This window comes from Dreissena polymorpha, chromosome 3 (genome assembly GCF_020536995.1).
Source record: "Dreissena polymorpha isolate Duluth1 chromosome 3, UMN_Dpol_1.0, whole genome shotgun sequence".
Lineage (NCBI taxonomy): Eukaryota > Metazoa > Mollusca > Bivalvia > Myida > Dreissenidae > Dreissena > Dreissena polymorpha.
Window position 1 is genome coordinate 28,372,139 of NC_068357.1, and position 58,096 is coordinate 28,430,234.

At 32.6% G+C, this 58,096-nt stretch overlaps 1 protein-coding gene across 2 annotated transcripts; it reads right to left on the reverse strand.

The window, feature by feature from the left end:
• Nucleotides 1–40,954: 40,954 nt before the first annotated feature.
• LOC127873441 (uncharacterized) lies at nt 40,955–49,027 on the reverse strand. 2 transcript variants are annotated; one of them, XM_052417304.1, is made up of 10 exons: nt 48,887–49,027; nt 47,819–48,148; nt 45,954–46,229; nt 45,384–45,515; nt 44,034–44,303; nt 43,636–43,749; nt 42,847–42,886; nt 42,352–42,407; nt 42,005–42,099; nt 40,955–41,823 (listed from the first exon to the last, which is right to left on the reverse strand). In XM_052417304.1, exons 1-10 carry the CDS (start codon nt 48,933–48,935, stop codon nt 41,647–41,649), a joined length of 1,539 nt encoding a protein of 512 aa, XP_052273264.1. In that variant the 5' UTR covers nt 48,936–49,027; the 3' UTR covers nt 40,955–41,646. The 2 variants fall into 2 exon arrangements, with proteins under 2 accessions (XP_052273264.1, XP_052273263.1); XM_052417303.1 differs by having other exon boundaries at nt 45,207–45,515.
• Nucleotides 49,028–58,096: the final 9,069 nt, after the last annotated feature.

Here is a 58,096-nt window from a genome sequence, read left to right on the forward strand (position 1 = left end):
TTTAATCAGAAAGGCAATGCCTTGTTATTTGTCTGTTGTTCCAAAAGATAAATGTCTCCGTCCTATCATCCTTTTTAAGGTTTTTGTGCTAAAGTAGTGTCAAGTGACTTTCTTGTAATAGGCATATCCTTTTTTTTGTCTAACCATTTGAGGATTTTACTTCGTTTATCTTTATTATTTAGCCCTTTTACATTCAAAGTAATAATTTAATCATTAAAAGAGGTGAAGGGTGATGTAAAGTGATAATGTGTATGTGCTTGTCCAGTTAGTTCTATTATAAAAACATGTCCAGTTGGTTTTTATTTTAAGGCATTAGATGTTCACACATACAAACACATACAGAAAACATAAAAAAGGGAAACAACAAGATACATATCCCATAGAAATGAAGAAGTAAAAAGAAATAATAGCAAAAAGGTATAAACAATAACCAAACAAACATAAAAGAGAAATGATTACAATAAATGTTAAAGCAGCTCGGTTTAAACATTGCAAAGATAAACGAGCATATGCAGATCAGTACCACATTAACTTGAAAAGTTTTATTTTTATTGAAAGTGGTTTTATTTCTTATATATATGTACTCTATTATTAGCATTTTTTTTAAGTATTAATATACAAATATTATATTATCATGAATTGTTTAAATAATTTTGTTTGTCAAAACTTAAAAGTATATTATTTATAAATCGTCAGTTATAAGCAGTATTTAAGTATATTAATCAAATATAATGCTATCATGAATTGACAAGAGTGGTTCTATTTGTAAAAAACTAAATGTATATTACATATAAATCCTAAAAGTGATTGCTGTCCGTTTCGTGTTATCAGTACACTAACCTAGACAGGACAGATTCTATTTTACAATGACAATGTCGTGATTGTATATATATTAAGTAAGATTACAAAACTGGTAACATAGCTATAGTTTGTAGCAATACAATTATACACAAATACAGGAGATAAGTATACATTCTACATGCATGTTACTGATAATTGTGTAATTTATCTACTTAAGAAAAAGATAATACTATGAAAGCAACGACAGTGAACCAGACAGTGTAATGCATTGAACATCTACCATTCACTTACACTTGAACAAGGCTTCATATGAAAGCGAAAATGAAGCAAGAGTGTTTATAACTTAGGAGAAAAATTCTAGTTTATCAGTGCTAAATGAAAAAAAACCCAGATGATGTTTGTTTACCACTTATAGTACCTGCAAACATACGTTATATTTACAAAAACAACTGAAAAGGAATCCTTGGTATTGAAGGTATCAAGTGGATAAAACATAATGTAAGTGGTAACACTGAATGACCAGGTATCAACATTCACTATAACCAGTTTGTTTTTATAGTTAAGCGTGCACAAAGACGTAAAATTGAGATTGTAAACAGTATGAATATTTGCGAACTTTGATGAGAATAGTATCGATTCTAATTGCAAAAAATCATGGATGATTGCTCATTTTACGTGCATATTTAGGCACAAAAACATTCACTATCATTAACATATAGAATGTTCAACACATATAAATGTGAAAACATTACATTTATGTGGAAAGGCATACGTGAGAAATGACACTAATTACACCAGTCATATACATAGTTGAATGTTAAACAACACACATTTTTAATAAAACATTTAGGTACAAGAACATTCACGGTCATTAATATAAACATAGTTGAATGTTCATCACATACAATGTAAAAAAACACATTTAGGTACAAGAACATTAACAGTCATAAACATAATTGAATGTTCAAAGCATACAAAATGTAAAAAAATATGGGGAATGTATACTTGAGAAACAAACACTATCTTCATGCATTGTATAAAGTTACAATTTTGTAATTGCAAAAATACAAATACTATTGCCTAGATTTCATGTATACAGACGTAAACAAATACAGAAAGGTATTAAGAAAGGAGTTCTCGTAAGATATTATTTTTAAAGTTGGTAAATATAATTTCACATCCACATAAATTCGCACTGCTTAAGTTATTGTAGTTCATGCATATTTTAGTATACAAACATAAAGCACAAAATTAGCACATTTTTAAACATGCATGAATACTGAATACTAAAATGCGTTCACGAAAAGTGCATTGAGCTCAGCAGCGAGCATGTAATTTTAGCTTTAGTTTATCGTAATACGTGCAGCCGTGTTTAACATTTTGAAACCAATGTATTTTTGTTAAAAAGGGGCGTAACTATGTACAGAGAAAACTATATCACCCTGCATGTGCGTAGCATGATCAATTACTATACTTGTAACAAAGAGACAGTTTTTGATAATAATGTAATAATGTATATCATATGTGATTAAATAGATTTTGATTTAAATAATTAACTAAGGAGGTTAATGTTGATAGGCAGCGTGGGGCACATTACTGTAATTCTGATACACACATAGTTTGTATAAATACCCAGCTCCAAATTGGAACAAAGTTGGAAAATGCTATAGGTATTAATTGTTAAGCCTTACAAATGTTTATAAAATGTATATATTTATATTTTTTATAAAATTTCTATATTAATATATTTATATTAGTCTAAGTTATCATACCATGACAAAATTCTTCACAATGGCGACCTATGTAAAAGACCGAGCCAGTCCGATTGAGATAACTCGATTTTTCTACCGTACCCGGGAAATTTAACGCTAAATCAGTTGTTGTCGGCTATTTTTTAAATAAATTGTATATTCACATTTATGTCAATTTTCTGTAAAATGGCCTCTTTATTATCGGAACACATACTCAAAAAGCATGTTGATGCATTTTTTTTAAAGAGAAGTTTGTTTAATTCTAATTGGCATACCTTGCTGATTATCATTGATAAAGGTTAAGGAAGCTCAGTTATAAATAGGACAGCATATTCTGGGGAAAAAGATTTAATAATAGTTTAAAGACGTTAAATTTAAATCAGTTATATTCAATCAATTATATGTTTATATATCAATGGAACAACTATTTATTTTCTGTATTGTATTTGACATTTGTCGTGATTCTGTAAATAAATTTCGAATGAAAACGTGTATAATTAACGTTAAACGCGATCATGAGTGTTAAGAAACGAATTATTTCAAACCTGCCATTTGTGAACGTTAAAGCGAGTATGGTATATAAAAAGCATACTAGCCGTGCGATATCCATAAAACTCGCTCTTATGCGTGCTCTCTCATTTTGCATATTTAATAAAGTTTTCAAACAGAAATAACAGAGCCACATCAGTGCACACACTATGTTTGATAATTCATTCGTTTGATGGATATTGTTTTCTGTTATAAACACATATTAGGTCATATCGCGGAGATTTAGTTAACCTTACCATGTGTTCATGGACGAACTCACGTATTCAAGTCGTATTCGACTATGTGCTCATACCTACTTTCGGGAATCATCATGAAATTATTGCCGTACTTAACGAACAAACATGCCTAAGCTTATTGAATTAGAGAAAAAACAATAATCAAAAGAGAAAAATGATATGTTCATGCACATGGGCATGTGAAATCACGTCTGTACACATAACATCGTTAACTTAGGAAAGGGAACAACAAAATATAAAGTTTGGTATGATATACACGTGAAATTAAAGAGCATGGTGTAATTAAAGCGCATGTCAAGTTTTGATTATATCTGCTACGTAACGTTATGTTATAACCCACAAACGTTTTACTATAACAAAACGTTTTTTAAAGAGAAGTGGTACAGAAAATACACGTCGAATATCTTTTTAAAGATAGTTCTTGTTATATTTGATCGAGAATGTAACCCGCCTCCCAGTTTCGCTGAATGGGTCAAGTTCCCCACGGGTACTACTTCCCCGTACCCCACAATGTTTTTTTCATACCCAAAATTTTCCGTACCCAATTTTTTTCGTACTCAATTTTTTTTTCCTAACCAAATTTTTTTCGTACCCAATTTTTTTTCGTACCCAATTTTTTACGTACCCAAATTCTTTTTCGTAACCAAATTTTTTTCATACCCAATTTTTTTCTGCATAATTTTTGTACCCAAAATTTTCGTACACAATATTGTCGTACCCACAAACACAATTGTGGTGATGTAGATAAACTTAAATTGATGCTTTTATATCCATCCTCTTCAAAAGCATTTTCACACCAGTACTGTCATTACTTTGATTTCATATCATATTAATGTCGATGTTTGGAGATAGGTAATTTTACCCAAAAAAGTCAACAATGTCATTTTTTTGACTTGTTGTCATTAGTCATACAATAAATTGCAATCAGTACTGAAATAAATTGTACTTCACAAGCCACGCAATGATAAGAATTGCATGGATAAGGATCTTACAAACATTAAGATTTTTATAATACGTCCTTTTCAGCTAATGAAGTCAACGAAATGTCATCAAGCTTGCGACATAAATATCACAATATAGTAGTATTAGTACTACAATTACTACTACGTTGTAACATTTCTTTGTCTAAAAACGAAGTGTAGCATAAGTACGTCTTAAATTGTAGTTGTTATTCCGTTTGGTCGAATAGAAAGATGAGTATTTTGTGTTTTCCTTTTAAGTTCCAAATTGTGTCAATGTATAAACGGTTTTGATCGGGTCAGAATGTAGCAATTTGCCTGTATCATTTCAACTCTTCATGACGACATCGAATGAAGTACGCTGGTTCGATCCTTGATCTTGTACAACAGCTTTTTAGCACAAGGTTTATCTTTATAGCCATTAAAGAATAGAGTGCAAACAGTGTAAATTCCTCAACACCTGTAGGAGAATCAAAGCGCCGACGGCGTAAATATTCTATTTGCACGATACAGGAAGGTTTCTGCTTAAGTAAATGGTAAAAGAACAGTTTGGCGAATTATTATCGTAGTGGATAGCAAAACGAAATGATAAGAAAGTATATTTACACATAAATGAAACAAGTAACGATGAAATATAACATACATAAAAATGTGGCATTAAATCGCTCCAAGCATTAAAAACATGTATAATTTGCAGTTGTAATCGCTAAACCAAAGGGCACATACGCTTGTGAAGGATGGGGATGGTAATATTTAGATTGCAAATATTAACTTGGCACTAAACTTTCAACATGAATATATTATTTCAGTTATGGAAGCAAGCGGGGGCTATGTTTAATGTTATTGCTTCAATAAACATTTAAGTTTAACGACACAAGGCAATTATGTATACGTTTAAACGATTTAAAGTGATATTATGGGCATTTTTCATTGTTGAATGAGCTGAAAAGAATTAACAGGTCAAAAGAGTTAGTTGAAATGTGGTTACGGACCTATTATCTGCAACTCATCTTGTTACCAGTTGTTTATAAAAAATATATATTATATTTGATATTTTACGTGACTCACCCAGTCCTCTATGCCGAAATGATCCGTATAACAAAATAGTGTCTTTGTGTCGTATGAACAAATCTGCACTAAAACTAGACGTATGAACGAATCTGCACTAAAACTAGATTTAGATTCACATCCTTAATCGAATCATTTATGTCGTCAGTTGTCAAAACGAAAGTACAGTTGATATTCAAATTTCTCTTTCCGGGATATTGTTTTAGTATGTTGATGCTGCATTAACAAATATTAGTGTATATGAAGTGAAAACACCAAAAATAAACAACGGTTTCGATAGACATCTATAAACTGTACATACCCTATACGAAGCTCACTGTTAAATGAAATTAAACCTAGAAAAGTATCATCAGCAATACGTTTTTAGCATCTTATGCCTGCATTCACTGACAAAGTTCTGTGATCGTCAGATTTATGAATCCTGGGACGGAGAATGTTGAATGTAGTGTGGAAAACAGATACAAAACAAAAGCAAAAATCGAAACAAATAGTCGGTTTGAAAACGCTAAGAATTGTCGTATTTTACATGAAACAAATGTACTCTAAAAGGCACTAAGAAACCTTCCATGACACAATGTAAATATCAACGATGCAGATAATACAACGAGAAATGAAATTTGTGTTTGATATGTGTGCATTAAAATAATAAACAGTCTAATATTGTCTTAGTAATTTTAACTGTGTATTTTGTGCATGTTTTGTATATATAGATCGGAATATCATGTAAACCAGACACTACAATACGTCGTTATTTAAACAGCGCATGTTTAGCATATAGCACATATTGTTATTATTCGTGTTAAGATATTTGAGAAACTGTTGCATTAAGTCAGTTTTTTTCCTTTTTTGCTGCTATACATATTTTTATAATAAGCGTTTTCAGTGTGAACGCGATGCTTACATTATTGTCACTTTTACGGGGGTAATCTCAGTGTTGTGATGGAAAAACAGTCCGTGTTTGGAAAATCTAATAAAACCACAAAGTATCGTCTGCTTTCTGCTATCGTCTTTCTTCATAAATATGTCTATTAAAGTGCAAGATATCATTAAAGTATGCGAAACAACTGTCAGAGTAGGAATAATATTCGATAAATTATATTTATTTCATGGAAACTGTTTTGCTAATATGTTAAAAGGTAAGTAATCATTATTTGTGGAGCATACAAAGACACATCCATTAACGCATTATTTCATACTAAACGTATTGGACGATGGTTACAGAGAGTTATTTTGTCATATAAATGGAAGCGTTACCTTCATGTCTCGCATAAGTATTGAAGATTGGTCGTTTCATTGGAAAACGTAAGAACTAGAGTTTTCAACGAAAAATTAATACTTCCATCTATTTGTTTGCGGACGTAATTACTACACAAATGGTTACTGTATTAATAAGTGTACTCACAGTGTCTTTGAAAATAACAAGTCTCAGTGCATAGCTTTATATTCTTCAACTTGAATTTTACAAAAACTTACACTAGCATATGGTTTCAACATAGATTTTATTTATACAATTGTCGGGATTAACATTTAATTATTTAAAAGTGTATATATGTATTTCTAGGATAACTCGGCTTTGAACGGAAAATGGAAGGCAATATCTCCCAGGAAAATATTGCGGATGTGAACCTGGCCTCTCTGGTCCCAGTGTGGACAAAAATAGCCCTTACAGCATTCATTGGGATCGCCTTCGTGCTAGGTATTCCTGGCAACTCATTTGTCATCTTCCTACACGTGAGACTTCAGAGACAGACCTTTACTGATTGGATGGTATTCTACCTCGCTGCGTGCGACGTGCTTTCGCTTACCGTCTGCGCGCCATGTTTCATATTAATTCAGCTCGACGTTTGGCCACTATTCGCCCCAAGCTGGCTATGTAGACTGAACTATTTTGTTTTATGTGCTACGTTCCATACATCGAGTGTAATTATATCATGCTTGGCTGTATACCGTTTCAAAGCAACGTCAGTTGATACATTTGTTGAAAAAGATGGCTCTTCAAAAGGGAAACACGCTGGATTATTCATTATTATTCTTTGTTTGCTATCAGCACTCCCGCAACTTGTTACTGTACATAACAACGCACAAGGATATTGTGTTAACAACTACTCTTATAAAAGTCTTCTAATTACAACGTACGTTTTGTCATTCGGACTGTCAGTTATATCTTGCATTGTGACATGCACGTTTTATACTCGAGTCGCGATCTTTTTGCGTAGATGGCGAAGGGTAACACCGATACACGGACTTGTTGTCGTTACATGTACCACTTTGAGACGAAATCGAATGAACTCAATGCGAACTACCTTATTAATGGCGAGCGTAGCAATAATTTTTGTGTTCTCTACATTACTACCAATGACAGCAGGACTACTTGTTACAGCTCTCCGGGTAAGAACGACGGTGACATTCTTTCTTTCCAGACTGTTCTTCGTGAATAACTTTGCCAATCCTATACTGTATGTCTGTTTGTCACCTTCATTTCGAAAAGTTTTGTTAAGTACTATACTATGTCAAACAAACCGACCCCAACCGAAAAGTGTATGTGAACAACATCGAAAACAAATTAATACACTTGTATAACGGCATGTACATACAGTATCATTGTTTTGATTATGCACCATTTTGAAATGTTGATAAAATAGAGGATATTTGTTGGATTCGGTGGATTATCGATTTTAATTCACGAGTGATCATAGAAAATAATATTTTCACGAGTGGCGCAGCCACGAGTGAAAAATATATTTTCTATGATCACGAGTGAATCAAAATCGATATTCCACCGAATCCAACAAATTTTCTTTTTATTTTATGCATTTTTCGCAATTAATATACATTGATTAATAGTTTAACTAAAGAATTTCGCTGGGATAATGACGTCATTTCGTCCAAAAATATGACGTCATTTCACAGTAAACAATGAAAATTATCGATAATTTTCACTGATAATTTTCACTGTTTGAAACAGTGAAATTATCAGTTTTAATTCACTGATATTTCTCTATAAACCACCGGAAAGCATAAAATAAATGCTTGTACTTCACCGTTTTTTTTACAAGTTAACTGTGGAACTGAACTTTTTATTGTACCTGTACAATACGTTTAAGCTTTTTAGTGAGTGACTGTGCTTCAAATCAATTACATAATACATTTTCTTGTTTGTGAAATGTTCAATTTGATTAGAAAAATACAATGCGTTTCAATAGACAATGAACAACCTTGTATAACTTGACAAAACAAACGAATCCGTATCATACTGTATATTCAATGTCTCCTTTGGTTAATCAAGTTGCATTGAATACTTGAAAATTAAGCGAATAGCTTCTACATCATGACCTATTTTACTTGTAATTGGAGTAGTCACTCTCCTGGTAAATGTCAACTCTCGCCAAGATATGATATGCTATTTTCCAGTATTTAATATCGCCGACTATGAAACTTATACCGACCTTTAAGCACGTAAGTACCGTTACGATGAATATAGTAGTGTCCGTACTATGATCGACTCTAGCAAACCACACTAAATAGATTGTTGTGTAACCGTTGATAGAAGTAAAGAGTATCATTCATGAACATAGAGTTCCCTTACATGCTGTCTTGCTGTATGTTTATAGGTTGATACGGTATCTAATGCGAACAAGTTAGGCTCCTCCGCATATTTTATGAATAAGTAATTTTCCATCTATTCAAAGTCACGAACATCTCAACGTGCTCGTTACCACAAACGCAGCTTAATTCTCTATTCTCTCAAATATATTAATCGCCGAACAACTAATTTCCACAACCTATGTTTGGCTTATCATGCAAGCTTAAAATGTAATTGACAGATGAGGAAGCGCTTATATTTTAATATGAAACTCAGTGAAACCCGTTTTTCGCATATAATACAAATATTAATGGACTAAGCAAGGGATTTAGTATTGTTATTTAATTCTTTATGACATCAATCTGTTTGTCGATACGCAAATATTCATTTCAAATAAGTCCATTTTACAGTGACGCTTTGTTTGTACTGTACCCATGAGTTATGTTTTGAATAACGTCTATTCTTTGAAAATTATTCCCATGAAACTGACCGACTAAATGACCTGAAGCCCCAGTATTCTTGCACGTCGGAAATGAAAGGGGACTCTACATTTAATATAATTGAATACAGATAATTTGAGGTAACATTTATTAATCACAAGAATATACATATTATAAAAAATATTATTTACTAAAATAAAAATATTCTTTACTTAAATATAAATACTTTCTATTTGCGATGGTAATTTGTGGGTATACAAACTTGACTAAGCCAATCACAAGTCGTCTATGTTCGTTTTAGAGCCACGCAGGAAAATAAATAAATGAATACATGTCCTTAATATCACAACGCATGCAGATCATTCCATATTTGTTGTTTTATAATTTGTATACACTGTTGTGTTGTATTCTGGTAATTGGAGCTTTTTTGCACATTTTTAAAGCCTGATATTGTGTAATGAATTGTATAAGGAAAACAAAATATTGAGTGTATTTTTCACAGACTTCTTATTTTTGACGCTGATCTTTGTGGAAAATATTGAATAACTTTTATATAGCATACAATGCATTTACCTCCTTATAAAATAATGTGTTATTTATAACCTTAAGATCGATACAAAATAACTTTAACAAATGTTATAACATAAGAACAGATGTGCTTCAAAGAAGTGACTTTAATAAATGTTGAATTCTCTTTACGTATAGTTCTTTTGTACTAGTCATTAGTCTTGTGTTATAGATTTTAAACATAAAACAATAATACACAAAATACACTTTAACTACTGTATTATAAATATTCCTAAATGAACTTAAACACATACTTTTTTCACTTTAATTTTTGTTACAAAAACAAACCCCAATGGTAACATGACAGTACATTAATAATATTCCTGGTAATAAAATGTATCATGACCCTGACGTTGATACATACATTCTAACTGTTATACAACTATAGGCTGATTTATATACTAACTGAGTCACAACTCTACGCTGATATACATACTGACTATGAGAGAACTGTACGCTGATATACATACTAACTTAAACACATACTTTTTCGCTTTGATTTTTGTTAAAAAAACAAACCCAATTGTAACATGACAGTACATTAATTTTATGCTTGATAATAAAATGCATCATGATCTTGACGTTGATATATACATTCTAACTGTTATACAACTGTAGGCTGATATAAATACTAACTGAGACACAACTGTACGCTGATATACATACTGACTAAGATAGAACTCTACGCTAATATACATACTAACTGAGACACAACTCTACGCTGAAATACATACTAACTGAGATACAACTCTACGCTGATGAACATACTGACTAAGATCTAACTCTACGTTGATATACATACTAACTGAGACACAACTCTACGCTGATATACATACTAGCTGAGATACAACTGTAGACCAATATACATAATAACTGATATACAACTCTACGCTGATATACATACTGACTAAGATAGAATTCTACGCTGATATAAATACGTACTGAGATACAACTATAGGCTGATATACGTACTAACTGAGACACAACTCTACGCTGATATACATACTAACTGAGATACAACTATAGGCTGATATACGTACTAACTGAGACACAACTCTACGCTGATATACATACTAACTGAGATACAACTCTACGCTGATATACATGCTAACTGAGATACAACTCTACGCTGATATACATACTAACTGAGATACAACTCTACGCTGATATACATTCTAACTGAGATACAACTCTACGCTGATATACATACTTACTTAGATACAACTCTACGCTGATATATATACTAACTGAGATAAAACTGTAGACCAATATCACGCTGATAAACATATTAACTGAGATACAACTGTAGGTTGATGTACATACTTATGTAGATACAACTGTGATTATATTGACACGGATGTAAAAAAGTTCAGTTGATAGATGCTGGATAACATATTCCCCCAAAACGACGTTATTGTTGCTTCTTCTATCAAATAGTCTCTGTTTTCATAATTGTATCAAACTTCATGATCGAATCCTCATAGTATTACATTTTGGTTGTTTTTTACGATCTTGTGCTACTATTAAACAAACTTATGTTTTTCTGTTGGTACCGTATATGTATCATGTGTTATGTGAAATGTGAAACAAGATAAAGATTTGTTCATTCTCTCCTTTTCATAAATTTTATGACATTCAAAGATGGCTTTTGTCCTTACTGGCAAAACCTTTTCTCATAAGCGGGTATACGCAACTGTACACATATTAAGCCTAAAAAGATGAAATAATGGAAATATTATTATCCATATGAAAAAAACAGTATGCAGAACACATATAGTAGATTATATAATTCACACATGGTAGATTAATAAAAACATACATGGGCGACAATATTAAATAGGAAGTCAGGCAAGTGCAGTTTATAGCTACAATTACATGTATATGATTGGTAGTCATTATAAATATGAAAGCTGCTCTCTGTGTGCCTAAAGAAGGAAACAAAATTGTCGTTTCAATAGTCTTTTATAACTGTGGAAAAAGATTGCTATTGCGACGTTCGTGTTAAGTTATGTTCCTTCTTTACTCGTTTTTGCTAAAGCAAGTTTACATTCGCAATGCGTTGCAGTTTCAAGTGACAGTATATTTGAGCCTATATTTTGGTTGGTGCGTTCAAAGTTTCGTTTCCTAATGATATGAGCGCTCCGGGGAAATGGGCTTTAATGCGTAGGCGTAAATTGTCGTCCTAGATTAGCCACTGCAGTCAGCACTTGTTTATCAGGGACGACACTTTCCGTCTTAACTAGATTTTCACTTCGATGCGACTTCATTTAAACGACCAATACCATACAAGAGGAGAATGTCGTTCATGATAAGGCTTTAATATGGAACAAAACTTTACTCACATGTATTAAACTCCGTTTTTTGAGACCGAAGCTCATATTAATATAAACAAACTCACGATGCATTATGTTTATACATATATCATTTTAAAAAAATACTATTGATTTTCCTTTTATAAATACAAAAATGACAATTCCTTTTCAATGATTGACTAACCTTCAGTTTTTGTCATATTCAATATTTAATAAATTACACATTAAGTACATGCGTCAAGACATATTGGAAAACCTTATAACCATATAGTTATGTCAAACATTTTGGTAATTAAAAACTATATCGTATGATAGAAACAGAGTCGTATTTAAATTAACCTGAGTTGTGGTCTAATGCGATAATTGACTTTAATCTAGCAAAACGTCCCGTTGTTTTCCGCAGTTGTTAACGCCTCTAGTTATTATTATATAATACAAACTTAATACATATAGATAAACAGCTCCTAGTATTGACGACTCGTCTTCAAGTCGGGTGCATACTTGTTTTACGAATTGCTTTAGAAAGTTCATATTGTGTGCAGGTTGGATACTGATATCGGCAGTAAGATTAATTCCATAATGATAAATAGTATCTTAAACATTAAATATTAAATTGAATTGCAAATAACAATTTTACTCCAAACGTCTGAATCGTCACATTGAATACATAATAACCTTTTTGCCATTTGATATGATAAAAGCAGGACGTTGTTGAAAAAAGAAAAAACACAGCTATACGTTTACGTTTTTACAGTAACATACATTTCAATGCATGCGCGTAATAGGTTACCCGGAGCATCTACTAATGATACATGTAGAGGCGTTCAATATATAACTATTGATAGTGTTTAATGAATTTAAACGTGTTTTTAAAAGCGTCTACTATAGTTGTTCACCCAAGATTAACACAGTTTCCTATATCACATAAGAAGCCAATTCAAAAATATGATTATTGTTAATGTCACAACGGAGGTGTTATTCGTAATGTTAATATTATCAAACGTGTTGTCAATGAAATAACACATTAACAAAATTGCACTCAAAGAAACAACGTCACGATATTTTTTTAATTTAGTCGAATAGTCTTATGTTGATATAATTCGAACGATTCCCATAACTAGTTACGTACACATGGAATCCAACAAATGTCTAACCCGAATCACTTTCAATACCGAAAGGCTCAGTCGCTTCCGATGTGTTCCTTATCATGTTATATACTTCAAACCTGTTATCAATCATACCCGATCAAGAACAAAAATGTTAGGTTTTCCAAGGTACATTGAATTTATTGAACCGTTTATAACATAAATACTGCAAATAGAGAATAATGTCAACATTCATTTTGAGATTCCATAAAGGCAAGAATTCTGTATTGGTGGAACACTAACACACAAGGCATTATCGACATAATGCTCGCACTGATGCTAGAGGTGTTTTTAAACCGAAGCTGGTCGGTATATAATAATTATAAATTGCGAATTTAAGTATGAAGGTATTTTATGATATAAACATTTTTTATACTTATAGATAATCGGAGTCAAATACTGGTGTGATTTCAGTAAACACTTATATCTAATTGATAGATGTACGTATGTTACAACGTCAATCCGATCCCGTATTCAACGGCTGGGAAAATTGACTACCTATATGTTTTAATGTATGGTGAATGTCCGTAACATTCCGAGCGAATTAGTATAAGACCTTCTTAAAGTGATATCATGGGCTTTTTTTACTGTTGAATTGAGCTGAAAAGAATTAACAGGTGAAAAGAGTTAATTCAAATGTTGTTACTGAACAATTATCTGCAACACATCTTGCTACCAGTTGTTTATAAGAATATATTTTATATTCGATATTCTTACGTGACTCACCCAGTCCTCTAAGCCGAAATGATCCGTCATACAAAATTGTGTCTTTGTGTCGTATGAACGAATCTGCACTCAAACTAAATTTAGGCTCACATCGTACATGCATGATCAGTTGTCAAACGAAAGTACGGTTGATGTTTAAATGCATTATTTTTCTCTTTCCGTGATATTGTTTTAGTATGTTGATGCTGCATTAACAAATATAAGTGTATATGAAGTGAAAACACCAAAAATAAACAACGGTTGCGATAGACACCTATAAACTGTTAGATGCGCATAATATCACTTTAATTTTAAACCATATACATTACCGTTTACGTAGGAGATACTATTTATGCGCTTCGATTCTCAACATACTATTTGCTTTTCTTGTATGTAAACGTGTTATGTAAACCTTTTAAAACAGTGTTTTTAAGATTTGTGCGTGTGGGTTGCATCGTACGAGTTGATTGTGTGACATCGGTTTCAAAATAAAAGCAAACTTTTATGCAATAAAAGTCACCGTTACACCACATAGTGGTAATCCATATACACGTTCACAGTACTTTTTGAATGCACTTAACATAAGTCAAACTTCTAAGCTTGTAAATACATACTTTTTCCAATTACTGCAACAATATATTATAGATTGGTTGTGCTTATGAAATGTGCAGTAAACAGTTGACACTTTGTAATCAAACATATGGTCATTTCTGGTTAATTGTACATGCATAGGATCCCAATGTCAAAATTTCAGGTGGTCAGTTCTGAACGAAATGTTTCGTAAATTTGGTAAACCATTACCAAGAAATAAACGATGCTAAAATTGTCTGTTTGTTAACTGAAATTCGAAAAGTGTAATATTGTATCACGTACTCTGCAATCTATTGTATATAACTTATTGACATTCATATAGTTAAATATGCCAATAGCAAAAATCATGTATATGTTTCCATAGCAACCAGTATATCTCTATATTATTTTCAATAATTTGTTCGCTTATATCTAAATACATGTATTATGAAAATACTAAAAATGAAAACAATTGTAAATAAGTGCAGAGTGTAAAAGAACATATGATTTGATATTTGGTTATTCGACGAATATTATCTCATTTGTGTCATATATGTCATACGAGCAGTAATTGTATGTATTTGTATGTAAATGAAATTTACATTTTGAGAAGCTAACATGTCAAGATATATAAAGACTCTCCTTGCATATTTTATTGTTTGCCAATATTATGGCGCTATTTGCAACAGGTCCTTTTAGCTAACAAGCCCATTTATATTGTATTTATACTTACTCTCGATAAGAATTTTTAAAATTACTGAAGAAAATGCATATTAAAAAAAGTAAACTAAAACAAATAACTATGTAAGTTCATTCAACCATTAAAACATTCTAACAGTTGGCAAACCTTTACCTACATTGGTATCAAATTATATTATTATGGTTTGCTAAATGCTGCTGCTAAAAGCTTAAATGAATATACACACCTTACGTCTATTTTAAGTAAAGTAAAACTAGACGTTTGAACACAACTGTTACAATCTGACACTTAAGGTTTACCTATAGTAACATATGGTTGCAAATTTCGGGTACATATACAAATCATGAGGTACACCAAATGCACTTCACATTGTGTCAATATATTTTAGTTGTCCGTCGAAATATATCAAATGTTCCCGTCTTTGGCGGAATAGGACATTTTCCATTATCTGTTATTTGTAAAGTGACGGCTTGTGCAAAATTATTAATTTACCAAAACCCTGTAATGCCATTTATATACGATAATAATACCACAGACAAAACGTTTTCTAAAACTAATGCTAGAAAACAGGAAATCCAAAGTATGTAGCAGTAACATATTTGAAATGGAATATCGAATTATGTGTATGCACGAGATATCAATAACTAAGAATGAGATATTAAGACAAGCAATCATTGTACACTGTCAACAAGTTCACATATGTCATATAAATTACTAACACTAGACATCGAAGATACTTTTCGTTTGGTATGTATCGTGTGTAGTCATCTTTATGAATAGTTGTTCAATATGTTGCAAAATGCTTGTATTTGCGGATTTTGCCAAAATAATAAACTCTAGGAATGTATGCAAATAAACACGTGTTCAGAAATTCGGTAAATTTGTATAATTAAGTGTTTGCTTGTAGAAACATCTCACACAGCTGTTTACATGGCTGTTTTGTATGGACTTCATTACAATCACAACACATATATGAAATACGCTAGTTTATATTTTCTATGCCAACCATGGTATTTGATACTTGATATATATATATATACATATATATACTTTGTTCCCTGATGTATCGTAATGGGTTTTAACATTTAAACAATATGGTTAGCATTACAGTCACTAAGTAGTGGTGTTAGGAATATATTTATTTAGCAGAACGTTCAATGAAAGCAAAGTATTTTTTCAATGTAAATAAATTCACTAAGCGCAAAGTTCATTGAGAAGTTACAGAGTAAAATTACTTTCATTACGGACATTGATGTCTCACATTGGGTATCATCATTATTTAAAACATCAGTATCATTATATTTGATACACACATGTTGATTATAAGGTCAATAAACATGCCTAATCCTCATGTGTACCCTATCAAATAGAACTTGAATAGTTTATTTTAAAGGATGCACAAGTATAATTTTAAAAGGGAATATAAGCGTGTTAGCTTTAATTGTACCCACCATTAAGTGATTTCGTTTTTCAAAATATAGTTCACTCCGCAGTATGTATATTGTTCATTTAGCTACACGCTTTGTTTTCCGAAAGCCGAGTCACCAGTAACAAAAATACCGTGAGTCATGTACATGTCCTTTGCTTTATGTAAACTTTAACAGTGCGTGTCTTGTATCAGTTGAAATACTGTAGTTTTAATATTATATACTTTGTTCGTCCATATAGATAATCAAGTAAACTGAAATATTGTTTTGAATAAAAAATGTTGCATAAAAAGATAGGAAACGAACGAAAACAACACATTAAGAAGTTCGTACAGTGCATGAAATAAATATAATTGTCTCTTCAACTTTAAAATTATTACACATATTGCGTTTGTTAAAATTATTAACTAATAATTATATCATCTCCTTAAAAGATCTGCAATTAATTTTAAAGAGATTCGCTATCTTATTTTTTTGCAGATCTGTTAATACTTCAATAGGGCAAAAATCACTAATGCAGACTACCTGTTTTGGTTGGAACCTCTCCACGTTTACTCTCGTCCTTCCGTCCCGTTTGTTGTAATGTTGACGCAGTAGTAGGTATAATATCTAAAGCGTTCGAGTAAAGTACGAAAGTTGTAACTCTTAAAAGCCAATCTACACATAATTGAAAGCTTCTTATGAAGCGATTAAGTATTGCCTGATTACATAAAATGTTGATCATAAATACAAGTATTACTTATTTTTAATGGCAATACTCTAATATATACACATAGTTTAAGTAGCACATTGTTATATTAACATACCGAGTAAAAGGCCTCTTTAAAATAAGTTACTATGCTATACAGAATCAAAATGGTGTCGTACTACACAGAAATAAGCTATACAAATATTAGTAGTGGATGTATATACGAAAAATGTAACACCAGAAACACATTCAGCAGTTAAATTCTTTTTAAATTCCGGAAGTGTTTTACATTGACAAAGTGTAAGAACCAGGGCTATTTATACAGGCCAAATCGACATTTTACCAAATAAAAATGGGTGACACTTTACAGATGCAAACATTATTCCATAGCGAAGTCAACTTTTTATATAAAGCATTATTAAATTAAATAACGCATTCGAAGTGTTAATAGAGACGTGTTTCGATCAGCACATTCATATTTTTAATTACGGGAACAATTCCTGTACTTATTTCTTTGCAAATTGTTTAGAATCGGGATCGTCAGATTATGTTTATGTTTAAAATAACCAATGTTTCGTGTATTTTTTATCATGCTTATATGAGCGTATTGTATTATCTACATGTATTACAAATAAATTACAATGCTTCAACATGTTATCGATGTATGCGTAAACATCTGGATATGTCTTATGTCTGTGTACAGCTGAACGTTTACTTTGTTTTATGGGATAAAATATTATGATAAATTAGTATCTGTTTATTGACAGAATAAATGCAATATGTCATTCTTTGAGGTTGACACAGGACAATTAACGCGACGTGCTACACAAAGAAAACTATTGCAGATATGCATAAGAAAATGATCAGACGGCAATAGGGCGGACGATATTCTGTAACGCTACAGAAATATTGTATAACGCTACACAGCAATGTAAAACGCCGAAAAACAATATTTGACAGCACACGACCATGTACTACGAGATATGATATTCGGCCCAATGAATGTTTATTTGGCAGTGTTCTATGCTTTGGCCATTCATTTTGCATTATTGATTGACCGAAGTTCGTCATTGTCAATCGTTTTGGTTTTGAATAATAATTATATTATTTATGCACTTTGGCAAGTTTTCTTGGTGTTCTATTTTTAACATTTAACTGTTTCATCCTAATTGTATTGTTTCTGAAGCTTGCGCTTACGATCGACATAGCGAGCATAAAGTTAGACCCTCAAGTGATGATGAGGTTATTTGAATCCAATAAATGTATTTTCTATTGCAATACACATTTCATTGTTCTAGCTTCTTTTAATATGTCTCGAACACTGCCAATGACCGCGCTATATGCCTTGTCACGCTTGAATATGATACGAATCGAGTCCAGGCATAAATGACATTTTGTTTTGGTCATGACTACGATTTGGTGACGATACATTTTACTGTAAAAAGCTGACAAGGCAAGATAATCACCACCACTTATGCATCTTCACAATCCGTGATCGCAATAGATATCATACATCTATATCCAACGGTGCGGCGGGGGATTCGGTCAACATTATTTTGATTTTTTTTATCAGCGATATATGTAAATGCTTGGTCAAAACTGCTCGGAAATGCCACCAATCAAACCAACGGATGTTACTACAACAGGAGGCGTTTTTTTGTCTATATTATAAAATGGGTAGAACCTAGTTTCGGGAAAGTATGGCACACATCTAAATAGAATTAATTTCTTTTAAAAAAATCATTAACAATGAGAAGTCACTTTACCACTGACAGCGTTTGAAGACTGGACATATGAAAAGATTGATGCAATTTAAGGCGATACGAATTAATGCATCACACAGTAAAAATCAAACTTGTGAAGTGTCAAATATAAACAAATACAAAAGAAGTAAAACTTAAGCTGCATCAGCAATGTATAAATCTAATAATATCGCATGGAACTGATCATAAACGTGTCAACTTTCAAATGGACAGCAACTCAATATCGAAAAAGATAACTGAATTGATTTTTATTCATATACCAGAACATTAATATCTAAGGCAGGTGTATGTTACGATGATGATACACAGACAAACATTGGTTGATAAAGAAAGGTTATTAATAAAAACATATTGTGCTCTCAACGTTTTTAATTACGACCTCAGACGTCATTCGTATCAATGTTAAAAATAACACAGCACTGCCACGTTGATCAACACTATGAAACACGTATATTACGACAAAATACGTAGTCGACAACGCGTTCGATTAAATCGGGTATTATTAACAATTTGTGCTCACACAAATATCCATGTACGTTTTTATACTGTTGCTAACAAACACCGAAACACAATGCATAGCCCAATGTATTTCTCTTCTTAGAATTCTCTTTCTACACTCATACACAACTGCCGTAGAATGGAAACGGTAAACAGCAACGCAAGATATATATTATAACCGATGTTTGCAGCGTAGCATCAGAACTTAACAAACCCAAGCTACATGAACAGTTAAGAGCAAACAGTGGGCAAACGTTGAGCTTAATAATGAAACAGGGCTCTCTGGCGAAAACAGTCAATGCACCGTTCCATGCTAGGCCATTTATCCATTTAACGTCTATTTATTTAAACTGGATTCAACAACAAAAGTTTATTGTGATATACAGGTCAACGGCCCTTGATCCAAGTTATGGGACATGATTTAATAGATACAAAAGCATGTGTGCGCATAACATCATCAAGCACGCATTGGTTTAGATTTAACATATTGGAAAAGGTTGTAAACGATAGGTAGCTACCCTACAACGTTAGAAACTCCTTACATCTAACTAATGCAAGGTAAATATACGATGCTTGGTCATTAATATAAGTTTGATTTCATATGAAATTTAATTACATTGGGATTTATAAGAAATTTACTCGGAATTAATCGTGCCTATAATTCCTTAAACATTGGACAGATGAGAACACACATCTATTCCGCTTCAACTTGTTTCGAATTACATACTTTACCAATTCTTCCATGTATTGGAATATTAGAATACCGGCCCCTTTCTATTTCAAATTCATGGTAACCTGATCTAAACAAATGCGAATAACAATGCCTGGATTTTCGTATGCATAAAATGTCAAGGTACCTTTCATGACTGTACGATGACTTTATATGTTTATAAACAATCAGTTTTGGTGAATTATTAATAGTTTCTATCCAGAATTGGATTTATTGGCCTCTGCGACGCATCGTAAATTCGTTTCAGAAAGTGTTTAAATGTGGTATATGGCCGTTGTTTGAAACGTATCCAAACCCTTTTTAATGCAATAACCGTTTAATTTCCATTGCCCAATTCACAGTTTGATGGTCCGTAGTATCAAGCAAATCATCGTAACAGTTTCGTACATATCTAGAATCAGGCCTTTTTAGTAGTTAAGCAAGAATTTTAAACACCTTATCTGCGCATTGATAAATGACAGGTAACGACCACAGTCACCAAGTGTGGCAGAATTTGGTGTTCTTTCATTTAAACATGCATATCTTTTACAAGCATAACGATGTATTTGTTCTATGCAATCTGTGGTTTTGAAACCCACAATTCACACCCGTTTAGTAGAATTTGCACAACTTTTGAGTCAAACATTTTAAAGAAAATTGAATTTCGCAGTTGAACGTAATTTGATATAGATGATGTTTATTGCCCGTTTTCTTTTAATACTATTTGCTTCATCCTTATGCGTGAGCGACAAGGACAAAGAAATCGATACGCCGATATAAGTGAATGTCTGTTCCACGGACAACAAATTATCGTTAAAATACCATTTTTCAATTATTTCAGGCGTCGGGCGTCCTTGAATACTACAACTTTAGTTTTGTTGATATTTACAGTTAAATAAAAATTGGTACAAAAATCATGAAGTAGGTTTAGTTGTCTGTGTAGGCCAACTTCTCTGTCGGCAAGAAGTGCGAGGTCGTCAGCGAACATTTCAATATCACACGGTTTAAGCTGAATTCCACGTATGCTTTCATTTTTACGGTACGTGCGTTTATGAAAAATATAAACAAATAGCCCTGTTTTAAGCCTATGTTACTCTAAAACTGCTCGCGTTCACGGTTTTATACATTCCTTTAAGCACATTTAGTAATTTACCTTTGACATTCGGCTGAATCAAGACTTCCCATAACTTTTCTCTCACCACAGAATTAAATGCGCTTTTAAGTCAGTATACGCTACATAGAGTTTCCGGCGCTTTTGCGATAAGGTTTTATAAATCAAAGTCTGAAGCACAAAAGCGTTGTCGGAAGTTGAATAACCCGCCCTAAAACTCGTCTTCGGCTTTTCTATTTTTCAGTTAACATTTGCAAAAATGGTCAAAGGTCTATTGAGTATGTTTGTAAATATATTGCCAAATATTTTTTGTTGTGAGATTCCTCTATAATTACAATGCGAATTGATATCACCTCTTTGTGGATTAGGATTACTATGACCGTGCTACAGCAATATGGGTATATACCTTAGGAAAATAATCGATTGAAAAGCGCTAACATTACTGTCATAATGGTTTCGTGCGTTTGGATGAAAAACTGAGGGTGTATTCCATATGATCCGACAATTTTGACGCATTTTTACGCTATTAAGTATTTCTTCTTTTGTTATTTCATCATTGAATATAACGTCTTCGATTTCGCATAGCTCGTCATTGGGGAGATTAACATGAATGTACACGCCATCTAAGTTCGCGCTTAATAAGGATTCAAAGTGTTCGTACCAATCACTTTCGGATATGTTCGCGGTGTTCTTGGCATTTTGTCTTCCGGTTAAGAATTTTTTTTCCAAAATGCTCTCAGACATTCAACACTTTTAACTAGGTCATCGAGTTTTTGTTATAAAATTTATATTTAGTTTTATCGCACACATCTTTGAACATATATCTTTGAAGCGAAGTTTTGAATCTATATACAAGTTGAAATCGACATCTTGTCCAGTCACGCGAAAGTTTCTAAATGCTTTCAGCTTATCCGACTTAAGGCTACGACAAACCTATTTAAACCACGGGGCACGGTAAAGGGAAGCATCAGACTTGCGTTAAACAACACAGAATTGAAAACACTGTTTGATACGACTCGCAATCGAGCAAACAATTACGTTTATATCAATCGACGTATTTCTTATTTTTCATATAGCGTTGCTAACAGTCGCAGTAAAAAATACAGCTGTACTATTCAGTTTCAGTTTTGGCAATGTAAATTCGTTAGAAACAAATTTGGTGTAGGTTTTTGAATTGTGAGGTGTACATTGTTGACAATCGATAGCAATATATAACCCAAACTCAAGCGGCAGGTGACAAGATTCGGTTCGTTCGCAAATTGAAAAAGGCTTAATGTAAACAACTCTTCGCATAACAACACATAATCTATTATACCTTTGCCGTTGCTACCCAAGTACGTATAGCCGCCTATACCTTTGTCTTCCTCTGATCTACCGTTAACACAAATTAACACGAAATATTTGCAAAACGTAAGTAAGCAACGACCCAGTGAATTGCATACTGTGTAACATGATGTTCGGTTATCGCCGAAACTGGAAAGAATGTCCGACTGGTCTCTCAATAAAAGGACACTGTCGATTTCATCGTTAGCTATAAAATCGTTTGTGTCCGCAGACCGCGTAGTAAAGTCATCCATGACAAGTTATTGATAATAACAAAAGTCAACATCTAGACTACATAACGAGTGTTCAAGCAATTAAATACCCTGGATGTTTTCGTCCATGTAGATCGGTGATCCTAAGGTAGATACGCAAAAATACTAAAATATGTTTAGGTGTTGAAAACACCCGCTTATCAATAGATAGGTAAACACACATTTTGCATGAGGAAGATATTTGTTTTATATAATTCTTCAACGGTGATGTACGAAAACCGAGACTCCAGCCATTGGTCTACCATTAACTTCATTTAAAAAAGAATTAACGTGAAATGATGTATAGTTTGGAAAAATGCTAACCATAAGACTATCATCTATCTCCCATGTTTCTTACAAGCAAAATATTTTAAATGACTCTAAATATTGCACCACTTCAATAGATACTAGTTTAGTTTAATCACCGTTAATGTTCCAGCAGCAAATATAAGCGTTTCTAGTGTAATACAGGGGTAGGCCTAATCCCTATTGCTGCGCTGCCCCCGGGGCATTGGCATTGGCATTGGCATTTTCAGTTTCAGGTAGGTTATTGGAGACGGGCTGTGTAGGGCTTTTAGCAAACCGTATGATGAACACTCAGTTTTGTGATTTGTGATTTTTGAATCACCATTGCCACAATATAATTTTACTATATTATTAAATTTATTAGTGTTTACTTGTGTATTCTGAAAACTTAAATGCTCTTTTTTATTTTTTGCGAGAAATGTAATAAGAAAGACCAGTTTGCGGATTATTAAAACATAACAATAACATATAATATAGCTCAAACCATTTCTTAGCTTTGTCTCGTTTCATGTTTATTTTACATTTTGACAATTACGATATTTTCTAAATTTTGATTTATAGTATTGCAATAGAATATATTATTCAAAATATATTTGTACAAGTAATATAACAAAAATGGAAGATTGCTAAAAGTAGTGTTGTATTCATGTTTAAACTAATTATAAACAAAAACTGTCAGGACTGACTCAAATTTCATGTAAACTGGATCAATGGCCACTTTTGAAAGAGATATGCATCATAATCTAGGAAATAATCTTGCCGTTCCGGATGCTATTTATGTGTATATGTATGTATAATAACCTATAAAAAATGTGAAGCCAACCCTGTTATTGTGTTATTTTGTTAGAATCTAACGCAAATGCCTTCGAGCAATATCCAACTTCTCCCTATTTGGAGACGGAAACTTACTCAGCCCGATTATTAAAGTGTAGAGTTAACGATTATTAGAGTATCATTACTACCTTAAGGCCAGTAAGTTAGACTTATTGGGCACTTTTATACAAAATCATCTCTTTATCTTCGATTCCAATCCAGTTCTCCGGAGGCTTGGTAGGACGGCAATCGATGTTGCTAGGTGGGCAAAGGCAATGGCATTACGTGTCTACTGTGAGGCTCGAACGATTGACCTCCAGCTCCATATGACAATATGGTAACTACACGACCGCTTTGATCCGTCCTGTATATGTGTTATACTATTGTGCATCTGCTTTAGTTGCTTTAAGGCTAATTATGATTTCTTATGAAAAATGAGAATGAATTATAGCAAATACGACTGTTAATGGTGAATTATCAAACACCGGAATGATACCATGCCCTGTTCAGTCTAGTACATGTTATCATCTTTTGAGTGCGCACATTGCGCAATAGACTTATTAACCATAACATGCGTAAGCGATTCCACCTCTTGCGCCATTTACAAAGTACCACTGACCAAACCCTCAGGAAGGTATGAAATACCAACCACGTGGAAAGTAAATGTCAGGAACTTATGAGCCTGCATGGAAACTGTACATTCAGGTGCAGGCTCAACAAAATACCTAGCATTTCATCCTTGCCTCTTAAATCCGAGCGATGGCCTTACGTGCTTTATTAATATTTAGGTGATAACGGTTGTCGCCTATTTCGAATGATTCGGTTGACCTTTGCAAACACAGAGCAATGCCAGACTGGTCCCGAATATTACTTAAGCCGAGAAACCAACCGAACTTATTGTTAGCATGATGATAATATAGTGTTTGTGTATTCTGTTTCTGTGTTCACGTAGTTTTGCTGTATTATATGTTGCCAATTATCAATTGTTTTGAAAACTAGTATGTAACATCAAGCTATCAATGTGTTTTAAGACCATTCCTATCTGGAAACCAATGCCAAAAAATCTCGGTTAAATTTAGATTTCCATTGTACGCTTGTATTTTCTTAAACTAGTTAACGAACGCACGTTGTGCATGTCAAAAGATGTTAAACACATTTGCATATTTGTAAATATCATCAGGACAGTCATTTTAACAGGTGCCAAACAAGACAATAGACACGTTAGCAAACCTTATACAATGTATGTTGTGGTTTTACAATTTACTGTTAATGTCAATACATTATTGCAGAGGTTATAAAATGCAAGCGTATACATATTCGAAGAAAGATGTGCCTAATGGCGCAACGTCGATTTATACGGAAACTGATCCTGAGCGAACATTAAATATGACTTCAAAGCGCTTTCAATTGATTCATTCGTATCTTTTATGGCGTTTTAAGGTGATATTTTGTCATATATTGGCAGACGTTTTCATTTATAGTAAATGGCAATCTCATTCCCGACAATCGTGTGGGTTTTAAACTGTTTCCCCTGAAACCCCAGACGTATTGTGAAAGAACGGTGCTGATGCATTCATCTATTTACGTCAATAGCTATTTGACAATTTGCAGAAACAACTGCATGCCACGCTCGTGTTGAAATGCTTCTATTAATATTTAGGCATAATGAAACTCATTGACATTATCAGGAGAGCAATTCTTGTCAGCCAGTCCTGCATTTAAGTGACAATTTTGTTTATATATAAATGATTGGCACTTACACTTGTTAAAATGTATCCTTAGACGGATGGCGTCGTTCTTGTCGCACATCCAATTCATCATACATTCCAACTTTGTGCTAATTTGCTCATTGTTTCGTTTTTACTTTGCATGCCATTTTTAAACTTTCAGAAAACAAAATTATTTTTCGCAGAACCGCAATTTTGTTAGATGAATCAATAAAATTTAAACCCTTAAAGGGACCTTTCTCCAGATTTTGGCATGTATTGAACTGTGTCATTAGATGTTTCATATTAAATAATGTAAACACTGAAACTCAATCGCTCCAGTCAAAAACAAGTACTATACAATTAAACAAACAACTGGGCTCGAACCACTCACCACGGACCCACTGAAGTAAACGTCTAGCGCTTCAACCACTCGACAAACAGTGCTCACACAATGAGTAGTGATTTTTATATTTTATATAAGCAATCTTTGTAGTGTCACAAAATATAACGATTACAACAGAACTCTCCAAATTATTCAATCGTTTCGCGTTTATAACGCTTTATAATTATTAGGTATTTAAATGGATATTTTAGAGCATAATAACTCAAATGTGTTGTGTATTTGCAAATTAAATGCTCAATTAACCGTAATTCGAAATTCTTTGTTAGCATTCATGTTCTATTCAGAAATTAAGATCCAATCCAAGACATGTCACTTGGTGAGGCGATATCGTCGCCTTCCAAAAAAAACCATAAGACGTGTTATATTGTTTCATATGAGCAAGATATGAGCGACATCTCCGTTTAATAAATCAAAATAGACGAAATCAATATATGTCATACAGCTTTATAAATGGAGGCGTGTGTCAGAAAATTTTGTCATCACAAACAAAATCAGTACAACGTGCTTGGATAAAATAGTATGAAAATATTTATTTCTCAAAAACGACACAGATTGATACTTATAGAAACGATAGGTAGGACATTTATACAAATCAGTACCGAACGAAGTAAAACTTGCATCAAGGAACAGCATAAAAAGAATTGTTTATATAATAATAACACATTATTCAAACTCAAATAAAGTAAGAAAATAACGTATGACGTAAACAGAAACAAATGCCTTAACGGTCCAAGGTGTCAGTATTCTAAATAATTTAAAGTACGTTAAAATGCAATAATAATTCAGTAACAACATTGTAGTAAAGCAAACACTTTATTGAAACACCAGCAAAATACACATTTTAAAATGTTGCATTTGAATCCCGTTAATAAAAATACAACTCCAAAATTAGTTCCTTCATTTTTTTTTCTGAACTAATAGATGAAAGCTTCTTTTTTTAAAATCTAAAGGTAAATCAAAAGAAGTATATAAGAACAATGAGTATCTTTAATATATAAATTTTGGCTTTTGTTTTATCTAAGAAATACTGCAACATCGGAAATAAATGCTATACGCTATGGTCCACTTGATTCTTTTTGTAGAAGACATTGTGATCCTACAGTGAAATTGTATGAGGCCTTACTTAAAGATAGTTATAAAAAAACTTAAAATATATGAGGTCTAAATAAACACTGTTCTCATCGACTACTTTTACAGCGGAATACCAACTATAAACAGAGCATGATTCATATTTAGATGACAGCATTGGAACGATAAATGCCAAGCAATTGTTGTTTAAATCGCCTTAGGGATAGTGAAATAAGATGTTAGAGTAGTTCGATATTCGGTCAAATTAGGTACGATACTTAGCTTTTGGTCTTATATTAAAAATACTTTCCAAATAACAAGTACCGGATTGTGTATCATAGTATTTGAAACAGATATGGAATTGGCTGTATCGTTACAAATACGGGTTAAGTGAAATGTATGTACCTTGAAATAACTTGTTTTTCCAATAAAATCCGAATATTCCTTATTTTGTCACGAGCAGACTATGTACATTAATCTGACCAAACACATATTACCTGATATTTAAAACAACACGTATTTTACTTCACATTTGTGACCGGGATGTAAATAATACTATGCCCGTCTTCGAAGAAGAAGGGGTGTGTTATTTTGATGGATGTCAGTCGGTCTGTCTGTTTGTCGGTAGACCAGTTCGTTTCTGATCAATAACTCGTCAACGAAATTACCGATTGGCTTTTGATACGTCACATGTGCATTGGCATTGGACAGTAGATGACCCCTATGGAAATAGGGGTCACTAGGCCAAAAGTCAAGGTCACAATCACGCTTAGTGTGAAAATCGTTTCTGATCAATAACTCGTCAACAAATTGACCGTTTTGCTTGATACTTCACATGTGCATTGACCTTGGACAGTAGATGACCCCTATCGAAATTGGGGTCACTAGGTCAAAGGTCAAGGTCACTGTACCACACTTAGTGTGGAATAGTTTCCATTAAATAATATTTCAACTGATTCACCGATCGGCTTGATACTTCCTATTTGCATTAGCCGTGTACAGTAGATGATTCCTTTTGAAATTAGGGTCACTAGGTCAAAGGTCAAGGTCACTTTTACACACTGATTGTGAAATCGTTTCCGATCAATAACTCGTCAACTGATTCATTGATTGGCTTCATACTTATCATGTGCATTGGCATTGAACAGTAGATGATCCCTATTGAAATTGTGGTCACTAGGTCAAAGGTCATGGTCACTGGCCAAATAAGTGGGAAAAGAGTTACTGATCAATAACTCGCCAACGAATCGTCCGATTGGCTTGATACTTCCCATGCAAATTGGCCTTGGACAGTAGATGACCCCTATCGAAATTGGGGTCACTAGCTCAAAGGTCAAGGTCACTGTCACAGTAAGTGTGAAACTTATTTCCGATCAATTACTCATCAACGAATTGACCGATTGGCTTGATGCTTCACATGCGCATTGGACTTGGACAGTAGATGACCCATATTAAACTTGTTTAAAGCCCTGTTTGGGGGTGCATATGTCTCCGACAGCAGAACTATTGTTTTTGTGTAAGATGGCATCGATAATGTGTGTCACAAGATCTTATTTCACTTGTTTTATATATAAATTTGTCACTTATGCAAAAAACGCTCTTAAAACACGCACATGCTAAATAAATATGTGATATTCGAATTGTTCCGTTATTTTGATTGCAGTTTGCATTATGCACTGTAAATTATCATGTACTTTATCCGTCTAGGAATATTTTCAGGTGAGATATTTGTAGATGCAAAAATAATCCCGTTTTCTAGTTCAAGCCTGTTGGACGTATTAGGGTATTAATAAGAAGCTGAGGTGTTTAGATGTCTGATTGTATAGTCAGTTTCAATCTACAAAAAGTGAGCCTTACGTTGCACTAGCAGGACAAATAATAAAGATGTCATCCTTTTTTATGGCAAGTAAACACATTGCAAATCAGCGGGAAACAAAAAACATGTAGAAAATAAGATTCATGCTTACAAATTAGAGACACACACAATTAAACATATACGTACATTAAGTTAAAACTTTGTATGAAAAAACACTTGTTTACAATGGAAATGTTGCTTGTCTTTTATGATTCGCAGTGCAGAATACAGGCGTCGGAGCATAAATTTCTGTGGCAGCGTTAAGACCAGAAATTTCCATTGCAGATCAAGTGGAAGGAACATTTGCACGTATTTTACTTTGAAAAAGTTAAAAATATAAACGATTGACACTTGCACTACCCAAGAGTACAGTTAAATTAACAGAAAAACCGGTCCATACAATTGTTCACATGTCATATACTAGTAGTACTTAATAGTAGGCAGACAGTCAGAGTTGCGCACAGGCATGCGCTTTGATTTAAAATAGTATGCCTCATAAAGAAACAAACATCACTTAGTTATATCGTAAAAACACCCGTACTATAAAACCTATAATAGTGTCTTATTCCATAATAGTGCAATTTTTATTTATATATTACTTTTTGTTATTTATTATTATTTACATATTACTTTGAATACTGCAATCTGATTTTTTATCCTCTGTCCTTGACACTTTGCATGTCACAGCGCTGCTGAAACAATAATTCGCATATTTCTGTGAAAAAATATAATATCTGCTTCAGTTATTCCTGCACGGATCTGTAGGTTTGTTCCTTATATCGGCTACAAGTTGATATATACACTCTATGGACATCGGAAGTCTTTGTTAACCAAAGGGACTTCCCATATATGCCGTACTCCTTTGTCAATGTTAGGTTTTGCTTATTCGCACAAACTGTGGACTTTCGATAAAGATTGGAAGAACGTTAACTATATATATATGGGCAAAGTCCACGTTTCTATTATGGCTGATGTTAACTATATCGTTCTGGCGCGTTGGTGGTTTATTTAGAAGATCATTTAAATGTAAAAACGAGACAACATCACATATTCTTGGAAGAACGACACAAATGTTCAAATTACATGTATGAACTTTTTGAAGTGTTTTAGAGAATATCCATCGCTAAGATGTGCTGTCGTAATGGAGCACATAAGGGAAAATGACAAATAAACCAATCTTAATAGCAAGAAAATGGTCACATTCAACAATTATTGATTTGGAGCTCTTTTTTTTTGCACTGCTGGTTTATTTGTGTTTTTTGTTTGAATATTATCTCGTTTGCGACTCTTCAATCCGCGTCTTCTTTCATTGGCGTATATTCAAACTCTCAAACCCACTAGACCGATTTTGCAGAAATCAGCGAACACACATATCGCCATTGTCGTTTGATTATAAATAACGTCAGGGAAGGTAATGTCTTGATTAATTCACGAGGCCAATTATGCATTTACATGCAATCAAAGAACCTTAATGCTAATGTGTGTAGGTTCAATCTTTCACATGTGTGGATTCTTCTTAAATCTCGTGGTCAAGCTCAGCTCATATCGTGCATGGTTTGTCAGGAATACATGCCGATACCAAAATTATCCGTGATTTGGTGTTTCGAAATATTGATTAATGTCAGAGTGGAATCCTTAATTTGTTGTCAAAATTATTTTGTTTTATAAGATACTGCAATACAAACACGAGTGAAGTGCAATTTGTTATATGTATTGTTTTTGGTAATGAATTAAAGTCAATACATCGATATCAACAAAACAATTCAGGAGTTCAGGAGCGTTGACATATACCAAAAGATGTTTGTTTTTTTTAAATCTAGAACTGTCCATTGGTCTTATACACACCCCATAATATGACAATTATTTTGCGCCAGTCTGCGAAGTGAACGAGTTGAATATTTGACACTATTTGCATAGCTACAGTGTCATTTTGTGTCAATTATTCAATGGTAAATGTCACAAACACAAACCGTTTTGTTTAAACCCTCTAAGGGGATAATCACTGGAATAGTTATATATTTCACTTTCATTTCAAATGTCCTTAAAGTATATTATCAATGGTTGTATTTATTTTGAGTTGTAGCGTTTGTAGAAAAAAATGGATGGATAGGTTGTCCATTAGTTGTCCTTATAATGTTTTCCGTATTTTTTTATTTCTCCTATAGATATATGCACCATACCTTTTTTAATGTAACGACATGTTTTTATTTTTATTTGATTTTGGTAACAATTTTCGAAAGGCATGCTTTGTTTTGTTAAATGGCCAATATAACTTTAGTTTCAAAATTCGACACAGTTTGTATGATCCGACGTTCTTTTCCAACTCCGTCCCACCTCCACTAGTCGACGTTCTTGTTCTTTTATATAAGAAGGTAAAGCCCCATTAATCGATAAGAAATAAGTTACTATGCAATGAGATGACGAGAACATCAACATTGCGAATAGGACATTGTTAATTTATTTTTCATGTAGTAATAATGTATGCCAATGCTATAAACATACAACACAAAAATACTAATAATTATGAAGGAAAATTAGTATTAAAAAGAGATTCGACCATTTCCACGAACTTGTATAACTATTGGCTAAATGCGTGTTTTGTATAACTGCAGAGGCTATTTTGCAGCTACTTCGGAGACCATAAATTGTAGGGGTTACCATTCTACGTCTACAGTTATAAATAAAGCGTTTTATTTCGAGACATAAAACGTTATACTTTTCAGATTGGTTACCAACTGATCCCAGTATAAATGTTTTACAATCAAAACTAAATTTTTTATCAATGTTTTAATAGTAGATATGACGTGATGTAAAAACATTTGTATGACATTGCAACTCCAAAATACATGGACAAGAGTCTTTGTTTCTGTTTTACAGAAAGAACATTTGTCCGATTCACCTATTTTCAATCTCTTTAACAAATTATTTGTGGCTAATATCTTGCGAGTCAGTCTCATTTGGAACCGTAGGTTTTATTAATCTTTTTTGATTTTAAATACCCATGCATGACGACTTGTCCATTCTGAGCTTTCAATACTGAAAAGGCTGTTCCATGTTACTTGGCTTGTTTGAATTTTATTGTTGTGTATTAATATGTTATATATATGTGAGTTATTTTTGTTTTGCAATAATATAGGCTTAATATATACCGGGATGATTGGGAAACAATAATAATTATTCAGTGTTGAGATTTTATCAAGTTTAGTCAATCCTAAGTATTTTTAATCGACTGTAGTATTCCTTCAAATTGTAGAAAGTTCACGCTAGCGCCTAGTTTTTGTTCAAATTCTGTTCTAGTTAAAATGTTCCATTGTAATTTATGATATATTTAACAAATCGTATTCCTTTTTTATACCAACTAAGAACATACAAATGCCCGTGTCAAATTGAAAACTTATGGTTTAAGTATAATGGAAGTTCTTGAAATTTGTGATATTGTCTATTGGAAAATGGTGGATAAAATATGCGAAAGATTCTAATACACCTTTCCAAAAAGGATTGAACATCTGTCTTACACATAACTCAATCTAAATGTGTCCGAAGTTAACTATCTTTTCTAATACAAGTATATTTTTAAGTGCAAATCCATGGCATGTACTACTATAGCATGTAATAAGTCTGTTTAACCATAGAATTTTTTAACTTGTTAACATACGAAAAGACATTAACCATTTTTAAACCTCAATTGTCATTATCTTTAATAAGTACTTTACTTTTTATTCTTGGCTGACCTTGCCAAACAAATTCGTTAAACATGCTTTTAATTTATTTAATAATTGTTGATTTAGGTTTGGTAATGTAGTAAATAAATTTGTTTGCTGCGGTAATAAAAGAGATTTGACAACTGTTATTCTACCAATTTGCGTTAGCGCTCTTCTCTTCCATAATTTGATACAATGTGCAAAACTTTGTATTTTATCATTAAAATTTAACGACACCAGCTTTTCCATGTCAATATGAAAATGTATGCCAAATAGTTTAAAATTTGTGTTTCCCCAATCCAACTTCAATTTCGTTTTTTAACGAACAGGTGCTATATGTTAAGGAACCTATCCAAATAACATGGGTTTTCTCGAAATTAATTTTAATACCAGAGAATTGAGAGAAGTAATAAAGGATATCGAGGGTTTTATTAACTGTGTCCTCAATTCCATCTAGCAGTAGTGTTGTATCATGTGCAAATTGTGAAATTATATATTATATGCCAATTATACAAATACCTTTGATATTCCTGTCATTTATTATTTTTATTGATAAAATTTCAGAATATAAAATGAAGTATGGGACTTATGGAATCCCCCTGTCTACAGCCACAACCTATTTTAAAGAATTCGGGAAGAAAACCATTTAACTGCACAGCAGTAGAAGTATTATGAAAAAAAGTGATATCCATTGTCCAAACGAAAAGCCGTTAGGTTGAAATGTCGATGAAATGAATATTAAACTATATAACGTATCTCCTCAGCCTTTTTACCGAAATGTAGTGGATTCTTGTTTTTGTTTAATGTCATCGTATCTCACACAGTTACAGTTATGGTGTTCTAGTCAGCATACGATCAGTGTGTAGGTTAATTGTTAATAAACCGAAACTCATTTTCTTGTATTTATGTATGGTTTGAAGTGGGATACTATGAAGGTTAAAGTATTTACACCTCAATGTTCTATAGTTAAATAATGACCTACTGTAAGGGTTGGTCGTTTTAACACCAGTTTAACACCTTAATTATTCGGTTCGCAAAGAGCATTGCATAGCGGTGACCGCACTTTTACCGCACTTTTATTTATTGGTGTTTGTTATCGTTATGATTTTGCTTTGTGTCTTACCTTTGACAATTTAGCACATACTTCACATAAGAAGTATTTATATAATGTCCTGTGGTTGATGAAAGTGGAGCTTCATTGTTAGGCCCCCGGATCGAAAGATCGGGGGTATATTGATTTTGGCCTGTCTGTTTGTCTGTCATTCATTCATTGTGTGTGCTCCAAAAAATTAACCTTGGTTAAAAGTTTTGCAATAACTGTTTCATTATTGAAGATATCAACATCAACTTGATATTTGGCATGCATGTGAATCTCATGGAGCTGCACATTTTGAGTGGTGAAAGCTTAAGGTCAAGGTCATCTTTCAAGGTCAAATGTCAAATATATGGCTTCAAAGCGGCGCAATAGGGGTCATTGTGTTTCTGACAAACACATCTCTTGTTTTATAATTGAACATATCATCACAGAATAATCTTTTTAGTCATCCACCATATAAGATAATATTGGAGACAATACTTCTTGGAATACCGCTGAAAACACATCATACCTAAAACCAAAAAGTTCACTCGCTACTGCAATGGTATATGATAATTTGACGATATCTGATATTGATCCAGGCTGTAGGAAATCAAAACAAAAATCTCATTCACACATTGTGGCAGTATCTTTTGGTGAATATAATATACAAGTGTGATGGACAAAATGTAATGAATGTATAATGAGTGTAAGTGTCACACACTTTATTAACGGATTTATAAAGTTTTAACTTTATTTATAGACATAATCGAATTTAAAATTCTATTTATACTATTAATTCAAGGTGACACCAAATGTGCTACCATACCAGGACCTAATTCTCCACGTCACAAGGAAGATACTGTTTGTTTGGAAACATCAGAACGACTCTTTGCACTTTACCAAATCACTTTGTTAGCCAATCCTGTGGCGTATCAATCTCTGATTAGAGCTGAGAGCGATCCGGGTTAAACATATATGAGCCTGAGACCTCATTTTACATATTAGCTGGAGACATTTTACATTTATATAATATAACGTATATCACGCATGCGTGCATGCAAATAATTGTACAATAGTGCGTATGCGTGCAGGCGTGTTTTTATATTTTCGAGCGTGTTTGCAATTATGCTTATGTACATGTGAGCTTTTTTGGGAGTGCGTACGGAAGAGGCGTGCGCATGTTATGCTAATTTCCATTCTTCATTACAAAGTAATTCATTAACTGAAAATGTTTGCATGAGTGCTATAAGGTTGTTTTAAGTTGTTCTTTAATAAGTAGAACGCATATTCTGTAATCATTTATCACGTTTTCTTAGCATCGCCTGATAATTTTTTTCCTTCCGCGAGTTAACATTTACGCTCTCTATATTCAGACGAAAAGGAAATTAACATTAAACATAGACAATAGAAAGTACAAACCGATTTATACTTTTCATTTTATACCTGAAAGTGAAAGTTCTTTTTTGTCGGACCATTGTTCTTTTAAAATAAAACATATAAGAGCTTGCCTTGTAAGTGCATGTTCCCATATTCTCTCAATAAAATATCTTAAAGACATTGAAAAAATTATTTTAGGACAAACATAATTGGTATAACTATTTTGTTGTTATCCGTAACCTTTAACGTATTAACCTTTTCCATATAAATGGGCTTTTAATAACAATTTTGATAAAGCATTGTAATGTTTATCAACTGATATCGCGAATTCCCACCATTTTTCAAAATCACATCCAGGATACAAATATTAGGAAAACACATTTTAAGCGGGCGCAGCTTTTGCAATTCTTGATTATAACATAGTTGTGGAATTAATTGAAAAGTTTGCTGGTTTAAATTTAATATTTGAGTGGCCTTTACATTATTTAACGTCTACCATGAATTGCATTGACCATCCCAGGCGGTGACCCCAACTTTAATAGTTTTTATGTTAAGTTTTGTGTTGTCAGTGTGTTATTGCTTGTATTATATAATAATTTGTCTGGAGTTTCATTATAATATATTAAAGCACACACCACTGTTTAAAATGTGATTAATATTAAGAGTATTGCTCTATGCATTTTGAAATATTGGATAATGTATGATGCATTATTGTTTATAAGACTATCAATCTGTTATTTATTTTTTAAGAAAAATGCGTCTACTTAACTTTATTTTCGTCGTAAGGCAATACATTTTATACCTTTTTAATATGAATGTTTTGTAACACTTTCGGCAGACAGATGACATACCAATATAGAACTATATGTTTAAAAATGTGGCATAGGACATGTACACAACATGGATTTGATCTGTTTTTTGTTACTTTTAACAGAGAATTTATTACACTTACTGAATGATTATGTATCAATTTAAGATTGTTCACTTCCATCGTAAGTAAATGAACAATTGAACATTAGAAAAGGTATACATGCGTGTGTGAAAAAGGGGAAGTAACTCGGCTTTTTGTACATTCTATTTATACAAATGAGTTTTTACCGGAAAGTGAAGGTTACATTAAACTTTTGTATTTTTAGATCGGTGATTATCGGTGATAATAGAAAAAAAACTTAACCGATCACTTTTATTTGGCGCCTTTGTTAAACAAGTTTTTAAAGAACTTCGGTCTTGCAAATCGCCTTACTAATCGACCAATCCCTATAAATGTATTGTTTATAAAATCGACTTTCCGGCTATATATTGTTCTTTTGTAAAAACTCGTTGACATAATACTAAATTTCCGGCATGTTTTTGTTAAGGATTTTCAAATTAAAGAAAAACATCGTACACTTTTGCATTGTTAAATAACATCGTCATACACCCTTTTCCAATAATATGGTCAAATCTCAATCATAAAAAACTGTTGTATACAAGTTTAAATAAATTTCTTAAAATACCTTATATAATTACTTATTCAAATTGATTTACTCAATATATTACGAAATACAATTGAGCACGCAGTCAATATTTCCAGTCTTACAATGAACTCTTCTAAATTATTGTATGTTTGTCTGTCCGCATGAGCACGTTTGGTGTAAGTAATGCTTCGCGAAATGTTATATACATGTAAAACGTAACATTCAAACCCATAAAATCTCGAAAGCTGCGGGCGATTCAACGTGATGTCAAAAGCTTTAAAAGTACAGTTAATCATTATGTTTCAGGGAAATCTAAAATATAATAATTATAAGGATGCTATTATCAACATGCTTTGAGTGTTTCCTATGTTTTATTTTGTACCAAAGGGAACATATTCATTATGCAAAGGGCCTACCGAACTTTGAAATACGAGCAAACTTGCATAGAAAATTTGAAAAATTAAGTGAAATAAAATGTTAACAAGAAATATCTTTTAAAACAGATATCCGGCGTTGATTTTGGTTGGTGTGGAATAAAAAAGTCAATTGAATTAAAGTGAATGGATTTTGTTTGGAGATTGCACGTTTTCTATTGTGAATAGTTTCGGTATTTTTTAACGAATAGGAAAAAAAAACATGCATACTGCGGAAAATTGTATTCAAATTGCATTGGATGCTCACACAGGTCAGCAAAGGTGTAAAGCTGGGTTATACAGCTACGCCAAAAAACTTCAAAAATGAATTGCTTTTTATGGATATAATCATTAGTACCGTGTCGTTGTTTTGTTTGTACTCGACTAACCTGTCCGACTTTTCCGATGAGGATAATCAAGGGTGCACAATATTTTGAAGGGCGGCGGTCTATATTTAATAATATTTTTATTTGTTCAGAGCAAGAGGTATTCTTGTACAAATAGTCTGTTTAATGTTTTTTTATTTCAGCTATTTATCATTTATATGGTGTAAACTCTTTAATTCAGCCCTGACTTAAGTAAAAATGTCCATTGCATTAGTTTATGAATTATGTTGATACTGAATTGGATTGTTTGCTTGAAAAATAACAGGGAGAAATAAAATGTTTTATTTTGATTGCTGTACTTATATGTGCAACGTGCAGGTTTGTAAGAAATGTTGTTCATGCCCACTTATCCACACGCTCCTGTCAGAGTTATGTACGATTTGACTTAGACGTTTTATGTATGAAATGGTATTAGTTTGTGGTATGAACTTCCAAACTTCTTAAGGTTCTCAAGGGCATCTTGAAATATGCAACCAACATAATGTATACATACGCGGGCATCTGTGTCATACCAAGTGATCCATACGTTCAATAATTATATATACATTGTTATGGCAGAAGAATAAAATGTTCTAAGTTGTGGTGCAAACTTCTGCTTTTACAGAGTTAAAGTCACTTAAAAAATCGCTATAATTTCCATACAGAAAAATCAAGGACCAGTGTGAGACATCTGTATACATGTAAGGTTGTTAAAATGAGTTTTCATATATATATATATATATATATAGATATATTTTCAATGGTTCTTACTGAATTTCATCTTAGCTATTTTTAAATTGTACATGTCTTGCATGTTGTTTGATAGTATAGCATAGTAATTTCTATTAAATACTGTAAATACATTTTGATATGGTTATATAGAAACAATAATTATTTTCTAGATTTATTCTTATTTATTTCATTTAATGAATATTAAGAAATATTACAATTAGATCTCTATTTGTTTTATTGAAAGTATTAATATGTATACGCATTTAATAAATAACTCTAACATTCCTGCTAAATCTTACGTAGTTTTATTTTTAGTAAATCCTCAAGTAAAAGAGGAAAAACTCATTTCCCTAATTACATACCCCGTTAACTTTGGCCTTATATTGAGCGTTTATAAGAGTATTTAATTTTGAACTATACACGTTGGTAATGTTTAGTACAAAAAATAGAAAAAATACAAACATCATAACTTGCCAGTGTCACGTTATGTGCTTTATTCATTTGGAGGTACACTTGTGAAACAATTCAAAGCAGTTGCCACAAGATTAACTATGTTAACAATGCCCATTATTGCTCGTTTCATGATTTCTCTAACTAGCCATATATACGTTTTTCGGATAGTCACGTGACTCAAAAGCTAGATAGGTTACGCTTTTAATGAGTATATCACCCATACCATATTCTGCCTAACTTGCCTGTTCTAGTAACAGAAGCATTGGTAGATATGTTTAAAAAAAACAACATTCGACCTTTAAGTTGGATGATTAAATATATGCAGAGGTGATAAACCCTTGCTCAACCATCGTGTGTCGGGTTCGACAAAAGTTCAAATATCGAATTGAACCATAGCTCAACTACCGAGTTGAACTCAAGCTCAAATATCGATTTAAACAACAGAAAAATAGCCGAGTTTGACCATTGTCGAAACGGGTATGCCTACTTCCGTGTACATACTTGGAAAACAATAGTGGACAACCGCTCGGACGTTATTGGCGTCGCACTGAAGTGCGGCGACTCGTATGCAATATGTTTTTATTTTTCGCTTATGGGAGGAAAAGTTATTTTACGGATCAATGTATATATTTTTGTTGTCAGAATATCTTGCATAGTGGTGATTTTTTGTGTAAATTAGTGTAAACAAGTACTGCATTTGTGCCTATTACATTTACTACAACATTTATTGCCAATAATGCAAAGCTAATTATTTTAATTAATAACTGATCACAGGGACTGGGCAATAATAAAAGATCACAGGGACTGGGCAAATGCGCGAACCGGTGAAACTTTCTGGTTTTGTATAAAAACAAAACTTCTTTGTTCCACTATCCTAGCAACCACCTAGTTATTTATAAAGGCGCTATAGAGCGCGAAGCGCGACGCGTATTATTAATTGTAATAATGAGTCATTGATAAAGGAAGCAGCCGCTTATCTATGAGGAGCACCATCACAGCACCCCAGTCTCATTACTATCTATTTTTTTAAGAACCACATATAGAAGGCCGCAGGCCTGCCCCGTATCTTGCTAGTGGTATGGACCCTTTGGAATGGACATTTAACCCCGCTCACTATCCAGCGTTTAAACTTCCGGGTTTACATTTAAACCGAATATTATTAGCTCATTAATATCTTAGTGAGAAGGTGATTTTTCAAGCGCTTCTGTAGTATAGTGAATACACGTCGCTTCACATGTGAGAGGCCCAAGTTTAGAGCCCCAGTAGAATCAAATTATTTTATTTGTGTTCTTTGTTAACTTTTTGTTTTGATATAGACATTTTAGTTTAAATAAATAATATGCTGTTTTATTGTAACCATTTTTTGCTTTTATTATGCCTATGAAATATATGTGTGAGAGGTTGGGGGGATGTTCGTCAACACATTAAAACTTTTACAGTGTGTTCATATCAATGAGTGCTCAACCCCTATCGTAAATGAGCAACGTAAGAATAAGTTCAGAATCATCTCCCTTTGAAGTTGAGAAAAATATGAAATTACGCTTACAAGATGAAGCAGATTTTTTTAAATCTACACAGTTATGTTCCATTAATGAAAACTGCACACGGATGCCAGTAAAAAAAAAAGAAAACCAATGTAAATAAAATGAACTATGAAATATTTGGGGGTTACAACACAAAATCATAGATAATGGTTACTTGGAGGTTATAACACAAAATCATAGAGAATGGTTATACCAGTATCTTTTTTTATTTTGTTTAAAATAATCGGCCAATATATTAATATTTACAGTAGAAAAAAAAATCTTTCCATGTAACTTCATTGAGTGCCTTTTACACTGAAATTCCCGACGCACTTTGATGCTTTGCATCAATACTTATCTTGTATTATAATAAGACAACATTATTTTTATTAAATAACACATCATGCAGGACAATCAGTACTTTTCGTAGAGGGTAGCCATGGGCCGTTGCTGTCAAGACATTGAATATATTCAAATTGAATATGTATCGAGTTATATCAAAGTGGGAGGAGATATTATTTTAGAAATAGAACTTGAACAAGATATCGCTTTAGCAAATTTAATGTATGATTATACAAAAATTGCTAATGCATATTTTACATCATGAGTAACAAAGCATGTGACTGTGAATGTTGATAATTTAAATATGTAGTTTGTTTTGTCGGATAACGTTGTGTGCACATACACACAAACAGACATACAGACGGGCCTAAATTCCTGATGAATACTTACTAAGACAGCTCTCATGCATATATACTCATGATTTAAAGAACTGAAAAAATTGATAACTTTACTATTACTTTAACCAAACAGCATATACGTACAGAGATATGATCACAATCTTCACCAAACGCATTTGTCTGTGTGATCACGCATACAAAAATTAAAAAAGATCAACTCTAATAGAATACCATCATCAACAAACGTATATACACATGTATTCATTACTTTAACAATAAAATACGAACTAGCAGACACAAAAACATTCATACTACAAATCCCTTTGGCAACGATGGTACAAACGTAGCACGTACTGATACAGGTTTGTTAGTCAGTGATGAATTATCTCAAACCCAGTTCTCAGTGGACACGCAGCAATTGTGTTTGTTTGTTTTATTTATTTATACAGACATTTTCATCAGGTATAACAGTAGTCTCTCACACTCGTGTACTGAATGGGCGCTTAGTAATTTGTCCTCTTATATTATTATACACACATACATTTTCTGCTTATGCATTATGTATGAGCACAGACTTTTTCATCTGGTATATTGGCGTTGAGTTCTCGTACGCTCGTGTATTCAGTAGGCACGTACTTGTTTGTTTTTTTAATCATTTTCTGCTTTGTTTCGAGAAAGATGATGTCAATATCGGCGTAAACAAGTTCAGGTTTACTAGGGCCGGCAACCGGAGCCTTGAAATAAATATATATAATGTGATAGTTTATGGTGCTCATTACAGGGAAATATGTAAACAAATATTGTTCATATACAATGTATTTACTACTTTTCATTGCTTTTTAATGTTATTTTACATCTTATATGAACGTATTTGGAAAGGCGACTCAAAATATATTTACGATCAATGGCATGTACCTCTCGACGGTTTGTGTAAGCAACTTTAATATTGGAATACGTGTTTGCGGTTGCTTCCATAACTTCATTTGACTCATCTTTAGCAGCTGTATGTGCTGATAAATAAGAAACAATGACAATGTAAATTGAAATAGTTGTTATGAAATGTAAAAATTAGTAATACAACTTCCATTTATATTTACTAATCATTTTCAGACGAATTTGAACAATAATACCTGGAAGTATATTAAGACGAATTTGAATGGGTAAATATGATATTTTAATAAAATAAAAATATTCAGCATCGATTGTGATAATCACGTTTTTCTCGTCCAAGAACTGTTAACATGATTCAAACATAATTTAACCTGTTGTCGCTGGTTGATCATCATGTGGTGTAGTGTTTCCACAAACAACCTTTACACTATAACATAAAACAATATGACATACAAAAAAACCAACACCATAACTTACATGAAAACCTTTAAAATACATAACATAGTTTGGAAACAAATATGATTCATAGTATAAATAAACGGGCCAATTATAGCAGACCTACATTAACGGTGATAATATAAGTTCAAATATAATATATTGAAATAAATAAGATGAATAATTGATTGTGTAATAGTATTATTTGCATACTGATATTGACTGCAAAACAAATGAAAAGGAATAAGGTACAGCACATGAAATAAAGGTCGTCGTATATTGCCCCATTAAAAAGCTCTGCGCATTTGTAAATGTAACGTCCCGCTTATACCTCTAGTAAAATAATAAACTTATATTAGAAAAATACAGTGTTGCCAACAATCAAACGTGCACATTTAAGATTTGTTGAAATAATATGTTTAATGACTTACGGAATTAGTTTCGGCATCAATTCTTTGCGTCTTTTAAATTCTGAAAGATTTGACACTCTGTCGTTAAATTTGTATTTTGCCACTTTGAGACATACACGTTATGTCTATTATAGCGTTTTTACAAACGTGACTACAACACTCGTAACGGTTGACACAAGCATGGCAATTTTATTCAAGGCATATAACTCGGGAATTAGTGGAGCACTGCTCTTGAACATCGTGTCACGCACATCTGCAGTTCAATCGGCTGAGAAATGTATACATTTGCCACTTCTCAAACTTAAAAGTGTGTATATGGAAGTAATGTAAATGGCTATTGTAAAGGCAACATGCCTTAGGAAAAGTGGATTATTTTTCGTAAAATTGTGTCTTACTCATCTCAAATTATTTGCGGACTACCCGAACAAGGCTCAAAATACCCACACGCTTTGGGGGTATAAAGAAAAAACCAAGGTACTTAAAAGACATGCATTGCTAAGTTCAAACAGAAAAGTTAAACTTTGAAAAGAACTGCATTTCACATTTATTTACGCATAGCGCTTTAAGTATATACTCACTCGCTATTATGATTAAACGTACGATATGATACATTCAACTATCAGTAATTTTCCCCCTTCATCTTTTGTTTGATAGACAGGTTAAATTATCATTACTTTAATCAACAAAAGCCAGGAACATGCCCTCCCAGACATTTGCAATCTAGTTATATGTCAAAGTATCCATAGCGCATAATTTATAATATTTAATAAAAAAAGTGTTTCACGTCATGTGCGAAATGAAAATATTTACCCCTGATGAAGAAAACACCTATCACTGTGGATACGAACATCACAGAAACCCCCACTCCGATCATAACGGACTTCAGCAGGTTCGAAACCTCTGTGGTATTGTGTGTGTCTTTTACTGCCAACCAGAGTGGGTTGCATGTTAACAAAAAGAATGCAATATGAATACACAATTTCGATGCAGTGTTTTATTATCAGAAATAGTTTCGAATGCGCATACATTAAATTATTCAAATTTTCTTTAAAAAGGTCGACTGACTCGACAAGTTTCTTTTTGGCATTTTACGTTTGAATATATATTAACTGTGTCTTAGTATTGGCCAATATGTTAACTCGTAATGAGCTAAAAATACGGGCTCTAGACAAGAAGCTTTCATTGTGAGGCTTCGAAAAATGATTTACCTTTTAAATCGTCTTGAATGGTGATTGTCTGGCGTGCCGTTCCAATCAAGTTTGAAGCCATGCATTCATATTCTGACGATTTGATAGCAGACTTTGATATTTTTATGTTACACTCAGTGGTGTTCAGACACTCAATGATTGCAATGTTTTGCCCAGGTCTTCTTAGAGAGATGTTGGCAAGTGGATTGCCTCTTACGAAACACGTTAAGCAAACCTCCTCAGAATGTCCACATGTCTTGTTCACATACACGCTTAGAATTGCCGGTCGGTCTGCAATAAACGACATGCCGATTTCAGGCAATCAGTTTGTATTATTTTTAATTAATGTAACATCTATGCATCATACTATCATAATGACATGTACCTAACATTTAAAGTGTTGGATCAGAAAGATAATGAATTTATTTTAAGTCTTATAGATGCTGTGCAATCTATAATTTCATAAAATGAAATAAACTTTTTTCCAATGTCTCGAAATAAGACAAACTGTTATCCATATAATAAGAATACTCTTTTGCATTATTACAGATTGTATAATATACTATTCAAAATAATTGATCACTCGTGTTGATATTTTTTTAAGTTTAAATTTTGTTAATATAACAAAAAACTATGTACATATAGGTTGTCCTTTTCAGACAATATGAGTCAGCATACTGTTATTTTTCCCGGTAGAGATATTAATTTCTGAGATCATGTCAACATCCAGGATCGGACCGAACAATATGGGGTCCAAGAGCCCGTTTACAAATCATTTGACCAATATTCCTGATTTAACGATAACATTTTTATCTTTATATTTATGTTAACGACGTTTGTCTATTATTAAGGATGTGCTTGATTTCTCTGAATTTGAGACCGAAATCTAGCCTACCATATTTCTATTCGAGGCGTTGATAAAATCACTGAATATTGATTCGATCTCCCAGTTGCAAATATGCATAATAGTAAGAATTGAATCGATTCTGCCTTTTGGGCAGATTCAGAGAAACTATAAGGATGGACGAACTAGAAAGTGTCGAAATAATATATATTTTTAAGTGAACATACAAATATATGCAATGGTCTCTTTTATATTAATGGTACACAAATTAAGAGAACAAAATCAATGGAAAATATAAAAATCAGAAATGAAACGAAGGACAACATATCTATAAAAAAATACATAGTTACATTTATAATTCACCGTTGTGCTCGTCGATCTCTCAAATACGTATTTACCGTCCGGTTTTCTGACAAACAGCCTGCAAGTAATGTTCTTATTGTCCCACGTTCTGTTAGCCCATCTCAAAGTGGATACACTTGTGTATGTGCTAGTGTTCTCATCAAAAACGTCATGTTGAGACACACCTGTGATGTTCTCGCCATCCAAGTACATTTCTAGCATCGGTGATGGTCTTCCTCTGCGGGCAATACACGTTATGTTCACATGGCTGTCTTCTAGTAATTCTGGTACAAACAGCACGAAGTCTTTCGGAGGTACTGTGAATAAGAATACAATATTTGATGTTTACGCTTAGTTGTGTCAGAAAAATAGTGCATGAAATCATTCGATTGTTATACAATGACGGAACAAAATATAAACCATTATCCTTATCATACTCAATGAATAGATTCATGTTAAATGTATATTTTAATTACAAACGCTGGAAAAAAACGTATGACATAATAGAGTTTAAATGCATGTGTAGCTAACGACTGTTTAAACGCAATTATTATTTTAGTTAAAGAATCGGAAAGTGCACGAGTTCATAATTAATGTTTTAAATAAAAACATATCATTTAACCGCAACAGTGACAACAGTTTTACATGTTTTGTATTTAAACTTTTTATTTTCTCATGTTATATGAGAGTTACAAGAATACAGTTAAATAAGTATGGGACTGGTCATTCAATTGCTGTTGGTTACAACTACTTACTGTAAACGTAAACGAATGCAGACGTGTTAAGAACTGAGTTGTTGTCATAGGTTGCTGAACATAAGGCTGTTATCTGATGGTCTTCCTCCATGATGGCATCGTGTGATATATATGTGTAATCGCTGTCAACTGATGTTCCTTGTAGTGTTCTGTTGCCAATCCACAGCGTGACCTTGGTGCTAGACGTAATACATTTAATCTTGTCTCCGGGTTTGACACAGAGGCAGTAGGTACAGTTAAGCCCTGCGCATAGGGGACCAAGTACAGGTCTGTCGCCTAAAGGAACAATAATGTATTTGGCCATTTATGAACGATGTTAAAATGTAATGCAAGTTTAAAGTTTATTACAAAAAAAGCAAAAATGAAAAATCATCATTAGAAACATTGTACGTGCAATTCAAAATATATCAATTAAAACAGAACATTAATAAATACAGAGGAGAATCGGGGCAATAGGACAAAAATTACGTTTAATATAATGATAAGCCTGCCAAACAGCATCGACAAAAATAGACATGTTTTTATCACGTATCGGATTTTCTAAAAGCTTGTTGATCTAGTCATTTATGAATAATATTGCCCATCAAGCTCTTGTGGCTTGTGTGTGTTTAATGCTTAATTTCAAAGTAAATACATATACCATTAAGCGCTACGTATTTTTAATAATCTTGCTTGCATAAACATTCAAATTTGCTAAAGCCTTAAAATGTTTCACGTGTCTATTATATCTACGGAAAGGCAAGTGTGGCTCTAAATATTTTTCGCCCCACTGCCTAACACGTTGTATTTGTACATACCGTTAATTAAAAAAATGTTATGTTATAGAACCAGTACAGTTTAAAATATGACGTTGTCAATCAATTCAAAACAAAATCAATGGCGTTCACCTTCATTATCATGTTTAATAAATTTAAATTATAGCGAAAACAACTATACTATATAAAGAACCGGCCGTTTGAGAGTCTGTAATATTATTACTTTGAATTTTGTATAGAGCACCATTTAACGAACATTCGTGCAAATTTTGTGAATTCCAACAAGGCGTTTTCAAAGATCGGTTTTATTAATTCCTGATGGCGCTCAAAATACTCGGCAACCAATGTCTCACATTTATGTCGCCGCTTTATAAAAGAAAACAGTTTCGTGTTCGATGCCGGTCCGCTTTGAGACTGTCTTTATTCACATACTTTTCATTGCTCGCAGTTTAAAACTAAATTGTTGGTTTTGCATCCATTAAGAAATAAAATACGATTCTCTTAAAATAACGCTTGGAAAGTAAAACACTGTTTGGATGTGAAGGAAAAAGCCTTGACGCACCATGATCCAATATAACCTAGCCAAGTGTTTTGTTTACTTTTGTTTACTCTTAATAATATTATTAAATTCTCATAACGAAAGAAAACCCATAATAATACAAATTTTTAATTGCATATCCGAATTTGATATTTATCAAAGTTACGCATTTTTTTGAATACATGTAAGGATATTTGCGCATCTTAAATGTTAAGTATGAACTAAGTAAGATATAACGAATCTCTCTGTGTTCGCGAAATTAAATTAGTGCAGCCTGGTGTGTCGTTTAGAATGTTATGTATTTTAGTATCAGCTCATTCAGCAGGTACAACAAACATATTTCTGAAGAATAAATCAGAAACTATTTTTAGTGCCGACCCAGGATTGAACATACAACATACGAATGAACAAGAACCGGATACTTATTTTTTTAGAAAGTTCAGAGGCGTTTAGATGTAGATTTTAGTGAAAGCTTTGCTCATTGTACACTCATTCAGTATATTAATGTGCAGTCAAATAAATATTATACAGCAAGATGAAACGCAACCATGTTTCGAGTCAGTGTAGCCAACCTTGAAATTCTAGAAGGACGTAGTTCGACACTTTGTTCTTATTGCAGTCAACGTGAAGAAAAGCCTTTTCCCAGCTTTTGTTCACACTCGCACTATCTATCTCAATCATCTTTACCCCGTCGTTTTCGAACCTGCTATATGAATTGTTGATTGTCTGTAGCGTTGTCTGTCCATCAAACATTATTTTCAATGCGCACTCAGCGAACTGCTCCGATTTGAGCGGTTGTGATAGATTGAGCTGCAACGTGATATTCCTCCCAAGGATGGTTGGCTTTAAAATTGACAGAACACCAAGACCAGTTGCGGACGCATAAAATGGCAGTGCTATTACTGAAACATATTTAAATCATTTAGAGGTAAATTGAAACCCAAGAGGAGTCTGTAGTATAGCAAATCACTTCGCCGTCCAAAAAGAAACCTTACTACATGTCAGATATGGGAACAATTTGAGCATCAGTTCTTCGTTTAATAAATTGAAATTAAAAACAGCATATGTCAAAAAGCTAGACTTCGAATATCGAGAGGCTGGTCTCAAAAAGGTGTCTAGAGAAACAAACTCTGTATAACGTGATTGCAAATAATAATGTATAAGTTGATTTTCACGAAAAGACACAAAACAAACTATGGATTTGACATTCATGCAAACCAGTACCGAATAAACATTAACTTGCATCAAAATTTAACATGAAAAGCGTCTTTTAAAATAATAACATGGTATTTAACCTCAGATTATGTACGCAATATCAATTAAAACTGCATTTATGGCAAATAATTTACATTTACTGTTATTCAAATGTATATCCTTTATTCTATATCGACTCTGTTTTGTTGATAGGGTTTTAAGAATCATTTCTTATTTCAATGTAATAGAACTTGTTACACTGATTGTGATATTCAATCAACACATTTAATTTCGTATTATTGTTTGTTTCTGTAGTATTGGTATGCTGTAATTTATACAATAGACATAGTAAGCTCCCATTTATCAGTATTCTCCCAAAACTGTAAAAATGTAAATTTAAATGCCATTTTTATTTAGTTACAACCTTGTAGTAAAACAAATACTACCTTGAAGCAGCAGTAAAATCCATAACTGAAAATGTTGCATTTGAATCATGTTCAGAAAAGAGACAGCGACGAAATGTGTCCTTCTGTATAGGATCTTTTTTGTAAACCAATAGAAGGAAGTTATATTTCAAAATCTAAACGGAAATCGAAATACGTCTTCAAGAACAATGATTATTAACTATATTTGTTCCGGTTATTCTTATGTCCCACACACGCTGCAAAATAGTGAACACATGCTTTACCCAATTGTCAACTTTACAACTTATGTAGAAGACATTGTAATACAAAAGTGAAAATGTATTTGAAGCTACATGCAAAGTGTTACAAGGAATGAAAAACATCATTGTTTTATCAAAAGTTAACGCACTTATATAATAAAGAATTATGTTGAAATAGCTAATACTTCAACATTTATTAAGATAAATGTAATTGGACCATAAAAAATATCCTTGTTTTCCTAAAAAGAAATATTAAATCTCATGTATGAATACAGAAATCATCTTATGTTGGTCCAAACACATTTAATTATCGGGGTCTTCTAATAAACCTATTGTATAATACAATGGTTAACCACATTGGTACATATTTGTGTAAATAAATATCACATTTCGCCAAACCTACCTCACACTTATATAAACGATATCTTGGTAAAAGAGAATGTGCGGAAGATACAAAATACAAAGTACACAAAAATGATTTATTTTTTGTCGGCGCCTTTTACAGCAAGGGCTTCAACTAGTTTTAAAGGATAACGAACAAAAAATACGTATCGCAGAGGTAATCACGAGACACAGACGTGTAAATAAAATAAAACAAAAACCATAGTGTTTTAATTTAGAGAGTAAATTTACGTTAATTGTATACAATATAACTGCTTATTAGTTTGATTTCAAGAAAAACAACATCATTGACATTTTCTTTCTGAAAGACGATAAACTGAGGTCCATGCAAGTATCTTACATAATATGATCACCGCCTTTGAACCGTTAATGTCAAACACTGGTTGTTTTAATCGCTTTGAGGACTAGCATAACCTCATACTTAGCCCAGAATGAATATTTAGACGAGTTTTCTATTTGGTCAAATTGGGTAAGAAACCATACAGTTTGGTATTTAAGTTAAAAGTTTATGTCAAGTCGTAAGTGTCAGGAGTGTGTTTTATCATATTTTTAACAGCGATATAATTTGGTGCATTGATATTAACTAGAGTAAATTTAAATGTGTTATTTTTTTATAATAATAATCACTTGCAATTTTGAAATCTGGACTTTTTGTCTGTTAAATTTAAGATGGAGACTGTGTTTTCTATGAATACTTTCACTTCACTTGTTTATATAACAAGGGTGTAATAATACATAAAACCTACGTTGCAGGGTTGTTCGACACACACTTTATATAAGTCCATAATGGTTATGCAAATACCGTTATTTCTATAATAATTTGCATAATAATTGTCACAGAATAAAACTGCGCATCTTAATTGCCATTTTAATCGGACATCTGATATTCTTTGTGTTAAATTTTTGATGGGGACTGTTTGCTCTTAGGTATACTTTAACTTCAGTTCTTAATATAACAAACGTGTAATTAATACATGAAACCCACTTACCAGGGTTATATTAGTTATATTAGTCCTTAAGTGTCATTTCGATTGTTATTTGCATGTTTCCCTGTAAATGTTCATGTCAGTTCTCCACTCTCTGCCATCTTGGAATATTGACTTGTGGGCAATGTGTGGTTGGTACAATAATACTGTTAAAATATATAATCATAGATCCATGTTGAGGCATGTTGGGCAAATTAGAATTATATAAAGCCTACTTGTAAATATTTCTGAATGTATATGCAGCTTAAAATATACACAAAGTAAGCATATAGCTTCGCATTACAAATGCATATCTTTATTAATGGCAAGTAAATCAATTGCCAAAAAGCAACGCACAAAAACAATACAGTTGTTTTTCATCCCAAGGGAATGTCAGTTGATAAGAATACGTTAAGAGTGTTCGTCCTGTTCGTCCTTACATTATTGGAACTTTATTATTTTTCCAGATTCGGGGACACAATATATTACTTAAAAAGCTGGCAAAGCTAAAGTTTGAATTAGTTGGAGATGAGGATTATGGACTATCGATGCATATTGACATAGTTCGAGTCTTCTGCAACAAATGTGGTGGTGTTATTTCGGCACTAAACTGTAAGTTAGTTTTAAGCATTGGCTACATTTTTTTGTTCATGTTGACATTACGCATAAAACGTTTTTGTCACGAATTTATCATAATCACAATACACAAACCAAACTTTACCAACAGGTTGTATCTATTTAACAGGGGGGCCGTTCAAAGGGTCCTCATCACATAAATGATTATTTCAAACTATAACTATAATGCCTGATGAACTAACGTTGCGTAGTTTTACATGCATTCAATTCTCACTACAATAGCATATTATTTTCCAATATCGAAAATAGTTATTTTTTCATTTAAAAGGCATCAATATGTTATACAAAAGTATTGACAACAAATAACGATTTTGTTTTAATTTACTGTCCCTTGTAATAGCTTTTTCACACGCTAAAGAAGTCTGACAAGATTTTGAAGTACTAACTTACTAACTTACTAACAAAGGGGATAACATATTAACATGTCATACTTCTGTGTCACACTATTAACAAATAAGTTTTAAAGAATCAATTATATATGATTATATCAGCTACGAACTTATGTTGGTTTAACAAACTGCAGTATACCATAGTTAGCGTTTAAGAATAATAACATATTAAACAAAAGCATATCTTAGATACAAATACATATACACGTAACAAATTGATAATTTTATGTTACCTTTCCTAGAATATGCCCATTCACAATGTGTTCATCGATGAAAATTATTGACAGCAATATGTAAGGCTGTCTTCCAAAAATGGAAAGAAAGCACGATATACTTGAGATTAATATGCATTAAACTGAAAATAACAATATTGGTGCATATATACCTTATGTTTTGGTTGATAAATAACCTGTACCAATCAAGACGCATTTAGCTTTTGTTTTTTAAAACTTACATGCACCATATGACCCGGCACAAACATCTCAGGACTTATGATAACAAAGACAGTACTAACATGCCTAATAATAACCTTCTCAGAGCACCAACAAAGCTATCTTTTTTGGAGACATTGGAATTAATAATAAAACATCTTAAAGCATGTTATTCATGTAATAAATCCGTTTAACTGAAAACTAAAACTCCTGCTTTCGTTTTATTTTACAAATTATACAAGCATGCGTAATTCGATTTATTATAAATATAATCTAACATAATCCTGGTATGAAAGTGATCTCATACACCCCTAATCCAGTTTAATATTATGTTTGTTCTTTAAATAAAAAACTTTGATACATTGAGACTACTAACACAGCGTGTTTCAATGTGTCCTTTGAAACACAAGTTAACTTTATCAGAAATTTATTTTCTCAATTCGTCATTCTTCATGAAAGTTATCTCGACAATACAGTTTTCTTCCAATAATAAACAACGATGTATAAATTTAAACAATTAAACAAACACACACAAAAAGTCACCATAGTTATTCCTCGAACAAGGATGTTTTTTTCATTTTATATAAATCGCACTTTAATAGAGAATAACACGTTTTTTTTTATATCATTTGGTATCGATCTGATACACAGTTTATTAACAAGATGTAGAATTCGTTTTTACGGGAAACTATAAAGAGATGTTTTATTATGAAATAACTATGAAATGAATTTGCTCCCGTCGCAATAATAGCGTAATGCGATGATTGTTGTGTTTGTGTGTTCTTTTTTCACAAAATTTTCGCTGTGGGTATGTAAACATCACAAATAAAAATAATACAAAACGTTTGTTGGAAGGCAGATTTTTCCAGTTAACTTTGACACATGCTAATTTCTTTGTATTATGCAAATAATAAAGTGGCACTGACCATTATTATTTTTATATTCAATTACCATTACGACGAATGTGTATTGTTTTATGTCCCGTTCAAGTAGCGATTTAAATAGATAATGTGTATATTACTTTTATGTATTTATTAAACTCCTGCAAAACTTTCACCAACGGGACAACATGCAAATGCAGTAAACACTCAAGGAGTACAACGTATACTGTTCTTATAACGACAGACGGACGGGCGGAAAGGCGGGCGGAAGGGCGGGCGGGCGATTGTGCGGACAGGCAGGCTATACATAAATAAATAAATGTATATACATGCAATAATATAAATGATATATATATTAATAATTAAAACTATTTTTTTTAATATGTACGTTCTGTATCAAAGAAACTACAGCATAAACAATAATGTCTATTGTGTACAATGTTATTCTAAGCATTATCAGTTTGGATTCTAAAGTGTACGGCAAAATTTTAGGCTTACACAAAAAAGCGTTGACGTCTAGGAAGTAAGTCGAAGTGTGCTTTATATTCCAAAGAAGTTTTAGAAACATGATACCTATCTAATGCAGAACTGTCCTCCATTTTACCGTACCAATCTTGTTTTAAAATGCCAACATATATTAATATGAACTCACTTTAGAATCATTTACTTGCAAAATATTTGGATTTTAAATACATAACCAAAGTCATCATTATTTAACTTGTTGTTGACCATCGAGGCCCAATCGTGTATAACATTCATTATCAAACATCTAGCGCTTTAATGACTTTGCATTCTGATATTTTATTGTATTTTATTTAAAACAATATTTTATGATTTTTACAAATATTTTTGCATGGGATTTCTACTTATTGCCACACGAACATTTAACTCGTTTGAATATTATTTAATGCGTCCAATATTATCTGACTTTGTTAAACCCCAAACTTCTGATGAATAATTTCGAACAGAACCCCAAAAAGAGTCTATTGACAAACTATTCTTTGTAATAGTTTTATGTCATCGCATTTAAACACGTATGTTATCATGACCTTAGAGACTTCGTGCATGCCCTATCCTTCTCTAAGTATTGCATTTTCGTTCAAAACACAGTGACCGAAAGAAGCCCTATTATTTTTTTACTAATCAATCAAACAACTCGAATAACATCAATGTAAACAATATCTTGACAATTGAACGAGAAGAACTACGCAATAAATACAATCACTAACAAAGGCGAGAACTTTATGTCGAATCAAATATATTATTAAAGAAGACGAAACAATCCATATAGTATGAGGTGACATTTATTTCCTCAATTAAATCAATTCTTCATTGCAAAATACCAAATGCCAAAGCAAAAAAGAAAACTACAGAAACTATCCACACGTACAAAGATCATTAACTGTTTAGCCATTATCTTCTTGCGGGCAACGCAAAATAATTTGATACTTAATCGGTTAATTTGCACCCACTGAACACACATGGCTCAAATTTATTAAGTGTACATATAAGAACAAGTTAACCCCTATCCGAAAAATCATGTTATCGAACAAAAACGTATAACTCTTTTAAGTTGATAACAGAGCGATTGGATAAATACGAAATAACGATTTTTTTTTCAATCAGCTGTGACTTCAAAACCGTGTACATCACAGACAATAACATGAAACATCATTCAATCGCAATTGCATAAGATGCTCCTCAATAACACAAGTACGCGGCTAGTCAACTTAAATTCCCTTTCGATTACATGTCGGTCAGTGGGTATCTTCAATTATGAAACAACAACGCATTTTTACACCCAATATTTTCCTGGTTTCAGTTTTTATTTGCTAACATGACGTTATATGACATTGTTTAAAAGAAACGAGACAAGCGAGCAACAGTTCCGTAGTGGCTTTCACTCAGCATATAAATTCCACAACTGCTATATCCATTATTTAGTTGAACATCTGTAAAACATTTCAGATAATTGAAACCACGGTCATGTGACCCGTTTATATCAGTTCCAACGCGCATCATATATTGTCTCTTAAACAGTTTAACGTACACATACAATAATATTAACAAAACTTACGGTGCCACACTGGCCGTTTAGTTGTTTTATAACAACATACATCGGGGTATATTGGTTCGTGTTTGTTAGTGTACAATAAAGCTCCAGTCTTAGTGACTTCTTATTAATAGCACGATTGCTCTGATTAACGGCAAGTGACACAATTACAAGAGCATCACAGTACAGCACACAGACAATAATGAACAATAACACATACAAACAACTCGGCTCGCTGCATTAGAACGGCAATTACCAGACGAGGATGACATACCAACTGCATATTGCGGCTTTGAGGACAGTGAAATTTGTAGTGCCGGTCAGTGTCATATCCTAAAACCATATTGTAACGGTTACACAATTGAAGTCATATGTACCATGTGCTTAGTTTATGTTTCCAAGTTTCAGGTAATTTCAATATCAAGCTCAAATGTTTGCACGTATACACTCGTTCGTTTTAGTTATTATACGATGTTGTCAAATATTTATGAATTTATATAAAATGTGTAAAAAACGTATTATACATATATTGCAATATAAATTAAAATAAAAGTTAAGAAGAACATGTGGCGAAAAATGCGAAATAAGCCAGATATTTAATTCTGAAATCGAAAATGTCCGTACAGTCGAATTCGCCAGCATGTATATCATGCATGTAAGATGTGAATCTAAATTTAGTTTTACGGATCATTTTATTTTCCTGCAACGATATCTATTCATACGACACACGAACACGGACTCCGATCCTTAGAAAAAGACAAATGTTTCGGTTATTGTAGGAAAATATGTACGAAATATCTTCGTCGCAATCGGCTCAGGGCGCTAATTTGTCTTTGCTGCATTTTATGAAATTTGTTTTCAATGTATAATTTATCTTGCCTATTTTGTGGTATTGTTACATATTTTTATCAATATTACAATTTAACACATATAAAAATCATATAATCTCCCTTTAAATTAAGGATCAGGAAAAAACACTTTTATTTGATAACTAATAATAAAAGTATATACTTTGAAATTATAAAAACATATAGAAACCATCTCAAACATTATATGCATGCCATATTTTGTTTGTTCATTATAAGAGGAAAACACGAGTTTCATCATTAATCTCATTATATCATTCAGCCTTAAGTTAATGACATTAAAATCGCTCTCCTAATTGCCCATTCGATTTATTAGAAATCGGCCGACGCCGAAACCGTTAACCACATTTGCTATCTCTTTAACAAACGTGTGTTAAAGATGTAATATTCAACCAGGAAGTTAAAAATGGCATTGTATAAAACAAATAGTTCAGTTAAAAATAGCGTTCTGAAGAAAACTCTGTTTCTTGAAACAGGAACATGCCATTGAGTGGAAAATAACCATTCCTGTGCGCATACATAACATTGTACAAATTAATAGACTATTATATTCTTTTTATAATTAACAGTTAACATACTTGTAAGAATACAGCAAAAGTACAAGAGGAACCAACTTTTTATTGTCATTTTTGTTTTTGCTTTTGAAGTTTCATGCAGTGCCTTTTCGTAAAACATCAGTGTCATGAGGTTTCAAATGGGTACTTGGAAATCTTGAAAGGGCGTTATTGCATAGATTAAAATATAAAAAAAATGAAAAAGGTCGCCGTGGCGTAATAGATATGGTGTCCGTCTAGCGATCGGGGAGGTAACGTGTTCGATCCCGACTAATGGAGTGTTCTTGAGATATCCCCCAAAGACATAAAGTATTGGTTCTAGGCCCAGGAAAAGCACTCGAGAGCTTTTCAATAAGCATGAGGCTTTTGATGCAATCGAGCTCAATAAATAGGTTTATACTAAACTAAAATAAGCACGGTGTACACAAACTCCCTGAACATGAATGTATTCAAATGTTGCAATATTTAGCAATAAATGTCCATAAACAGTTGCTAAGTATTTTTGTGGTAGTAAATGTTCTCCGGATATTGATATAAATCATTAGTTTTACATGTTGAATGACATCGTAATATGATTATAGCAATGTTCATATAGGAGAAATACGTCACTATAAAACCCCAGAGATTTGTGTTACTATCTGCGATTTCAAATAAGGAATCACAGATCTACGAATACATAAAGGACTACATACTACACCACATTTTACATAAAACCCCACACGTTATTCTGGTTTGATCACCATGGTTGATTCTATGTAATTCATAAGGAGTACATATGAGAAACCAATCTGTATCATTCCTAAAAAATGTATTGGTGTAATATCTGGTAAAATATTGAAACCACTAGATTACTAGATCCGTGCACACGTATATCTCAGTGAATGAGATCAAGGAAGAAGATCATCAGATCATAGTCTTATGTTCAGCATCTCATGACAACAACGCGGTTTTGAACGCTTCTTCATTCATTTACGTCTACCATAAGTTACCATAACTACAACGATTGCATGAAGTTTACCATAAGCTTTATACATTAAAATCGCACAAAATATTCAAATTACACGCTATGTAAAATTGTTTTCATAGTCACTGCGGTTGAAAGAGATGTTTTCCTTTACAAAAAACACTTATTAAAGTGTTCATTTGTCATTTATCAATCTACAATAAAATTTGTATCAAACAGTTCTTTTTAGCATTTGCATGAACATTATGTTATGTAAAACGAGTTTCCAGCATTTCTAATGAACAAAGGTTCATATTACATTGAGGAAATCATCAAGTATGATCAGGAGAAACGGTGAGTTTTATTTTTATATATTTTAATATTAAATGGAATACAAAGCTGATAATTTAATTCATTCTTGGCAGGAGCGAAAACTATTAAAACTATCTAGACATCAGATGATGCATTTGCATCCAAAGTACCACCGATGTACTTGGATGGCGATAACATCACTCACTTGCGTGTCTTAGAATGACGTTTATAATATGAACACTCGAACTCACACAAGTGTATCCACGTTGAGACGGACAACAAGAACATTACTTGCAGGATGTGAGTCAGTAATCCGTACGGTAAATACGTCAGGGAAAAGTCGACGAGCAAAACGGCGAAATATAGATGTAATTGTGTATTTTATAATACATGTTATTGCTTAGTTTCGCTTCTGATCCATATTGCATCCATATTGTATCCATGAAATTGTTTTTCTACAGTTTACTTATTATCTTAAAATTGGCAGTTGTAAATATTTGTAATTTGACTTCCATATTTTGACATTTCCAGATCACCCGTCCATATCGGCTTCTTTTAAC

What these genes read in the sequence shown, in the direction of transcription:
- LOC127873441 (XM_052417303.1), bottom strand. Translation starts at nt 48,935, where the DNA reads ATGATTCAAATGCAACATTTTCAGTTATGGATTTTACTGCTGCTTCAA. An exon ending in CACAACGGTGAATTATAAAT is followed by an intron (nt 44,304 to 45,206) that starts GTAACTATGTAT and finishes CGTTTATTGCAG; the next exon opens with ACCGACCGGCAATTCTAAGC. An exon ending in CTTACACAAACCGTCGAGAG is followed by an intron (nt 41,824 to 42,004) that starts GTACATGCCATT and finishes ATTTATTTCAAG; the next exon opens with GCTCCGGTTGCCGGCCCTAG.